The sequence below is a fragment of the Centrocercus urophasianus genome, unplaced genomic scaffold (genome assembly GCF_019232065.1).
Source record: "Centrocercus urophasianus isolate 14NV4802_14NV808 unplaced genomic scaffold, USGS_Curo_1.0 seq_364, whole genome shotgun sequence".
Lineage (NCBI taxonomy): Eukaryota > Metazoa > Chordata > Aves > Galliformes > Phasianidae > Centrocercus > Centrocercus urophasianus.
This window is the reverse complement of record NW_024884938.1, coordinates 5,680-75,664: the sequence shown is the minus strand read 5'-3', so window position 1 is coordinate 75,664 and position 69,985 is coordinate 5,680. Positions and strand designations below refer to the sequence as shown.

General features: G+C 48.2%; 3 protein-coding genes across 3 annotated transcripts in view; all 3 read left to right on the top strand.

Annotated features, from left to right (window-relative positions):
- The window catches only part of ITPRIPL2 (ITPRIP like 2), a gene marked incomplete at its 5' end in the record, with an annotated part of 4,914 nt that extends 2,139 nt beyond the window's left edge, over nt 1-2,775 (top strand). The window contains one exon of the mRNA XM_042831835.1: nt 1-2,775. This exon is cut by the window's left edge and continues 2,139 nt beyond it.
- Nucleotides 2,776-12,261: 9,486 nt separating this feature from the next.
- On the top strand, nt 12,262-42,008 carry SYT17 (synaptotagmin 17). The gene is made up of 8 exons (XM_042831836.1): nt 12,262-12,293; nt 14,694-14,711; nt 15,835-15,983; nt 20,513-20,661; nt 21,053-21,672; nt 29,985-30,105; nt 30,892-31,047; nt 40,936-42,008. The coding sequence occupies exons 1-8, from the start codon at nt 12,279-12,281 to the stop codon at nt 41,130-41,132; spliced, it is 1,425 nt and encodes a 474-aa protein (XP_042687770.1). The 5' UTR covers nt 12,262-12,278; the 3' UTR covers nt 41,133-42,008.
- A 1,108-nt stretch (nt 42,009-43,116) lies between these two features.
- CLEC19A (C-type lectin domain containing 19A) lies at nt 43,117-48,923 on the top strand. The gene is made up of 5 exons (XM_042831837.1): nt 43,117-43,207; nt 46,427-46,592; nt 46,995-47,088; nt 48,174-48,306; nt 48,744-48,923. Exons 1-5 carry the CDS (start codon nt 43,117-43,119, stop codon nt 48,821-48,823), a joined length of 564 nt encoding a protein of 187 aa, XP_042687771.1. The 3' UTR covers nt 48,824-48,923.
- Nucleotides 48,924-69,985: the final 21,062 nt, after the last annotated feature.

The window sequence follows — 69,985 nt, the reverse complement described above, 5'->3', positions numbered from 1 at the left end:
GGAAAACCTTCTTTTTACAGAAATACTCTGGGTTCTTGTTTTTGAGATATGTTGCATATGATTTTCTCAGAACATGCTCTGACACAAGGACAACAACAACACAAACTTCCTGTTAGGTTTGGAACCAGGCTTCAACCAGTCCGCATCTCACTGATGTGTTCTGCCTGCTGCGCCCCTGTGCTTTCCAGGAGCAGTTTGGTGGCTTTTGGGGCTGCCACCATCTGTCTGCTTGTGGCACTGTTTTGACCAAATGACCTGATGGGATTTTTCTAGTGTGAGCAAATTGTTATCTTACCGTGGGGAGGAGGAAGTAAAATATTTCAGGGTACTCAAAAATGGTTTAGCACTTATTCATGGTACGGCGAAGCAGCTGTGGCTTCTGATGTATTGCAAATGTAAGCATCAGCGAGGTAATTTCCACTCCTTATGGAAAGAGTGCGTGAGAATACTTCCCAGAGTTCTCACAGGGCTGAACAGGCAGCACTGAGCTGTTTGTTGTGCTTCTCCCTTGTCTTGGTTGTGAGGTTCAGCTTGAAGGAGTGCTCGGGCTGTCAGCCTCTGCCTGGTGTCTGTGTCTCTGGGATGGCGTGTAGAGCTGTACTGCAGCTGGTATGGGACCCTCATGTCTCCCAGGGTGTCAGCAAATGTAGAATTCCAAACCTTTAAGTTAAAATGTCGAGTTACTGAATTACTGATGCTCAGGAAGTTGAACGTGTGCTTCATTACCACCACCCTGCATCCTAGGTGAGCACTCTGAAATGGATTATAAATTATGAAAGGTAACCCCTGGGATGCTTCAGGATGACTTGAAATTACTGAGACACTCCTCCCTGATGTTCATACTGGTGTGCCTTATTCACAGCTCTATGCAACAAAGCACAAAACATTTGTAAGATCTACAAAACTTTATACAAATCTATTTTTCTAAATGGAAACACTCCCCAGGCAGATGTTTGCCTGCTTCTGTCTCTATTTTTTTAACTGCTCTTGCAGTCTTATTTTCAGGTAATTATAGACAAGGTCATACCCGCAAGTTGGGTTTTTTTATATTTGAAGCACCATGCTTCTTTCTACAAATAAAACCAGTGTATTTAAAGGTAGTATTGATCAAATGTTCTTTGCACATGGTATTTAAGGCTAAGTAAGCTACCTTGGTTGTCTTTTTGTAGCAGACCATATTTTTGCAGACTTATATTATTTGGTGTTTGAAATGACTGCAGGGCTGTGGTCAACACCATTGGATCTTCAAGGACTGGATGAGCAATCCAGGGCATTGTGGCTGCCTGCACACCCAACAGAAACACTCCAGCTCTTTATTCTGGCATCACAGCCACTCTAGCTGGCTGATGGTTTGTTCTCATCATTGTGCATCCCTCTCTCAGAAAAGTAATTCCTTCTGTGAGCGGGATGCATGCTTGGTGTGTGTCCTGTACTGGTGGAAGGCTGTAAGGGTGAGAACTTTGTTGTGGAAGTGTAGGTGAAGGAAAAGATGGTTGTGTTCAGGCAATTCTTGACAAGGGGAGATGGTAGAGAGTAGGAGTGGTTTAGGTGATGGAAGTTGGGCTGAGGGATGAGTGAGAATGGTGGCAAGCTGTCAATGAAGATGCACTGAGCTGAAGGATGTGAGGATGAGGCTTGCGGAGATCTGAAAGTGAGGTAGACCTGGAGCAAGGGAAAAGCAATTTAACTGAGTGTTGTTTTGGCTGTATTTCCAAATAGGTTGAATCCATCTCAGATGAATAGTTAGGCAAAAACTCACTTTAATAAGCCACATAGGCTGATACTCAGTGTAAGTTCTTGCTCAGCGAGGAATTTTGAGTTTATGATGACTGGTGGCAGAAGATATTTGCTTTAGCCTTGGTTTGGGCAAGCTTTCCCAAAGCACCACGTGCATGCTGGTGGACCAACTTGCAGCTCTGTTATGCACCTGAGACATTAAGTATATTTTCTTTATTTAATGTAGGGCCGACATTCATGAATACGATTGGCAGAAGGAGCTGATGACAGTTGGGTTCTGTTAGAACCACGACAGCAGTAGTAGTGGCTGCAGTGCCTTGGTGCTCTCTCAGAGCCCCATCTGCAAGGAGGAGTGCATGGAACTGAGCTGCGGGAATCCCTCCTCCCAGCAAGCAGTGCTGCAGTCACACAGCAGTGTTCTCAGCATGTATGTGCTGTGCAAGAAGGTCAGGACTGTGCTGTAAGTTCAGCGCGGCATCCTCTGTGTGTGTGTGTAAGCTGAAATGAAAATGCAGAAGAAAGAGCATGTGACCTAGCACTGATGTGGGCTCTTGGTTCTCTTTATCTGCAAGCTAATTTTACAGAGGTTTTGTGCAAACGAAATCATTTTTATTGAACACTGAAAAGTTGCATTTGTAAAAGAATAAGTTTATTTACCAGAATGCATATGTGTGACTTCTTTTTGTATTGACAAATCCTATGTATTTTGCAAGGGCATCATTTCTTATCTGACTAAATGTTTCAGAAACATTCCTCCTCTTTTAATTTGAATCTACAGAGTAATGTAAATTTTACATGTCTGTCTGCAATGGATGTTTTTGGTACAACTATTTTTTGCTGGTTAATAATTAGACCAAAGATTAAAGTGTTCAGCTGCTATTTTTTTTTTCCAAAAAGTGTTAATAGGCTCAAAATGTCCATTTTAAGGCATTCTTTTCCTATTTAATACCAAATTACAATTGCACTTTTGTTGTTTCCATGAAGTTGGTGTTCTTATTTTAATATTTCACTGTAGTAATAAACAGCTGTTGTAATGCATCTGTGCCTCGAGATTTAAATCCCTTCTTGTGGTTGTTCTTTTGTTGTTTAGTAAAAGCAGCCTGCAACCATAAAGGTTTCTGTGAAGGTTTATGTGCTCTTTAGGAGGAGACTACTGCAGCAGCAAAGCTGTGTTGAACCAGGAAATCCACGCCTTGGAGTGTGCAGAGATACGGGGAGAGAGCCAGGAGTGCTGAGTGTGGCTGGCACGGACAGTGGTGGTGTGGAGCTCTGACATGGACCACGTAGGGTTTGTGGTTATGTTGCTCTGAGGGTAGGGAGGCAGTGGTTCTTGTTTCCCTGGTTCCCTTTTCAGGTTGCTGCACAAAATCTGCTTTTCCTGGTGCTTAATGATGAGCTAGGACTTCACTTAACCGCATCCCTAGGAGCCTTTCAGTTCCAAAGCTTGCAAGTTGCACTTCATTAAATATGGAAAAACTTGCACTGAAGCCAGCAGGAACTGTGTGAATGGACCAGCAAGTTACCTGTCCTCTGCTGCTCTTAGGTAAGATGTCAAAATTACATATTTGTAGTTTGTGCCAATGCTCCCTATTAAAGAATGAAATAGCAGCAAGATCTCCACTTTTTTGATCATTAAATTAAAGCTATGCTGAAAGTACACGGGTCTCCAGATCGTTGTGTGCCTGCCTCCTGCCTTGCAGACAGTAGCTTCTCTAAGAGGGGCAGCAAGAATTGTAGAGTTTTCTGAGAATGTCCAGATAGTGGGCGTCTCACTTGTAAAGATTTAAAAACTGACAATTTTTACTGTAAACACTCAGTCACCCAACTCAGTGCTGGGGAAGTACATTTAGATCTTTACTCTTTAATAAAAATGATCTCATGTGAATGTTTTCCTTTGGAAGCAATAACAACTCGCTTCTCTGCAGTATTTCTCTGCTTGAACCCTGAGTTTCCATTAAGCAGAAAATCATCAAAGAAACACAGGAGTTTCTTTTCATGATAAATCTGTTATTAACCAAGAGCTGGCCTAAGGACTTGCATGTGTGGTGTTCAAAGGAAAAACTGTTTGCATCCAACTCACTGGATAAATTGTTTAAAATCTTTCCACTCCTGTGCAAATACCTTCCTTGTAACGCAGCCAAGGTCAGTCATGAACTGCTGATTAAGTACTCCTAATGCAAGTTAAAGCTGCCTGGAGGGGAAGGACTCTCGTGCGTGCATATGATTTCCACAGAGCTGCAAAGGAGTTCAGTTAGGATAAACATGCTTTACAAGGCTGCTTTATTTCCCGTGTCAACTCTTCAGATATCTGTCTGTTCCATTTTCCCTGAGGTAAGTGCAATTCTGACTGATGATAACTAATTGGGGGAGCTGGCAGGAAAGCAGCCAGTCCCGCTTGCACTGTGCTGATCACACTGAGGAGGTGGCCATTGACACAAGGTCAAGGAGCACGTGCCCTGTGGGTGTGTGGGCTCACTTTGGTGCTTACTGGTGCTCTCCTTGTGGGTCTGGGTAGCTTGGCACCCTGAAGTCAGCAGGCTGTGGGGCTGCCTTTAGGTAGAGCTGCCTTTACCATGTGTCACCATCTTGCACTTCTCAAAGGCACGGTGTGGCTGATAGGCTGCTTCTGCTCCTGTGTGTGTCTACAGGGCCCTGTTTTAAAGCTGTAGCCAAGAGCTGGCATATTTGCAACTGCTTTACAAGAGAATCAGTGTCATGCTATTAAATCAGCAATAGAGCTATAGATAACATATGCTCTGTATCTGCACAACAGTCTGTCAGTACTCAAATAATGATGTACGTGCCAAACTCCAAAAGGTTGTTACAAATGCATATGTATCAAATGTCATTGCATACAAGTTTTCTGCATTAAGGAAGCCTTATTTTTTCCATTTACAGGGTAGCAATACTGATTCAGAGCCTTGGAAAATTTCTGTGTACTCAAGTTACAGGTCTGCATTTCTTGAAACCCCTGGGTGCTTTTTCCCCCTAAAACCAGGACCAAAGCTGTATACAGAACAGTTGGTTCTGTGGCTTGGGCTGGGCGTGATAAGGGCTTGGAAGAGTTGCCGTGGTACTAACGGTCTTCTACAGGTTTCTCTCCCTCCTCCAAAGAGTTCACACCATAATAAAAGAGATGGGAGGTAAGGAGTTGAGAAGATGGTGACACTGTGGGATAACTGATTTTAAAAGACGAGCACCACTGGAAATGCAGGCCCTCCAGCCAGGCTCACGCTCGCTGAGCAGTGCTGCGGCGTTTCCTGGTTCCTGCTGGCACAGAGGCAGCGGCCGCGCTTTGTGTGAGCTGTGCGGGAGCAGAGCTGCAGAGGAAGTGACTCATCCCTGTGCTGTGTGCGGCTCTGTGCTGTGCAGCGCGCTCAGGGATACCACTGGGCTTCTTGGAAACTGCCTGCGGGCCTGCAGTGGGGCAGCGAGGCAGCAGAGGCGCCTTACAGAGCCTCGCTTGGGATCTGTGGGCTGTGCCGGCCCGGCTGCTGCGGGCAGCGAGTCCCAGGGCACTGTGCTGTGCTTGGGGCGAGCGGGCTGCTGCTGGTGGTGGCGGTAGGGAGTGTGTCAGTGTGCCTTTGGAACGGCCTGCTTTGTCTCGTATTGCTGGAGGCTCGTTTAAGTGTGATTGAAAAAGGAAAAATTCGCTCATCATAAGGATTCTGAATCATGGGCACTTCTCCAAAAAGTGTTTCTGTTCAGGGTTTAAGGTGCTTTCCCAGAAGCTGTCAGAGCTCACCAGCCCTCCAGGCCCTGCCAGAGCCAATGAAAAGGGCCAAATGTTAAAAAAAATAAAGTGGAGGGGAGTTGAGGGAAACGCAGCACTATCAGAAGGCTCCAGGAAGCCTATGAGCCCCTGCTTTTGTGTCAGTGTGGTCTTTTCCAGAGCGCTGTGAGCATGTGGGCAAACTCTGGTTAAGGCATTGGAGGCATGGCACTACGCAGTACAGCCTGGTGCTGACAGTGTTGGTCTCTGTGTCTTCTCAGTGCCGCCCTTGTAGGGGGTGACCAATTAAAGTGGGTTGGCCTTAGCTGTAACATCTGCTGTGAGAAGGCAGCAGTTCTTGGTGAGGATTTGGCAAATCGCATACAGTCAGTTTTCAAATCCTGCAGGAGCTTAACTCATTTAGGAACAAAGCGAGTCTCAGGCAGAGCTCTTGTATCTGCCAAAGGATGATGCTGAGTTTTTTGTTTTTATCTCTTTGCTTGTGCGAATAACAGTGCTCTAAGCTGTTCTCTTGAAAACCCGCAGCGTGTTTACAGGGGGCATGGGGCGCATAATGTGCTTTCAACGCTCAAATAATTCTTCAAGAAAGATCGTTAAAGTCTTCCAAAACGATCCCTTTGTTAAGAGGCAATTAAGGGCTTATTAAAATGAGATGCTGTGGGATGAAATTAGTATCCAACTTGGAGTGACAACAGAATCACCCATGTAGAAGGGCTGGGGGGCAGATGGGAAATAAAGAGCAGGGCAGGAGGAGGCAGGGGCAGCTCTGCAGACATGGCAGCTCAGGACTGCCAGCAGAAAGGTCTGCCTTGCTGGAAGATGTGGCAGCCTTGCTGAGAGCTGGCTGGGATTGGCACAAACCTCTTTGCACAGCGTGTCAGGGTTTGGTCTTCTGAGGAGGAAGGTCCCGATGTGAGCTCTGCGCTCTGCTTTGCAGTGTGTCCTGCTGCGGGTGCTGCTCCCAGCCTGGCGGTGTGGGGATGTGTTCCCCAACGTCTGGGGAAGGGCTGCACCAACACCAGGTTCTTTTTGGCCAGTGGCAGTTTTTAAAACAAGATTTTCACATCGAACAGCTCTGGGAGCCCCACAGTTTGAGTATTTGTTGGATCACGGCTGGAGTATCTACTTGTGCTCAGTACGTACAAGCAAAGAGCTATTTTATTTGAACAAAACCTCTTGCTCTCGGTGGTTAGCAAATGGAGTTGCCCTGGGCTTTCTCTGCTTCCTACCCCTGCGCCACAGTCTGCAAGCTGAGGGACTGCTCTGGTGTCAGCACACACACGGGCAGCAAGCAGTGCTATGCTGGGAGCGTGCAGATGGCAGAGAGTAACTGTGGGCGGATAGAACTGCTCTGACTGAAAGCAGGCTCTGTGCGTATGGCAGCATGTGTGTCCCGGCTGCTCTGGCACGTTTCCTCCTTGAGAGTGGCCAGAGCTTGTTCTCAGCAGATTTCCCACCCCCGTGATGGGTTGGGACCTGCAGGGGAGGCAGCAGAGAAACAGCTCCCTTCTTCCAGCATGGTATTTTCATAACCTTTAATGGCATCCTGGAGGAGCGGGGGCAGGATGGTGACCATGCACTGCCTGCAGCCGCTCTGCTTCTCCCACTGGGGAACTCCAGAGTGAGGTAATGCTGTTTTGCCTCCCTTCTTGGAATCCGCTGCAGTGATCTCCAGTACATCATGTAACTGCTGCTGTTTGCGCCATACAAACACTGGTCTATGGTCAGACCCCAACAGCAAGGATGAATTTCCCCACCTGGGTTTTAGCAGCTCTTGCAGACTTTCGCACATGAAGTTGGCTCATCTGATGATGAAGACAGATTTGCCTTCAAAGCATGCCCACCAGGTTTAGGTCTATTGTGTAATACCGTATTTGCACGTTTGCTTAATGAGATGGGGAAACCTCACAGAGTGGTCTCTGCTGGTGTGATGGCATGATGGTAAAAAGAGGCTTTTGCAGTAAAATCCATCCTGCCCTTTGAACCTGTTGAAATGTGGAATGGACACATGCACATTTGTGCAGATGATGATTTGGTGTTTGCAAGTCAGTGATCATCAACCATCTCTGTAACTATTCCTTCACGGCTCAGAAGCTGGTTTCATTGCTGTTGATTTTGTGAAGCCCTTAAGCAATCTCTCCCCTCCTGTTTTGGTCATTTGCTTCACATTTTAAAAGCTTTTCTCTTAGCAGCCCTGTTTAAGTGCTTTGGGATGACTTTTGCTACATTTTACAGCTGTGATGCCCCAGGGCTCTGATGGAAGCCTTGCTGATTGAGTTGAAGGAACCGTGTTGGATTACATCTGTTTCTGTGCTAACTTACATCCCTAGGCTGGAAAGGAGAAAGCAGCAGATGCCAATTTGCTCGTATGAATACGAAAGAAACATTTTAAGATGAGACTTATTACTGTGAATCAGTGAAGGTGTGAAGCAGTTATTTGACAAAGTTAGAGGGGATGAAACTGTTCCAAAATAATTCTTCCTCGAGTCCGTAGTGTACCAGCGTCTCAGGACTTGTCTTACAGTTTTAACTTTGAGTCCCAGAGAGATGGCCTTGTGTGCATGGCCTTGAGCTATGAGGCTGAGTTTGCCTCATTTCATAAAATTACATCCCCTGGCCCTTGTCTCACTTTGAAGGCTGGAGTTACCACGGGTATTTTTTGTTTGTGGAGCTGTGTCACTGCACAGGGCTGGGTCTGGCTCTGCTCAGCTCCACACAGGGCTGTGCCGTGTCCTGTCTGCACAGCCTGGAGATGCTGCGCTGCCTGAGAGGGCTGCTGGCGCTCAGTGCTCCACCATGAGGGTTAAACAAACATGATTTAGAATTCTTCTGTAAAAACAGAGCTCGCTTCCTTAGGAATTTGCTTCAGAAAGGACTGTGAGATATTCTCTCTCTAAGGACTTATATTACAAAAATAGCACGGTCCTGTGTCTGCAAACAGAAATGTGAGCCTGGAGAAGAACTCCAGCAGCCGAACGGCTTGGGTGAGCCCATTGTAAACAGAATGAATTGCAGCAGTGACTGCACAACCAAACTTCCTTTAAATACAACCTTCCCTCCTCAGAATTCTGAAAATACCCCAGGCTTTTTTCGTGCACCATTTCCAAACTGTTTTGGCCTAACCATGAGGAACAGCTTCCAGAGCAGAAGAGTCCTGGCAGCGCTCTGCTTTCCTAAGGGCTGGGCTGTGCGAGCAGCAGCGATCCCACGGGCAGCGCCGTGCCCATGGCTGAAAGACACAGCCCCAGCGTCCCAATGGCACTGCGACTTGGGCTGTCTGCCTTCCGTGCTGCCAGCTGATTGCACTTGATGTGAGCCCGATGACTACAGCAGTAGCAAACAAATACTGCAGAAGCTACAGGGGGTGTTTCTGCACGTGGTCAGCGTGTTGGGACCAAACAGGACTGAACGCGGCGGTGACAGCTTCTTGTAAGCGGGAGCTCGGATTTGAGGGCTGGATCTAACAGTACGTGCTGCTGCTCCCTCAGAGGCTGTGTGCCCTTTGGCTGTGTTTTTTTAATCTCTTTTTACTATAGAAATAGCTCGAGGAGATTATGCTGCGTCATTCGGTTCCTGCCAGGGTGTATTTTAGTTAAAGGCAAATGAGAAAATGTGTGGTGCAGGAGAGTGGCTGTAACTTCCATGGCATAAGCAAGGACATTACAAATTACGTGAGGCAGGGAGGATCTGAGCACTGCAGATCAAATTCAGCCACTTTGTCTGGAGACATAAGAAGAAATTTGCTTTTGCCATTATTGCCACTTAGGGAGCTGCCAGGTGGCTGGGTAACGACCCGGCTGTGCTGCAGAAATGCAGAATCAGCAGAGGCTGCTTGCAAAGGAAATCTATGGAGTGCTGTGAGTGCATGGGAGCACCCGGAGCTGCAGGTGGGGGGACAGGGGGTGGATTTCAGCTACCTTGGGAGGTATGATGCTGAGGGGAAACAGAGCTTGTCCTGCAGTCATGTGTTGGGGCTTCTGTGGGCTGCCAACAGTGGTGGGAAGCAGAAGCCACCACAGCTTGCCATTCATACACACATCTGGAGATAAGGGGCTTGTTTTAGGGAGGGTGGGAGCTGGCATGGCGCCTAGGGCTCCTCTAGGGGTGGTAAGAACTTGGCACAGGAACAGCAAAGACATTGCATCTTGTCTACCACCAACACTTTCTCCTCACTTTCCCCTTGCAGCAGAAAGCAATGTCAATTGCTTTGGAAGGATTCAAATGAAAATCCTTTGAAGCAGCCATCAGACTTCCTTCCTTTCCTTCCTCTGCTTTGTCAGCGATGCTCTTCTCTGCTAACTTAATGGCATGAAGCAGCCCGGTGTCTCTGCCCAGTTGGGTGGATAGGAGCACACAGGGCACTTGGAATGCCATCAGGCCTGATTTCAGTTTGTCACAGGAGCTGCAGAACTGATTTTCTGTACTGGAAGGAGATTTTGTTGCTTGCTGAGCTGGTTGAAGTGATTCAATTGCCTCCTCAGGATATATAGCTAATGCTAAACCCAATATGTATTAGCACATATTAGAAGAGAAATCTATAATAAAAGGCATATCCTGCAATCACGGTGTTAATTACATTGTTTTCTGTGTTGAAATGCTGCATTTGTATGCCTCGCCATCTGCATCGCAGCCACTGCATGTGGGAAGCATGGAATGTGTCTTATCAGACACAGGGCGCACAGCAGAGGACATCCAAAGGTTATGTTGTCATCATGTCAAATGGGGCTGTTTATTCCGACTGCTGGAGAAGCAGAGCTTAATCAGAGCATCAGCCATATGCAGATCTGAAATTAGATTTTACAATAACCACCTGTCTGCTGGTTTGAATCCATCATATCCTTTGGGTTGGAGCTGTATTTGCCCAGTGAGTGCGTTTGCTGAGAGAATGTAATCTGAAAGCCTTCATGCAGCAGAGTACCAGTGCCAGAGTGCATGTATATGTATGAGCGTGCCATGGGGCACAGCTGCCTGACGCTCTGTGCTATGGGCTGCTGCTAACGGGGCTGAGGTCAATCCCTGCAGCAGCCAACAGCGCTGCTTAAACCTCACATCAACTTCATTCTGCCACTCTCCTTTTTGGGTTTACGATGCTCACACGCTCAGCCAAAGGGCCTTCTGCCTTGGAAGGAAGAGGAGCACTGAGCGTGGTATGCCACAGTGACAGAGGATGGACACAGCACCAGCTTTTCCTCTCCTGAGCATTTCTAAGAGTATGAACAAACGCCCATGCTCATATATTCATATAGTGAAGCGTGTCACAGGTGTGACTCACGGCATTATAGCTTTAACCAGTCAAAAATCTGTGTTAAAGTTTGAGCCCCTCTCTGTTATGTTGCAATGTGAACAACAGCCATGTGTTGGCTTCCTGTGAGCTGCATTAGGGCGGTGGTGAGTCAGGATGAAAAGAGCAACGATATTCAGGGTAAGGGCTGACATTTGGAATGCTGGCACTCAGAAAGAGGCTGCGGAATTCAAAAGAATTCAAAAGCAAAAATTGACAAACAGCTTGTGCCATGGTTTAATCGTGCTCAAAACTGCCTGAAACAAAGCGTTACAGATTTTGCCTTGCTTATCTCCACTGCAGTGGTTGTTCTTCTGAAGTGGGAGCTGCTCTCCCTGGGGAAAACGAGAATGTTTTTTCTTAACTGGGGATAAGGCTCTTCCCACGGCAATCAGTGGGAGGTTTCCATTGAATCCAGTGAGAACTCATCTGGGCCATACATGTGCTCAGTGACCAGAGAGCCTCCCAGCTCCAGCGGGACGTGAGCTCACCTCTCCCCAAGACATCAAAGCTCCACCAGTTGGAGCTGCAGCTGTGCCTGGGGATCCAGTGTTGGGAGGCAGCCATGGAGCTTCCCACAGGCAGCAGGCAGAGCCTTCACTTAAAGCAGTGCAGAAAGGAGCTGCAGCCTGTGGTACCGAAATGGCACTCAATAGCCTCAAACCTGCACCTTTCCTGAGCTCTCCTTTTGCAGAAGTTTGGTCTCAGAACAGGCTGTCTTCCCTCTGGAGTGCCCTTGAAATACTGCCCAGGTCAAAGCACCGCTCAGCAGGGTCTGTCCAGGAGGGCCACCACTGGTCCCCATCATTGGGTCCCATTGCTGGGACTAATCCAATCACTCGTCTCATCCCAGGTTCCATTTCTGGTCCCATCACTCAGCACGCAGGGCATAGAACCCAGGTGCATGGTGCTCAGAGCGCCGCGCCACCAGCTCGTTCCTCATCACCCGGGAAGACACAAGGATGCGCTTTATCTCTGTACGTTGCACACGTCTTATCCCCGTGGTAAGCTCCTGAAACACGCACAACTCAGGTGTGTTCGTAGCCTCCTCTCTCAGGTACAAAAGCCGCTTTGCCCGGCGAGCCCGCCCCGGCCCGGCTCCGTACCGACGCGCTTCCACCACCCCCTCCTGGCGGCGCCGAGCCGTGCCTCTCCCCGGGTACCGGCGAGGGGTTCCACCGCTGAATTTCCGCGCCGGGCCCTCTGGAGGTCAGTGTTCGCCCGCGCTGCAGCGGACCTGTTGCACCGCGCCCGGACCGGGCAGCGCCCGCCGCTCGCAGCCTCCGCGGCCCCCAGCGGTCCGGGCTCCCGACGAGCCCCGGAGGGCGCCGCCGGTGCCGGCGGGTGCGGGGCGCGGCGGCTCCCCCCGCCCTGACGGCGCCCCCGGCCTCGCCGTGAGCCGCCCCCTCCCCTCCTCTCCCTCCCCTTTCTTCTTTCCCCGCCCGGGGCGGTGCCGTGCCGTGCCGTGCCGAGCCGCGGGGTGTAGCGCGGCGCAGCGGCCGCGGGCACGGCGGAGCCCCGCGGAAGATGGCGTACATCCAGGTGGGTGCGGAGCGGCGCTGCTGCGGGATGGCAGAGCGTCCCGCCGGGGTTCGGGGGCGATTCGGGGCGCTGCGCGGAGCCGGGCGGGCGGCGCTGCACTGCGTGGTTTGGGCGCGGAACTTCGGGGTAACTTCTGTGGCGGGGGGCGGGCGAACGCGGGCCGTGCCCGCACGGGGACTTCTTGCCGCGGGTGAAACGCGACTGCCGAGCCCCGGGCAGCCCGGGATGGCGGTGACCTCAGCGGCCCCTCCGGCCTGGGCGCATCCTCGGCTGCGGGCGGCCAGAGCCGTCGGCGTGATGGATGGGAACTCCCGGCAGTGCGGGGCCGAATTCATTTTGGGTTATTTTAAAATCCCCAGCGCTTTTCTCTCCGGCTCTGCGGTTTCCAGCTGCTTGTTTTTCTAGCTCTGTAGGCTGCAGCCCAATTTTCAAATAAAAACGAGCAGAACGCCTCTAGCTGGACGAGGCGTCCGGGAGCTCTACGGGAGCCCCCGCTCTCAGCGCCGTCCGTGCCCGCTCTCCCCCCCCCGTCCTCCGGGTTTCCCTCGGCCCGGGGCTGCGGCGGGGGCTCCGGGTGAGCGCGGCTCCCGACGGGGCGGGCTGAGGGCCGCCGTGCGCAGAGCCCCGCGTGCCGGGATGTGCGGCGGGGCCGCGGCTGCCCCGCGCGGATTCAGCCGGTGCCGGCGGGGGCACATCGCTGTCCCCGGGGACGTGGTTTCGGCGCTGAGGTGCTGCAGAGTGGGGCAGAATGAGATTGCTGGGCATTGGGTGCAAGGCACAGGGATACCGGGGACAATAGGGGTGCCTGGCTGGGAGTCCTCACTGCCCGTTGCACCGTTCTGCAAACCTCTGCTCCTCCCAGCGCCCACTTCCACCTCTGTGAGCCAGGTGGATGCGCACAGCTGCTCCTGTTTGCTTTCCTTTCATGGGTTCCTGCTTTTATATCCTCTGTGGCACTGGTGACTTGTTTGCCTGTTCTGTAACACTCAGCCCTTGTTATTGCTGACCCCCCTCGGCAGAGCGTTCTGGACGATAGCAGCATTGCTGTTGAGCTCTGGGCAGCCCTCGTGCTGCTCTGCTCGCTGGCACATGGCAGTGCTCTCCCATAGCCCATGGCTGTGCCATTCGTGGCTGTGTGCCCCAAGCTGTCCCCATATCCCTGCAGCCACTCAGAAGTGCCACTTCTTTTACCCAGCATGTGCTGCAGCATTTGAGTGCATGGCACAAATTCAGTGCATTATTTTTAGAGCAATTTAAATATCCTCACAGCAGCTTCGCTGAACCGTTGTCACTTTGACTGCAACTTTGCATTAATCAGGAATGATAAAGCCCCATGAAACCTCTCAGGATCTCCATAACCAGTTGGTCCGTGGGTATCCAATCACCATCTCGTCACATTGCACTGCAGCATTTTCAGCCTCTTAATTTCTGTTGTAAATGAGCCATGGTCTTCTCACCAAGTGCTGGTTCTGGAGAAGTTCAGATGGAGTAAAACACAGCTCATAGGAGTATTTTTGGAACAAAATTCCACTGCTAAATCATGGCTTCTTTGTAGAAAGTTGTCTTTGTCTGTGTTGTCCATGAACGTAAAGACAGAAACTGATTTGTGCAGGTGGAAGGCAGGGAAGAGGCTTTTTGTTGTTTCTGTCTTATGGACCCCCTTTCAGAAGGACAGCTGGGACAAGTGGGACACTCAATTAGTCATTAGCAGGGTAAGAAGAGCATTTCACCAGGCACCTGGAATGCTGCTAACCCTGTGGTTACAAATGAAGAAACGTGTGTAGAGTGTTGCAAGGTGGGCTGTGTGACTTGAAGAGCGTCTTGCTGTCATTTCTCCCTTTGCTATATACTTTCTGCACCTTCAGGAAGGGCTGCAGTGCAAACGTCTGAACTGGGTGCATGCTGCAGGCTTGGGACACTCAGCTCTGTGCTTTTAACCTCTGAGTCAGGAACAGGGAGAGGCTGAAAGAGATGTGGCTCTTGCTATGAATGCTGCTTTTGCCAGGTTGGTGTTGGAGCTCTGTTCATATGGGCAGATTCTGGACACACACCTTTCCCAACTCTAATGTTTGGATGTGATTTGCTGTCTGCTGCCATTGGAGACAGCCATAAGGAAAGCATAGTGGCCACAGATGGTACCCATAGCAAGGGGCAAGGAGCAGGACTGTTGTGCTGTGGGGCGGGTTGGGATTTCACTCCTCAGCAAGCTGGCTGGGAGCAGCAGCCAGCACCTGGCCAGGGCATCTCTGTGGGGAATTGGTTGTTTTGCAGAAATTTCAGCTCGTTCCAGGCCGGGGCATGTCGTGGCAGAAAATGTGAAGTTGTTTGAGCATGGCTAACCTGTTTTTGTCTCTTTCATTTTGTTCTCTTTTGCTTCATCCTGGATGTCTAAAAGGACAGTTGGAACCAATAAATGAGGTGAGTTAATCTGATGATTCACTCTCTGCTCTGTCTCCTCGCTCCATCCTGAGGGGATTGTCTCGTATTTTCTGACTCTTTACTGATGTCCTAGATATAAGTAACGCACCACATTCTAGGCTGATGATTTTTTTTTCTCCAATGTCCAGTGTTTGTTTGTGGAAAACCTGTTTTAGTGGAGCAAAACCAGATGTTCCCATGAGGCTTCCTCTGCAGACCTGTGTTCTAAGAGAAAATCCCTCAGTGTGGTGTGATAGCACCCTTGTACCAAGTGATTTGGTGGGATGTCTGTGGAGAAATGCTCATGTGCTCTATGTCTTCAGCTTCTTATGGTCCTTCCAAGCTTACATACAGCTGTAGAGTGGTTTGATTCCTGCTCAACTCTGGGGATGTGCTGTGCTCTCTCAGCTCTGTCTTGTGGCCATGGGACAATGATGTTCTCAGCAATGCTCCAGCAGGCTGCTTGCTGCAGGATGGGACGTGGCTCAGTTTGGGCTTTCTGGTGCAGGCATTTGTGCTCCCTGCAGTGTGCTGGGTGTGCACAAAGTTAATCATCCTAGCAGAGGGAGGCATGCAGACAGAACGCGTTCACTAATCCGTTTTAGCGGCAAATTTGTGCTGTAATGCCTTACGTGAATGGATCATGTGGGTATTACATGCTGACATATCTATGGGGATGAAAAGTGTTCATGTTGCTGTGTTAAGGTTTTCAAATTAAATAGACCTTGCAGAATTAAGTTGGAGCTTTCACTTACCTTCTGGTTTTCACTCCTTCTATTGTATATTTGCTCATCAGCTTGCTGATGTGCATGAAAGAATAAGCGTGTTTCCACTCCAGCATGTTGTTACGCAGTAGTGTTTTGTAAATCACCCTCTTGCCAACATACATAATGATACATTGCTACCAGAGGAGAAGTACCTGCAGTGAATGCTTATTTTCCTGCCTTGTTACGGCATCAGTGAAGTTGGGCTGGTAACTGTGCAGCACTTGTCTTTTTGGTATAGATGGAATAAACACAGTTCTTAATGTGCTGTTGCAGAAACACATGAGTACAGCTGAATGTTATTTCTCAATAGCTGTTGATGGGTTGTAATCTTGTACTTTGGTTTCCAATGGCTTCAGGGTCTGCTCGCTAGAATCTCGGATCTCTTGCTGTGCCGGTGGACTTGTAGAAATTGTTGTCAGAAGTGTTTCGACTGTAGCTGTTGTCAAACAAATGAAGATGAAGTTGAAATCCTGGGACCTTTTCCTGCTCAGACTCCAGCCTGGCTGTAAGTTTAGCTGCACAATTTCACAGCACTAATGGAAGAGTAGGGCTGTTCAGCTGCGATGGGAGTATTGATATGAAAAGGTGAGAGGGGCTCAGGGTTTGGAGGATGCCGTGCATGAAGGAAGGATCTCCCGGTGAGGGTGGGAAAGTAGATGGCTCAGTGGTAAGGAGAACCAGCAGCACTGTTAGCTCAGATAGTGCCGGGAGCCTTGGTAAAGCACCTTCTGGTAGATAGGTCAGAAATTACCTCGTAAGCTGGCATGGAAGCTAATTTGTTGGTTTAGCATTAAAGACGCTTCTCATTTTCTCTACAGACAGACCAGACCTTTGGAGCACTTTCCACTAAGCTGAAATGCTGATGAATTTGTTTTGGAAGAATTTCTTATCTTGGCATTAAGATTGTTATAATCCAGGAAGGTGAAAGGCATACTTTGTACGTGTTCTGATGAGAAATCCATCCAAAGTTTCATTTAGCAGGGCTTGAACTCCTGCATCATCTTAGTCCTTTTCAGGACTTCCTCTCGAATCAGCAAAGAACAAGAGTGACAGCAGCAGGTTTCACCCTTTGAAAATCTAGTACAAAGACAGGCAGTGATCTCTTCCCTTTTTTACTCTCTCTCTTTTGGGAACCAGAGAGGTGACTGCGGAGGCATTGCTGATGATGGCTGTGTTGGGCTGTCTTCTGTGCTCAAAGCCATGGCACAGGAGGTGCCCATTTGCCACATCCCATGATGCTGTGATGTTGGTGGCACTATGATGCTCAGCTAATGTTACCTACTGCTGCGAGTACCTGCTGCTGTTCTGTTAGGTCCAAAAGGTCCGTGTGCTGTTGCTGCATGAAATTTGTGTTAAACCCATGTTTAAATCATGGGTTAAATCATTATCTATGTACTTCTTTGAATCGTGGTAGAATACGATGGTAATTAATACCAAAGCAATAAAAGTAGAAATATTTGAGATGTGTTAGAGTGATTTTTGAATGCTGAACATCATGTTTAAGAGTCAGATATATGCCCAGAAGTTGGCTCACCTGCAATTAATGTGAAATGGAAACAAAATCAATGCTAAGTAGGAAAGCATTGCAGACAGGAGAACGCAGCGATGAGGTAGCAGTATTGGACGTAGAAAGATTGCTGCAGAAACAATTGTGCACCTGGGAGCAAGCAGGCAGCCTTGCTGTGAGAGGGAACCTCAGAACTGCCATGCTGTGATGTGCTGCTGGTTGGCCCTGCAGCCAGGTATGGGCTGCTGCATCCTGCCTGGCTCTAGGGCACTGTGATGTGATGATCTTGTGGATGAGCTGGGCTCTGCCACAGGCTGAGAACACAGAAACCTTTCCACTTGTGAAATGCTCTCTCTCCAGTCTGTATTGTTCTACCCCAATTCCACTCCATCTGAAAGCCTTGATGATTAATTTTGGTAATGTTGATAAACAGAAGATAACACATTCTCAGAGAAGAGCTGGGCATTTTTCCAACCACGTTGTGCTTCATGCTACTCTTCTCCCAACCACGTTGTGCTCAGTGATGCAGCCCAGTAGGGCCCCTAGGACCCCCAGCCTGGTTCACATTCAGGGCTGTGCCTTTGTTGCCACATCTTCACCATTCCTTCCAGCTTTGGGGCAGGTAGGGGCTGGTGGGAGAAGATGAGTTCCCACAGGTGGCACCTGGGAGGGCAGGCAGAGCCGTTAGGGGGGACTCTGTGGATGAGTAATTTGGCTTTGAGTGGCAGCATGAAGGTGTCTTGCCTTGGGATGACTGAAGCCACTCTCCATGCATTGTAGGGCTCTGCTGACTCCTGCTGCTTGGCAGGGATGGGCACAACGTGGCACCAGGAGAGTGACCTTGTTGGGAGCTGGTCAGGGAGCCCCAAAAGGAATGGAGTGAGGAGAACAAAGAGCAGAGGTGAGAAAGACATTGAGTGAGAGGATTCCTTTATGGAATTACCTATTGAAAGGTAGGAAACAATGTTGAGTTAGGGTTAGGTCTAGGGTTGGAAATAGGTCTTGGAGTAATGTGTTTAATGGGTATGTTTTTACATACTCAGCTCAGAGATCTCTGTATGCTAATTAATACCATCCTTATTTCTCTTTTTGAAGAGTAAGCTTTTAGATTCAGTGGAAACCCCTCAAATGGAAGATGAATGTGACAACGCCATATTCTGCATTTAGATACATGCATTAAGTTTGGGAACAAATCAATTTATTGTATTCCCTGCTCACAGCCTGAAAGCGTTTTAAAAATAAACCCAAATTTTCAGCTGAGGTCTTTCAATGCTGCCATTTCTTCGTGCACCCAGGAAGCAAATGCCATGCAGTTTGCTCCTTCCCTGTATCCCCACCGAGTCCCCAGAGAAAAATTGATGCTATGGTCTTCGTTTGCCCACTAGCAAACAACAGGATGATCTGTCTCAGTGATCTGTCCTTTGTGTTTTGCATGCAGGTTTTCACTTTGGTAGCTGTGAGACACCTGATGTCCTGGAAATTCAGTAGAGGTCTTTAAGGCTGCAAGTTTAAGTACTTCTTGAGAGGCTGTTGATTTTCCTCGCTTTCTGAATTTTCACAGTAGCCTCCAGTAGCAGCTTGGAAAAAAAAACCATACTGAACTGAACCTAATTGCATTGACCTGAATGTGTGGTAGCTGCTGCTGCTTATCTTACGATGAGTGATTGCATCCCAGTCTGTGCAGCGGTGGGCTGGGAATAAGGCTGTGTGCTGGCACTGCCTGTTGTGGAATATTCTTCATAAAAACCCAGAGATAAATGGTGCATGTTTTGTGAGATTAAATTGAAATCAGAACGAGATTCCTCTTCCCAAAGGCTCTGATTAAGCAGAAACAGAGCTGCTTCAGCCAGAGCCAAAGTTTATTTGAGGAAAAATTATTGTAGCTCAGTAGCAATTTCCTTACTAAAGGTCATCTGTATGTTATTAACTCACTATTATGTTTACCCATTGTAGAGCATCCTTAATGCCTCTCTTCCTGATTCCCTTTTCACTCTGCTTTCTTGTTTTGTGCATTTGCTTCTCAGACATGAACACATCCAAATGCTACGTATGATCGTGCAGATCTGCACTTAGGCATGAAAAAACTGTTTGTGCTTCTATTGTGTCACACTGCAGGCTTTGGACTGCCTCTAATGGGCTGCAGAGCTGTGCAAGTACTGTGTGCCCTCTTTAACACAGGTTTTGGTTTTGATTTATTTACTTTTGGATTTCCTTCTTTGTTTGTTTATTTTCAATGCGGATGAGTTGTGTGAGTTGTATGACTGGATTAGTGAGGCTTGCATGTACTGTAAATCCTGCTGTGAATTTTGTGGATTTAGATAAGAAATTCTAGTTTAAATCTCTTTTATATTCAGGGGGCCTTTTCTATTTTGTAAAATTGTATTTCCCCGAACATTTGTTTCTCTAGCTCAGTCACTGATTACTAGAGCAAATGATTCAGTGTATTCCATTGGTACCCAGCCTGGCCATGGCCATGGGATGGGTGACTCGGGAGCTGGGCTGGAGCAGCATTCCCTTTGCTTTGCTCATTCTGCGCTGGTGCTTTCCTTGTGACCTGCTGAGATTTCCTGAGCTCTCCGTCTCCTGGATTCACTTAGCGTGGTGCCCTAAGTGTCCCGTGCCATTGCTTCGTTCGTTTCCATCAGCAGACTTCTACCCGTGGCTCAGCTCTCAGGGTGCAGTTGAGGCTGTACCCTCTGTGTGGTTCTCACTCTCCTTCCAGCCAGAGCTGAGAGATCCCAGCAGTGGTGCGTGCCTCGCAGCTGTGAGAAGTTGAGACTTCTAACCTTAGAGAGGAAAACTAAGGTGAAGTGGGAACTGTGTGAGGATTTTGTTATGATCCAAGTCTCCTACTGAATCCTCTTGAGGTGCTTCAGCTCTCAGTGGCACTGTTACCGGGTTCTGCTGTCCTCTCCCTGCCCCCACCAAGACCCCATGGGCAGTACCATTTCTGTCTTTTGAAAGTCACCTCTGCTTTATAGGAGTGGATAAATAGCAGCCAGTTCTTTAAAAAGGCATATCAATAGATTTATTGAGTTTTGAAACCTCAGCATTGTGTCTGCAAAGTAATATTTTACTGAGAGAGGTGTTTGGTGGGACTAGGATGTCTGAGCATGATGGTCTCCCATGCTGGCTCCTTCCTACTGGCGGCCACTTCCAAAGAGCACCAATGGATTTACAGCAGTAAGCTCGTGTTGTGAGGTGTTTTTGTTTGTTTTCTTTTTTTTTTTATTTGCTGAAAAACGAACATACTACTGCTGATTGAGGTCCAAGTCACATGCCTTTGTGGCCTGTGTTATGCTCTGGTGCTGATACACTCCTTCTTGAAAGGCAGGCAGAAAGATAATCTCCTTTTTACATAGGCATGAAGTCAGTTGCTCAGCCTTCTGCTTGCCAAGTAGATGTGAAGGTGACACCCTGCAGCATCCTGGGATGTGCACGCAAGATTAGAATATCCAAATACATTTTTGTTCTGTATGTAGTCCTTCTACTGTGTTGAATCACCCAAAGGTCTCTCATTATAACAGGATAAGCAGCCAAAATGAGGACAAAAATGGAGACTCTGATAATACAATCAGTGACCTGCCTCCCACTCATCAGGATGTTTCCCCTGACAGAAGGCGGTCGTCTTCAGATACATCACGGTCCACTTACAGCCTCACCAGGCGGATTTCAAGTAAGGTCGTCCTTCCAACATTAATGTAATTCTTGTGGGGGAAAAAGTCAGAGTGTATTGCCTGCTCTTTCATCTCTTAGACAGGTAATCAAGTCCGAGCTGAAGGTACATTGATTAAAATCTTATCCCGTTCTGCAGGAACATGGTGGAAGAGACCAGCCTTGTTCTTCTTGCTAAAGCATGTGTCTGGTGAAAATGGATGGGGGGGGAAGCGTAGCTGAGATTGCTCTGCAGCATAACAAAGGGTGCTATTAATTTTTTTACAGTGTAGTGGTGGAAGGTCCCACGTTACACAGGTACAGAATAGCCAAACGTAAAGAACCACGAGATGCCTTGGGTCTCTAATAGGTTGAGTTTCTAACAATCATATTTTTGCACTTCTCTTTTTTAGGTTTAGAGACGAGGAGGCCAAGTTCTCCATTAATTGACATTAAACCTATTGAGTTTGGAATAATAGGAGCCAAGAAAGAAATAGTTCAGCCAACTATCCTGCGGAAAACCTATAGTCCAGATGACTATTTTAGAAAATTTGAACCAAGACTGTACTCTCTTGACTCGAATAGTGATGATATGGACTCCTTGACAGATGAGGAAATCTTATCCAAGTACCAGCTGGGCATGCTGCACTTCAGCACTCAGTACGACCTGCTGCACAATTACCTGATAGTGCGAGTCATTGAGGCTAAGGATCTGCCTCCCCCCATTTCGTACGACGGCTCAAGGCAAGATATGGCTCACTCCAACCCCTATGTGAAGATCTGCCTGCTTCCAGACCAGAAGAACTCCAAACAGACTGGAGTTAAGCGCAAAACTCAGAACCCAGTGTTTGAAGAGAGGTACACATTTGAAATCCCATTTTTAGAGGCCCAGAGAAGAACTCTGCTTTTAACTGTAGTGGATTTTGACAAATTCTCACGCCACTGTGTCATTGGCAAAGTGTCAATGCCCTTGAGTGATGTAGACCTTGTGAAAGGCGGACACTGGTGGAAATCCCTTGTTCCTAGTTCTCAGGTAACAGAATTGATCGCATTATTACCACAGTTTTTCCTGCTGTGTTTGTTTGTTGGTTTTGGTTATGGGTTTTTTTTCTATGTGTGTTTCCTCCTTTCTTTGTTAGCATTTAATACTATTTTTTATTAGTTGATGTTATCTTGTTAATACAGCATCTGCTGGGTTGAGATGAAGTTGAGCCTATAGCTGGCCTCGTAGCTGCTTTGCTGTGGGGTAGAGAAGCTGCCTTCTTTCATAGTCAAGGGAGGTGGAATAACAAAAGATTTATGTCAACTCCAGTGAGAGCAAATCAAAACTGCTTTGGAAATCTGCACTTTGTGGAAGATCTTTCTTGTCACTGCAGTGACCTGCCTCTGTTCCCAGACACTGCAGTGACACTGTCTCTTCTGGGTCACTCCTGTGGTTGTTCACATGACTGTGCTTTGGAGAACCACTGGCACCAGTTCAGTAATGATCTGATGCAAAGAAAGCATATAGAAGACAAAATCCATCCCAGAGCAACAAATAGCAAGGTAATTTTATTTCTGTCATGTCCCTGAAGGAAATTAAACTTGCCACAGATGATATCTGATGTGAATGGCATGTTGCATGCACGCAGCTTTGGGCCAGCAGTGTGGCCTGAATGGGATGGCAGAAGGATGCAGAGGGGGTCCTGTGCCAAGAGGGCTCCCAATAGCACTGCTTCCTCTGCACTGGGAAAGGAGCTCCTCAGGGGGAAGGGCTGAGCTTTGCCACCAGGGCCTGCAGCGTGCTGCCAGGTCTGCTTCTGGCATTGCCACCTGCAACAGCCTTGCACAAAGCGCAGCCAGAGCTGGGCATGGGTGGCATTGCAGCAGTCTGTGCTAAAGACTGGAGCGTCACCGGAGGCTGACATAATGTGATTGCCTCTACCTGATTGTCACCACCTGTGAGATTACAGTTTCTAAGTCTTGCTATCTTTGCTGAATCAAAAAGCCTGTGTGAACTCAGAAGGTTCGTGGTTCTTTTGATTTATGTCCACAAAAGATAAGCAACAGATTGCTGACCTCATCTGTGATGTTTGGGCCTGAGAGTGTGATGTGGAGTGGGATCTTGTCCTCAAGTGCTTGTGGAAAGGAAACCCAGCCAGGCAGCGTGCGGTGACTGTGCTGCTCTGGGCTCCAGCGACTGCAGGAGCTTTGTGCTTCATCTCACAGCAGAGGACCTTATGACTTATGGCTGCATTTGCTGGAGCACAAGCAGTAGTGTTACAGGACTAGCCAGAATGTTTCTCATGCAAAAAGGGAAGTTCTGAAAAGGTGAGCAGAAGTGAACTCTGCAGGCTCCTGCTGCCTGTGTGGGGGTCTGCTTTGCTTGGTAACAACCTGGTGGGGAAGGAGGGGGCAACTGGATTGCAGATGTTCATCTTCCCTATGAACAAGCACATAGATCCCTGGGGTCCCCTCTCTGCCATTTTTTTCCAAATGTGTATTCACAAATGCGCATTACTTTTTTTCTTTTTGGTTTTGGTGGCTCATAATGGGCTCGACATTGAAGTATCTGAGGACAGAGGTCTCTTTGCATCCCACTTATTCTCCTGTGATTCATACCACGCAGCCTTGCTTTTTTAATTTTTTTTCCCCTCTCTGCTTTTGCACAATAAACATTTTCCTGTATTCGGTGTCTATCAGGAGTGTGGTTGCAGTGCTCTGAACACAGCCATGCTTGGACAAGGCCATCTCAGCCTCTGTGTCAGGGGCCAGCCATCCTCCAGCTATAAGGATAAACGCATCTATCAGAGGGTTAAAATAAATACTGGAAGCAGTAAAACAATACAGCTTGTTACTTCGAAGAATTGCATCTTAATATTTTCCAACAGCAGTAGTATTTGTCCTAGAAGTTTGTATTGTTAAATTGCCAGTTGAGAGATTCTGCCTTTTGGCATGACAGATTTGACATGCTGACAGATATTTTTTAATACTTCTCACTTCTTTGCTTGGTTAGCTGTGCAGCAGCCTTCATCTGTTTTTTGTTGGGTTGAAGATGAGTCTGCCAAGTGCATTTTGTGTAGTGAAATCACTGTAGACTGGGACAGAAGCACCCAGTGACACCAGTAGTGGTGTTGGTCAGACACATGTCCTGGGATCTGGAGAAGCTGAAACAGATGCTCATAAAGCCAGCAGCAGTGGGAGATAAAGATAAGATAGGTGTACACTGGGATATGTAAAGATGGGAGACAGAAAATGTGAGGGTGTGGGTTTTTCTTTTTTTTACTGGCATTCATAGGGGAAAACGTGATGAGCATGAGAGATGGAGGGAAGTGAATCCAGGTGGCTGTGGAGAACGTTTTCTTCCTACCAGTGGGGTGGAATGTCTGTTTTGCTGCCTGGAAACCATTGCCAGGGTATGTGCTGAGGAGGGCAGGTGCTTCTGGGCAGGGATGGCGTGTGGTCCTCAGCAGCAGAACGTCGCTGTCACCTCCTCGTGGAGCTGCTTGTTAACTGAGAGCCTGGAAACTTGCCTCAGGTACAACTGCTCAAATGAACCAGACTGTGTGGCATTGTGTGCTTGTTACGTGGGCTGAAATGGAGTTGTTGCATCTGGATGTGTATAGTTGGTGTCATCAGATAAACTGCATGTGTGTGAGCAGTGTGTGCTGTCCTCTCAAGAAAACAGGCACTGAGATCATTAATGCTAAGCATTGGGTATAAGACCATGCCTGCGCATAAGCATATTTTCGTTTTGGATCGTGTGCTAAGCATTTGGTGGGACTGAATCCAAAGGGGAGGCACAAGGGAGCTGCCATCCCATATGTGATCAGGGCCAGCAAATAAGCAGCCCTGACTCCTTGTAGGAAATGCCAGTGCAGGTGCTGCCAAATTCTCTATCCTCGGTAGATCTGGATGGCTTTTTCTTCTAGGTTAGCTGCTCACAGAGAAGCTTTTGAGTCCAGTCTGATGGGAACGCTGCGCTCCTTAAATATCCTCTTAAATGTGTGTGGCTTCACTTAATTACCATGAATGAAGTTGGCAGCCCTTGCTGTGGCTGTGCTCAGATTCACACATTTTCCTGTTAAGATTAATTCTGAAACACATGTTAAGGACCCCAGCTTTTATTGACATATGATTCATTTCTCTTTTGGCAGATTTGAGTAGGCAGGAATAAATGTTTTAGACCAGCAGTAATGAGAGCTTGGAGACCGTTCTGCAAAAGAAAAAAACTTGCGTGGTTGTAGTTGGCGGAAAATAACATAAAAAATCCTCCTCCTCCTCCCCAGTGTGGCCATTTCTGTAATAGAAGCGATAAGTGTTGGACTTGCCTTTTTAACTTCATACTATGAGAGCACTAGAGTGATGGTCTTTTGCAGAGCTGTCATCTTTGTCCGTGCTTCACAAATAGCTCTCCTGTGGCAGGGCTCTACAGTGTTTGACTCCCACCTCAGAGACAAGCCTACAGCAAGCATCACACTGTTGTTCTTACCATGCCTTGGTTGGGAAGGAGAAGTGAGGAAGGGATCTGAAATACAAGAAATGAGTCACTTCTGAGCATTTCCTTCACCTTGCCTTGAATCCTGGGTGGCCCTGGCATTCTGCTGGAGGCCTCCAGGTGAACATGCTCTAAGTTTGCTCTTGGCACTGCCATTCCTGGGTTAGCTGTTGCACTTCTGAGAAGGTACCGTCTTTGGGGTACCTGTTATGTTTGACACTGGGCAGTGCAGGGTATTACCCAGCAACGTGCTGGCACGCATCTCTCTCGCAGGCATGGGACGGATGAAAAAGTGTATGGCAACTTTGCTCAGAGAGCCTTGACACAGCAGCTGGTTCAACCTTGTGTATATCAGTGTGGAACTGAGCTCATGTTGGTGGTACGGCGTTGCAGGAATTAAAATGGAAGTGAGTTATTGTCAAGGTTTATTCCCTGTTTTTCAGGCATAGCTGTCTAATTAAAGGAGGTGGTGCAGAATCAGTGCTGATGAATGAAATATATGTATTTCAGTTCCTGAAATATGTGTATATATAAATATATTATTATATATAATATATATTTCTGATCCTTAGTAGCTCAGCCTTCCATGAATGATTGTTGTGTGTCACAGGATGCTGTAGAGAGCCTGTTAGAGCAAACTGTTCTAAGCCATCCGTTTCCTAATGTGCCTGGAGGTATCATCACAGATAACCTGGAGGAGGAAAATCAATCTAAAACTTCATTAGCAGTGTTGCATAGATGTCTGTGCTGATGTAATGTGCTCTGGTTCCCATCGGGAACTGGGGAGAGTTTTTAGCTGCAGTTTTGCTGGTGTCGTAGCAATACAATATGAGCAGCCAGGGTGGGCTGTCAGTAAGGAATCGCCCTAATCAAAGAAGATGTGCAAATGACATTATTTATAAACCTCTTCTTCTCTTGGGATAGCCTCGTTGTGTTTCAGAGCAGACAGAAAAAACAAAGCTGTCCTTTGTGTGTTTGGTTCAACTCAAGTGATAAGGGCAGAAGGTTCTGGATGAGAGGCCAGCCCAGGGCTGGCAGTGTGATAGCAGCCGAGAGGAGCAGTCAGGAGTGAAATGCAAATTCAGCTTCAGGAGAGTCTCAGACATCCCAGGCTCGATGTCACTTAGGCACCTAATCAAACAGGAAATTGCTTTCCCAGGTCATATGGGATCTTGCACAAATCAGCGCATCGTCAGCATGCTAATGGGAGCTCAACCGAGGCCTTGGAGAGGTGCTGCCTGAGGGGCAGCTCTGAACATTGTGTTCTGTGAAGAGCACATCCAAGGCAAAACCAAAACAGACAGCATTTCATGTTTCTGATGGACAGGCAGGAAAGGGAAGATTCAGATGCGCTTCCTCTCCCTGCTGTGTACCTTGTGCTGGTGACAGCTCTTATGCTGTTAAGCTCCTGTTCCTCTTTGCTCAGCCAGTGTGAGAGTGTGAGATTTGGGAAGGCTTCAGTAAGCAACAGAACAAAAGCTGTGCTTCTGTGCCTTGAGTCCTCCCAGGAAAACATGCTTTGACATTGCTCTTACTGATAGAGATGTCTATAAACAGCATGATGGCCAGCAGAACGAAAGTCCAAAGAGGTATACTGTGTGCCCAGGGTTTTTTGGAGCACCCAGGTAGTTCCTTTCCTATTGGTTAATGATGGCTGCAAATGACGAGCCAAGAGCAAGAAAAAACTACTAAGCGTGGTGTGATGGTGTCCGGCCAGCCTGCTGGGGAAGAACCTGTGGCTGCTCCCAGCTGTGGATGCTGGCTGACCACCTGGTGCCCCTTGGCCACAGTGCAGGGATCGAGACACATTTCCTAGATTCTCACAGTTGAACTAGAAATAATACATTTATAGGACCAGAGGCAGTTCACTGCTCATGTTAAGTGCTTTTAAAGGTCTGAGTCATTCATACCGTAGGCTATTTGGGGAGCTGGGTTTCCTTGTGAAAGCACCTTTTGTTACTGCTGGAAGCACTCCTGTTGTTTTGCCTTGCTGTGGGGCCACTTTGTTTGTTGGGCACAGCCACTCTGCGTGGTCCTTTGCAGGCTGCATTGTACCTCACCTCCCTTAACGTAATTAGTAAAAAGTCTGGACACACTTGGAAGGCAGTGAGAGCTAGAAAGGCTCCGCCGGGATTTGGGAAAGTAAGCCTGATCTGAGACTCCCTAACACTGGTTGTAGTCTTCTCGGAGTCCAGTGGATCACACAAAGTACAACATTTTGTGTCTCTCCCATGTAGTCAGAAGGGTTCTCTGAGAGCTGCCAGTATCTCTGTTATGTTGGTTGCTGCTGAAAATCAGGGAAGTAGTTTTCCCTTTCCCTGTTAAGGCTCAGCACTGTCTGGCAGCAGCATGCTTGTATTACATGGGCTCCTGGCACAGCTCAGTGAGATCAGCTGTGCCTCCAGTGTGCAGATCCAGATGGAGTTACCTCAAATTTTGGATGTCCAGCACTCTTAGCTTGAGGTGATCTATAGAGAGTCTTACCTTCCTGTCCGGTGTCCTGTCCTGTCTGCACCAGGAATCTGATATTTACAGCCTAAACTGTTGGGCTGTGTCATTCCAGCTGGTAATAGCATCGTTAATTAGCTTCTTAATTTGTGCTGTCTGAATGTACCTGAATTTCTAGGAATTAAAGTCTGCATGGAACCCAGCACAGCGGTGAATGCAAGTGGAAAACAAGGCTGGATGCATTAAAAATGTTCGTGTGTTATTTAAAAAAAAAAAAAAAAAAAAAGCTGAGGGATAGTGCAGGTGGATCATGTTTGCCTAGCGTGGGTTGTATAATGCTTCCTTACTGTGCTGGTGATAGATTTTACAGGCCAGGTGTGAACACTGAGATTAGCTTCTGTGATTTGCCAGGCAGGAGGGACACTGGGTGATGGCGGTGGGGTGGCTGTCTGCTGTCTGAGGGCTCCTGGCAAGATCTGAACCATGCTTGGGGTGGCCGTTCCCAGTGATACATTTGTCTGAGTGATTTTGGGGAAATATAAAAAATGATGTAAGTAGGCATTTGAATCACATTGAGCATGATGTTGCACAAAGGATCTAGGACAGCAGTTGGCTATGAAAATTTATGTGGGTATGGCTTGGTCTTGCAAGAGTTCTGAGCATGATGTACGTATTAAGGGAATGGCTTGCTGATGGAAATAATTGAAAATATCATATATTGAAGAGTGCTGTCATGTGGGGCTGCACAAAGGCTGATGGAGGGGACGTGCCATCCAGGAAAAGCAAAAATATTGCAGCAACGGCAGGAAATACATGTTGTTAATATGAGCCTCTGATCTCATCGTGACCTGCATAACGTGACCTGAGAGATGCTGTGAAGAAGGGAGTAAGGGATAAGAAGTCAGGTGCTTTTTCTGGTGTGGGAGGGAGGAAAGGTGCCAGCAGGATGGGCCAGCTTGGGGCTGACACTGCTGATGTGGCCTTGGGGTAGCCAGGGGTGCAGGGAATTGATGTGGTGGGATCAGGTAGACTCTTGTTGTATTTTCCATATAAAGAAAAAAAAAAATGGCATCAGAGGCACAGGCCTCCCTCAGCCTGCCACCTGCTCCTGCATGCCGAGCACATCCTGCTGCCTTCGCCAGGAGCAGCCAGCAGGAGCAGAGGAGACAGAACGCCTGCGGGAGAACTTTTAACATGATTACGTGACGTCAGGCGCAGCACTGGGCTCGGCGGGTGAGGAGCTGGAGGGGCAGCCCCATGCACACCGGGTCTGGGCAGAGCTGTGGTGTGCTCACTTTGGTCACTCAGCCTGGGATGGGCAGCTCCCATGCTGACCTGTCTGCTGGTGAAACTGGGCCAGCTCTGGCTGTGTATTGCAGTTTTTTCTCTGTATTGTCTACCCAGTCGCTTAGTCTCCAATTTCTTTAATCTTTGGGGTATCATTAAAGATATTTAAGCCTTTTGTTATGATAGCAATGCCACAGCAGCTCCCTTTTCTTCTGGGAATGGGCAGTGTTGGTCAAATCTCGGCTTGGTTTGGACCTTCCCTGCACCATGAAATGCAGAGCTGGCTTTGGGCTTCTGCAGGGAAGTGAGAGGGGCTGGTGGCCAGCCCTGGTGTGGGCTCTGCAGCTCCAGCCTTGCTTCACTGAACATTGTTTGCATCTGAGAGTAATGGTGGCTCTGAGCCAGGTCAGGCTAAGGGGAAGAGGTTATTCTGTGCTGTCATGTCTGAGGAGCAGTGATGTCAGTTCTCCAGCTCTTTTTATTAGTAGTATTAATTACAGTTTCTAGGCATCATTAAGTAAAGTGAAAGGAAGGTAAATAATGGCTGAACAGTGACGTTCCTGTCATACATCCTGACAAAAAGCAAGGGGTGGGCTAAGCCCTTTTGGGATGGGCAGAGCTGGGTACCAGAAGACAGCTCTGGATCCTCCCACAAGACCCAGGGACATGCTGACCATCTGCTCCTGAGTTGTGCCTGAAGTTCCCAGGGGGCTGCTGGTGGTCGCTGGGGCCGGAGAGGGGAGAGGACATCTCAGATGGAGTCCATGTTGTGTGTGTTAATCAGGAGGTGAGGCTGATGAGATGAGAACAGCATGGAATCGCTCAGAATGAAGAGAGGGGGAGAAACTACTGACCCTGTATTCCTTCCTCCTTATAGGTCCTCTTTGCAACGACTACTGAAAAGCTGCTGAACGATCAGAGGTTAAAGAACAGATCTTCATCTGGGGATAGTATTCTTTCTTGTTTCTGCTCAGCACGAGGTACCACCAGATGGTTCTTGGTTGCAGCTTAGAGTGTGACTAAAATTTGTTTTTCAGGCACTTAGGCAAATGGGATTTATTTAATTTCTCTTCCTGCTCTTTCCTTCCCCTCCAAGCTATGTTCTGAATTTCCACATTCCCTTTTCCCCATAGAATGAAGTTGAGCTGGGAGAGCTGCTGTTGTCATTAAACTACCTGCCCAGCGCAGGAAGACTGAATGTGGACATCATTAGAGCAAAACAGCTTCTTCAGACAGACATGAGCCAAGGTTCAGGTAAAGGGCAGGGTATTTCTCACATTACTCATGCACAGCTTTTATATCCTTCTAAAGCAGACCGCCAGCAAGGCTGCAATTTGTGCAGGATCTAGGGGGATTTGGATGCTCAGTTCCTTTTAATACAAGGCACTGGATACTCATTTTATATATGTAGTCAACAGTAACCAAAGTAGCCAGAACACTTACTCTGAGCTAAAATTGAGGGTATGAATGCCTTTGTGACACTGAAGTTCAAAATCTCTGAACCAGAGTGAGGTGAGAAGCCAGAAGTCCCAGTTACCTCCACATTCCATTTTGTAAGACAGCCTGTTTAAGGTTGTTAAGATACTGAACACTGTGTGAATGATAATACTACAGTGGTTTTATTTAGGGTAACTAGCTGCTCTGTGGACAACATTAGGTTTTCACAGTGTCCATGCCTTGCTCCCTGCTGTTTCTGAGCATGCAGACTGGTAGCCACATGCTGCACCAGGCCATGCTCCCTGCCCCAGCATTGCTGATGTCAGAATGCTGGCATTTTTTAGAAAGAGCAGAGCATCTGGCCTGAGTCAAGGCTGTCATTAATTGTCTTGGTGTGGTTTCAGTGGGAGCATTACTAAGGCAGCTGCCCGGCTCCTGCCTCCCCGCTGTGCGGTGCTGCAGGCCTCAGTCCTTCCCCAGCGCTGTTCTCCAGCATGACCCAGCCCCGTGTCGCTGTGCCCAGCTGTGCTGAACCTTCCTGAACCAGGACATTGTCTCACTACTCCAGTAACATACAGCCTGAGTTTATTATGTTTTTGTCAGATCCCTTTGTGAAAATTCAACTTGTTCATGGATTGAAGTTAACAAAAACCAAGAAAACCTCCTGCATGCGGGGGACGATAGATCCCTTCTACAATGAGTCCTTCAGCTTCAAGGTTCCCCAGGAAGAACTGGAAAATGCCAGCTTGGTGTTCACAGGTAAATGTGCTGCTGTTATTGGTGTGGCGTGGCCTTACTCTCCTCTGAGGTGAGCAAAACAGCGTTTGCAGGCATGCAGCGAGCCCATGCAGGGCAGTGCTGGTCCTGGTAGCTGCCCTGGAAGGGGTGGCTATTGCTGGAGTTCTGGGGTAGCTCAGTAAGCATGCTGTGCTCTTCAGAGCCCTCCACAGCTTGAGTCTGGAGCTGCTGGGGATGCACCTTGCCTGTTCTGTGCTTAATTTGTGCCACTGGAAATGGTTTTGTGCATTAATTACACTCTTGGTGATAAAGCCAAAAATCAGAAGAATAAGAGATGAGCATTGAATGATCCTAAACCCAGCCATTGGCAAAGATAACTTTTGTTACCTGACGTAGTTTGCCTGTCAGATGATGCAGTCACAGGCGTGTAGCACTGACATCACCTCTTCCCTGCAGCACAGCTCCACTGGAGGAGTGCTGGGGCTGAGTGGTGGCTTTGGGGACATACGCTGCACCCACAGCCACTCTTGAGTTCCTGTGCCTCTAATTTTATTTTTTGGCAGATTTCTGCCCATTACTCATCACCTTTCCAAAAAACAGAGATGGATCTGTATCTGGAAGAAAATATGTTGACTTACTTTATTCCTTACATGGCAGAAGCAGGTGTCACAGCCTGTACCGGGAGCCTAATTCCCACCCATTACTTTGTTTCCAAAAGTGATGCTGATCAGTAATTTAAATCCTGCCCTTCATGTTCAAATATTTCCTCAGCCAAAAGCCTGTAATTAATCACATCTTTGCATGCACGTTGTCCTGAATGCACCTTTCATGTGCAATGATGAGTGTGTGCTTGGAAGCTTCTGTCAGGTGTTCACGTGACAGATATGAAATACTCTTCCTTGTTTTCATCTTATAGGAGAATAAGTGGTTGCAGGATCAGCACTGTGTGATAGGGAGGGTGAGGGGGTGTTCTGCTCCTCTCTGAAGCTGAGGAAGTTGGCATTGACAAAGTGGCTATTGGATTATTTTTATTTTTATTTTTTTCTCTGTGTGTGTTCAAATGGATGTATTTTAAAGTAAGTGAGTTGGAAGTTAGTTGTGTGATTCATAATCATACGTAATGCAGTCAGGTTTCAGTGGTGTGTCTTTTACTTGGTACTTGGCTGGTAATGCTTGCCTTGGAAGTTGCAATAAGTAATCCTGAAGTGTCCATTTTTGCTCTAGGCTTTTGTTTGCTTTGCTTTTGCTGTTCTGGTGGTTCTTTTTGTTATTTGTTTTCTGGAGCTGATTTTTAATTTTATCTTTTTCTTTCCATGGCTCTAGTTCTTTAGGTCAGTTAATTAAATTTGCTGTTGAGTCGAAGTCCAATTGAAAAGGAAAATAATCGTGCTTGAAGGGTGGTTGATGCTGCTCTAAGTGGGTAGAGAGCTGCCAGTCACTGAAGCCAGAAAATGAGTATATCTTCAATAATTTAAAGGAGCCCTTTTTGTGGCTTCATATTTTGGACCCAGTGTACAGCTGTCTTTACATTGGTTTGGCTTCATTTGAAGGTGGTGGAGCCGTGCCAGTCCCTATCAGCTCCTGCCTCCCTCTGTGTAGCTACACTGCAGAGTGATGTGCTATCAGACAAAGTACAGTTATTATTTTTTCCATGGTGTTTTTTTTGTCTTGAACAGACTATCTGGCTTCCAGAGCACTTAATACAGATTTGTGCCTGTTTCTCCTGTGACTTTCCCAATGACAGCCCTGCAACCTGGCAGCTCTGTAGGCTCTCCTCTGCACTGTGCTCTTCGTGAAGCTGCAGAGAACCACCCTTGGACTGACCCCACATTAGGGCATAGCTGTGCTGGGGATGGGAAGCCTGTGTGTGCAGGTGGGGAGTGTGGGGCCAGCTCAGCATGAGCAAAAATTTGGGGTATTTGGGACCATTCCTTAGACTTTTCTTCTTCCTTAGAATCAGAATGATTAAGGTTGGAAAAGACTGCTAAGATCATCTAACCATCAACCATCCCCAGCATGCCCACTAAACCTTGTGACTCCTTGGGCATGCTGGGACTGAATTCTGGAGGTTATTGGTGTTCACAACCCAAAGTGCTTCTCTTTCCTTCCATATTGGTGCAGGGCACGTGTGCCTTCTTCTCAGGTGCCTTCTGGGGATGTCGCTGCCTCAGGGTCCCCACTTGGTGCCCAAAAGGAGGTGAGATGAGCTGGGGGGAGGCTGTCTCTACCAGAGCACCATCTGTACACAGCTCCTCATCAGAAGAGGCTAAAACCAGGAAAATGATCAAACGATGTAACAAGCTCAATTAGTGATGCAACAGCTTGTAGAGATGTTTAATTGTAATTTACTTCATCCAGCACCTTGTCTTGGTAATGAAACCTGTGCAAATCTCCTTGGGTGTGGGCAGCTTGAGAGCTGGCCCTAGCAGGGCAAATTTGGAAGGACAGCAGGTTCTCCTGAGCACACATACCTCTGAGCAAAGGCATTCATTATTCTTTGTCCTGTGGATAGTGGTATTCAGCTGCTGCCTCCAAGCAATAGCCTGAGGTCACCCCTGGGCACACTGCTGAGAACGTTTGTGCAACAGCAGCTCTGTGCTCAGGCTGGCTGAGTGCTGGCCTGCAAGTGTGTGCTCTTCCCTGGGAGGTTTGGGACTCAACCCCAAGTCCCAGCCTAACCTTCAGAAAGCAAGAGGCACGATGACACCTGACATCCAAGCACCGTGGTGTTTTGTTAATGATTATAGCGTTGTTAATAACAATCGGGTAATGCTGTTTGCGGTGCAGTAAAGCCCAGATGGTCCAATAAAAGCCACTGGAGCTCTGGAGCGAATCGCATCTTGGTGACTCTCTGTCTTCTGATCACTTACAGCTTGCAGGCACTTTCTCTTCTGCACCATCTGTAGGATTTTCTTCACGTTTCGATGTGGTCATGTAGGACCATGTTGGTTTTGTTTTAGTTTATTTTTTAAGCTCCTAGGGAAGCATAGTCAAATGGTGGGATGTTGAACACCTTCAGCTGTGCTTTCAAGGGCTGCCATGCTCCACGGGGCTGAGACAACACCGTGAGTGTTCCCTGCAGCAAGCACTGCTACGGTTCATGTCTTCAGCCCCAACATTGTGCTGACGCTTTATCCTGCAGCTCTAATTAACTTCCAGTTAATAGGAAGTGCTTGATTAAAATAACAGATTGCTGTTCGATAGCAGTATACCTCATTCCTCGTTACCTTGTTTTCTCTTTCCCTCAGCCCTTGGGGAAATGGAAGAACCGTTTAACAAAGTTTGGATTTTTTGAGGAAATCCTTGTTGGGATGTGTTGATAATGGTGTTGTTTTGGTGCTCAGTTTGCTTTGATTGAAATGCTTTCTTTTTTGAAGAAATACTGCTTGCAGGAGTTGTTTTGGGTTGGATATTAGAAAAAATTCCTTCTCAGAGGGATGAGGTATTGCAGTACGGCTGCCTGGGGGGTGGTGGAGTCAACATCCCTGGAGGTGTTCAGGGAACATGGAGATGTGGCATTGAGGGATGTGGTCAGTGGCATGGTGGGGGTGGGTTGATGGTTGGACTAGATGATCTTTGTGGTCTTTTTTCAGCCTTCATGTCTGTATTAACTTCTTACTGATCTCAAACCTGCATTTACCCAAAGCATCTTGATATAAAGTTATCTGGGATTCACTCTGGATCAGTGGTGGTCAGACTGGTGGTGCAGACATTGGACATGAGGGGATGCTTTTGCTAAAAGCGAAAGTTTTTTAAGAGTCCCAAGAATGGCATGCAGACACATCAAGGATTTTCAATTTTTTTTTTTAATTAGTAGGCTGGTTTCCAAATGTTCAGATAATTGGAACAGGTTGAACTTAGATAATAGATTTGTCCTCAGGCTACTCCAGAAATACGTGTGAATTTTGATTTGCCTGGCTGTATACTGGCATCTGAAGGTCATGCTTTCATCATCTTCAGGTGCCCATTTGCAAGGGGTGAAAAACACAATCTGTTTGGGGTCATTACATGTCTGATTTCTGACTTGCTGCTTCAGATGTTCATGTCTTGTTTCTCCTATTGCTTTGATTTCTCACAAAAATTCAGGAATTTTGTCTTTTGCACACATCTATGGGAAAAAAAAAGTTCTCTCCTCTAACATGAGGCAAGTGAAACTTCTTTTTTTTGCCTCCCCCATGCTGACATACAGGAAAAAGAGGTGGTTTCTGTTTTCTTTAATGCTATGCTGGGCCATGTAATATCTCTTAGGTAAATAGATAGGCAATTTGCTGCTAGAAGATTGTTTCTGTTAGACCTGTGCTTCTGAAGCAATGTGATATCTATGTTTCATATATCAGGAATATAGAGATATTGCAGGTCAGAAGAGGAATCCAATCTGTGCTTAAACCTGTGTAATCCTATCTTAGTTGAAGGAAGAAAAGCAAAAAACATTGATGTCAGCAGAGGATTTTCTCAGGATTTAGACCTGTTTAATTTAGATCAGAAATTGGCCTTTGTTTCTGGTGTTGCAAAATACTTTATGTATTTATGCAGTGTACACCATATGGTCCATGCCTGGCTTTAAGGATAACAGAGCAGTGCTGCTGCTCTGCTCCCCATGGTGTGACCCAGCAGGTCATCAGGAACGCCTCTGCTCCTGGGGCAGAGGGACCCCAAACCAGCCCTGGAAATGGAAGATCGGCTATAAAAATAGTCACCTGGGGCCTTCCCAGGGGCAGAGGTCCTGCGCTGGGCTGTGAACTGCTTTCAGGCTTTGGCACGAGGCTGTGGGCAAGCTGCTGCACGAGAAGGTGCTGGTTCCCTCTGCTGAGACACCGGGGGATCCAAACCCCCTCCAGCCTGCCTGCACTGCGGGATTCAGGCTGCTTGGAGGAGATGCTCAGGGCTACTTTTGCCTTTTTGCACCAGGCTGGCCACTTTAATGAGAAAGACAGGATTAATAACAATGAGAGCACCAGGATGTTTGTGCTTCTGAACCAATCTGTTGCTTGCAAGTGAGGCAAAATGAAGACTCTTCATTCTGCCTGACTTTGTTAATAAGAAGTCGGTGGCTTCAGTCTCTGCATCACTGCAGGCATGGCAGAAAATTATTGTTTCTGGAGTTCTCTGGAATTTTTTAGCAATTGTCTTCTAAAGAAAAGAGCAGTCGCTCTTGGAGCTGACCTGCAGCACTTGCTGATGTTGCAGCCCATTAATTTAAACAGTGTCACGCCTCTCTCGACCTCACTCTTTTTATCTTGTTTTGCTCATGCAATGGTGAAAGAAATTACTGCAGCAGCTCACTGGGCTGTAATCTTCCTGTATATCAAATGAGGAACAATCTGTGTGGCGCTGGCTGCTGTGGGTTTGAAACTACCTGGGGATGAGATGCCCATGCTGGGGGCATGGGATGTGGAGCTGCCTCCCTGCTGCTGGGTTTGGCCACTCTTGGGGTTCAGATTCCCTCTGCAGCTGGGTGCTGTGGGCAGCCTGATGGAGGAGGTGCAGGGGAGTGAGTTTTCCATGCAAATCAGAGCCTGCGGAGATTAAATTGATAAGTGCAAATCTGCTGTGTTTCTTCCCTTGCTTTTCTGTTTCTGCTAAATATTACTGGCCACACTTAAGGAGCAAAGGGCAAAATTTAGTCCACCCCATGGCCTTCACAGTGAGCATGGTTAGTCTGCCTGCTAACAACACCCACTCTGCACTAAGTAGCTCTTCAGTATTGATGTCAAGCAGTTCAGAAGTAGTTTCATACCCATTTAACTGGCAGAATAGACCTTTTAGATGGTGGAGACAGCATGGAAAAGGCTGGACACTGATTTTCTATCTGTACTGGGCTGGGGAAAGAAATGCAGCTTGCTTGCTGCACTGCATTGTGTGCCCAATGTGCTACACTGAAATACAGGAGTGCCTGGGAGCTCACTGAGTTCTGGGACTGGAGGGGGTGGACCCACAGGAGTTAAAGGCTTGGTGCTAATAGAGTTAGGGTTTCTTCTCAGGAGATAAAGATCTTGCCAGACTTATTTTCTCAGTAAGGTGCTGCCACCCAGTTGCCCACCTGCAGTTTTGGTTAAGTCTTTGCTATTTTTCCTTTTCCTTGCAGTCTGGTTGCAGCCTGAGGATACCACTGTGCAGTGTGCCTGCAGGAGCAGCATGCTGGCTGCCTAAGGCTTGCAGGGTTTGCAGATTGCAGCATAACAGTGACTGACAGCACATGTGCTTCCATGGATGCAATCATGGTTGGGACGTAGGGTTAGAAGTGCTTGGTGTTCCAAAGCTCTTGCAGTAAGAACATATACGTGTATTTTTTCAGAGTCTAGCCCAGTGTGCTGATGTGACACATCAAGCTTTTACAGGCTGTGGCAATAGCAATTAAAAAAACATAATGGGTAATATATTTGTAATGACTTTCTAGCCTGAGAGTTGCTACAGGTACCCAATGTTCCAGATCAATGGCTGAAGCACCTCCAGCAGTAGGGGCTGGCTGTAGCTGGTTGTCAGGGGTGCAGGTGATCCACCAAAGCAATGCTCAATTATTTAAGGCCTTTTAAAATACACAGTATGTGAAAAAATTGAATTAAACCCTAAAACTCTGGGGGCAGTTAGGTTATGGCTGATGCTGCACTGTAAACAAGCTGATGGCATACTGATATAAACTGAGTGAAGGTGTTCTGCTTGATACCTACCCAAAGGAGATGGTATTTCTCTTTTTTTGGAGCAGAGGCTGTGGGGCTGCAGGGCCTGGTGCCTGCAGGAGGCAGCAGAGCTTTGGGAAATCTCGGGCACATCTGGCATGGGGCATTCAGGAGCTGAAGGTGTGCGTGGTCCTGACTGAGCAAAGCACTTTCTTAAGGAAGCTTAAGGAATTGGCTAAAGAAAATGGTGTAAATTAGCTTTTGGGCTGAATCTGTGCTGGGTTGACGCCATACAGGCAGGCTCCTGGGTCAGTTAGGATCAATGTGATGATAAGAGGATAGCACAGAAATGCTTTATTTGCATTGCATCGCTTTGTCCTCAAGTATTCAACCCTTTCAATAGACACGAGTGAACTCAATTTTCTTTTATATTTCAGCATTTCTACTAAAAAGAGGTGGTTTTTTTTTTGTTTTGTTTTTTGTTTTTTTTTTTTAAGCCTTTCAGCTTATAAATGCATCTCTCAGTAAAGACCATCCGCAAAAGGAATTGGTTTGACCTCTGCTTCCCTAATTGCTTTTTGCTCCAAGTTGGCCTGGAAATAAATGTTGCTATTGTGTAAATTGCTGCATGGTGGAAAGAGAGCCGATGAGATCAGGTGCATAAGTTCTGTCAGGAAAATCACTTTCTTAACAGGAAAGCAGCGCCTGCTGCCTGTAACCAGAGCAGGTCAGATCAACGGACCCACCTGATAATTACCTATTTTCTGCTTCTGAGCTGCCCACAGTGCAGGTTGGAGGGTGTTTAATCTGAGATCTCTTCCGAGCTCCCTCTAGGCCCTGGAGGGGTGCTGAGGGCCAGGTAATTCAGGCTGGGGTAGGAGTGGAGAGCCAGGGCCCTCCTGCAGAGGCTGAAAGCGTGAGTGTGCGTGAAGCTGCTCTTTGCGTCGTGTGCTTTCCGTTCTTTGGATCAGCCCTGAGCACCCTGTGAGCCCCTGCCTGCAGCGTCAGGCCTGCAGCTGGGCCACAGGCTGCGTGGGGCGCTGGTGGCTGGGGAGGCTGCAGGCTCACGCACCTGGGCTGGATGTGGTGCTGCAACTTACAGTCTGCAGGCGTGCTGTGAGCAAGGGCTCAGCCTTGGGAAACCTCCACCCTGTTCTTCAATGTAAGTCTACCTCTGTGCTATCGAAATTATTGAAGTGAGAGAAGCAACAATGCTTGTGCAATTAGTACATTAATATGCTGAAGGAATCAGCATACTAATTACTTGACAGGATGAGAATAGAGGTCGGGTTCTCCAGAAGGGATGAGGGATGAGTCCTGTGGATTCAGCTCCATTAGGATGACAAAGCCTTCTCTATTTACCAGTAACACCTCCAGCAAGGTGCTTCACATTATAAGAAATCAAAATGCTTGGGTGAATGCTAAAACAAATGGCCTCTGCATTTAATGCACCCTCTGGTTTTATAATCCTGCTGAGGATTGTATCCTAAGAATCAAAGAATAGGTATGCCTGGGATACTTTGCCTCTTCTAATTGAAGCTGTGAGCAATTGGTGGTCTTTAGCACTTCCTGGTTTGAGTTGGTTTTGTCTCTCAGGATTAAGCTTTGTCCTCTTCTGTGCTTGAAATAAAGAAAAGGAAATCAAAAAAGTGAGGAAGAAACAGCTATATTTAAAAAAGCAGGAAGCATTTGATTTGGGGGTCCTTTTATGCGATTTTTATCATGTTTGCTTTTGCTAGGGTAATAAATTCTAGCAGGCCATTTAGCATAGTCATCTGAGCCACATTTGTGAGACACATCACATCTCTTCTGTTATGTGAGAGCCCATGAATAACACTGGCAGGCTGTGTACTGGAAGGGATGGGTGGCTTACTGCTCCTTACTGCAGCCTCAGAGGCAGTTCTCCAGGCAGCACAGAGCTGCCCTGAGGACACCAGCACCTGCTGGAGATATGCCTTCAGGTGCTGGTGGCTTCACCTCCAGGATCTGATGGTGACCACCTGAGAGGCCATGGATATCCTAAGGTGGGGAGGTACCTCCTTCAAATGGTCGGCGACTTCATGTCATGTTTTTATTGTATGAACTTGGAGAATTGTTGGGGACATGACGGGTTTGCTCATGTGGCCAAGGGTGCTGTGGTGTGGAGAGGACTGTCAGTCGGTGGGCTGGTGTGGTGCTGGGCATGCTGCAGTAGCACGGAGCTGCCTGCGTGGCTCCCGTGGCCATGAGAACAGAGCTTTGCTGTTCCCAAAAATAGCCCTAGGTCATTCAGTAAGAAAAAACATCTCAGGCCCAAGCTGAGACGTTGTGCTGTGGGGTGCTGCCACTTGCAGAGGGAGCACACTGTTCTGTGCTAGCGCTCACCTCTGAACCTACCTGCTTGGGTCCTGGAGCCCCTGCAGGCATTTGTTCTTAGAAGTCCTCCTCTTTCATGGGAAAGATTTTAATCTTTAGCCAGTGGTTATCCTGGCTTCAGCTTTTGGAGACTTTTGGTTCAACTTCCTAATGAGCTATGGCTATTTCTCAAAACACAAGGGGCTTTTATGCCTGCCCAACAGGAGCATGCAGCCTTGGCCAGCATCAGGCCCATAATTACTGACTGCAGCTGTCTGCAGCTTTTTTCCACGAGGCTGGGCTAGCACAAAGGATGGGCGTTAGGCTTGCCTCTCTCCCTTGGTTACTTCCCTGGCCTTTTAACAAGTTATAATTACAGAAAATTGGTTCTGTATAAGCATCCCACTGACAGTCTGTGTGTGTGAGATTCGTATCTGTAATTTGGCAATGATACTGATTATCATTACAAGGGGGGTCGTTAACATTGTGTTTGAAGAATGGCAAGGATGTCATCCTCCAAAGGATCTGGAAGATGATTCTTGTTCATTTACCCAAGTCGAGGCTGTTGTTCTTGCTTCAGCATCCTGATTTGCCTGGACAAAGGCCTTTGTTTAGATGATATAATTGTTTACCATATTCTTGCTAAATAGCAATGTGGATTCGTGGGTCCTCTTTATTTCAGTTATATTTAAATCTGAGTGCAACTTGTCTTTTTTTTTTTCCAAGCTGCTCAGCCTGTCTTTTGTGTTGATGAGTTACACACAAAAAATTCCAGTGTCCTGGCCAAACCTTCTTAACAGCTCTTCAAAAAACATCTTCAAATTGCCACTGACATCCCAGGTTCTGGGTGGCACAGCCACAGGACATGGCTGCCCCCTGGGGGGCTGATATTCGGCAGTGCCCAGGGTGGCTGAGCGGTATGCTTTCCTTGATCTGTCCCCGTTTCTGCTTCCCACAGTGTATGGGCACAACGTGAAGAGCAGCAACGACTTCATCGGGCGGATCGTCATCGGTCAGTACTCCACAGGTGCTCCTGAGTCCAACCACTGGCGCCGGATGCTCAATGCGCACCGGACGGCTGTGGAGCAGTGGCACAGCCTGCGCTCACGGGAGGAGTGCGACCGCGTCTCCCCGGCATCCCTGGAGGTGACATGAGGCGTGGCACCTGTGGTGGCCAAACCAAACAGGCGGGCAAGGCGGGAAAAAACTCCAACCTCCAAATCACCCAACCTCACTCCCACCCCACAGCAGCTCCATCGGACCGAAGCAGCTGCCGGTACCCACCTGGCTGCGTGGCCTTTGTGCAAACCCCCGCAGCGCCAACCGTGTCAGCAGCTCCTCAGTGGCACTGGCCGCCTGACTGGCCGGACCCATTGCTCCCTGCGCCCGGCACCGCTCTGCTGTCTCAGTGACAGAGCAGCAGGTGGCAGGTGGAGGTGCCACAGGACATGCCAAGATGGGGAAGAGTTCTGAGTTGCTTCCACTCTCCTTATGATCCAAATCCATGACTTGTCCTCTCGGAGATATACGTACCTGTGTGCTCTTGTTGGTGAACATCATAATTAGGCTAGGATGTTTTTTTAAATGGTAGAAGCTGTGGTGAAGTCGATTCTGGCTCCAGTTTTGTCCTTGTATTTGTTACAACAGAATTAAGCTCCTGTTAATACGTGGCCAGCACACACAGCCCTTGCTGTGCGGGGCCGACGTGCTGCCAGCAGCGGGGCCTGCCACTCTCCATAGCAGTCTGTGTGCGTCCAATAGATACTGCGATGATATAGCGAGTAAATGTCTCCAGTAGCATTTATACTTCTCACTCTTTCCTGATGTTGAGTAAAAGAAACCTGCTGTGGGTACTTCTGCAGTTAAGAATGCCCCCAATGCACAGTTTTACTTCTCTGATAGACTGCAGTGACTCCTTCTGTGTTGTGTGTGTTTACTGAGGTAGTTTTCCAGGTCAGCACATGAATGTAGGTGTGGTCAAGCTGTCCTGTTGGTTTCTTCTGTACATTATTTTTTTTTCCACGGCATATTGTCTGGTATAATGCAGATTGTATATTTATTGAAAATAAAAGTCTATTTAATTGTGCCACGCACCCTGAGGTGGTAACTGTTAGCAGAACTCATTCTTCCATTGAGCTCAGTTATGTTTATGATGCTAGTAAAGACAAGCCAGAAGGTTGGAGCAGGCTCTTTTTTTACTGTGGGTGAGCCCAGGGTTATTTGGGGGAGCAGACCTGGAGCTGGCACAGTCCTGCCTGCCTGGTGGCCAAGAGCCCTGTTCCTACTGCGTGCATTCCCAGCCAGAGCACCCTGGAGAGGCAGAATGTGATGTGTGTGCCTGCGTGGGACTGCGGGTCGCTGTGCTCTGCAGGAGCTGCCCCCAAATTATTACATATGGTAAAAGTTGTTTTCTTTTGGTTTTCTATTTTTTTTTAACCAGCGTTGTGGCTGTAGGAAAATCTGTATCTTGCTTTCAGTGCATTCACAACTCATACTAGAAGGATGGCATCCACAAGAGAGCAGGGTTTGGTGCACTCCCAGAAAAAGCTGTAAATGTGGATTGGATGCTAAGAATTAGAAGGAAACAGCACTGAATGTGTTCCCAAGAAGTGTTCCCAGTGCTGGCTGGAGGCATAATGGGGTCACAGAGTTTTATAGCATGTGTGTGTTCTGTTTCCTTTACCTGTATGCTGATACTAGAAAATGACTTGATACAATGTTGTTATTCTTTTTTAAATCTGAAGTTTATTTCCAAACACAGTTCTGACCACAGAAAGGAGACATTCTGGAGCATCCATCGCATCTCTGCTCGATGCTGGAGGTTTCCTCGTGTTGCAGGATGGCACGAGCACGGCGTGGAGCTGGCAGGCGGGCGGCAGAGTGAGCGAAGCAGCCTTGCTCTGGGCAGCACGGCCAGTGCCTTCCTCTCTGAGCTCCCGGCGCTGATAACAGCCAGCCCACAGCGCACAGCGGGGCAGTACTGGAGCGCAGCCCCGCCGGGAGCCGCATCCCCGCCCGGCTCGGGGAGGAGGGCAGCGGCGGGGAGGTGCGGGGCCGCCTCCTGCCGCGGGTGGGGCCGGAGCTGCCCCCAGTGCCGCCGCCCGCCCTGGCCGGAGCCGAGCACCGCGGAGCTGCGGCGATGGGCTGCGGCCGTGCTGTGTGCGTGCTGCTGGCTGCTGCGCTTCTGCCTGCCCGCGCCTTCCCCCAGACCAACATCAAGATCAGCCAAGGTGAGTGAGAACGCGGTTACCCCATTTTGGACAGCGAGGTCAGGCCTTCTCGGAGGGGCAGCAGTGGACTTATCAGTTTTTTCTGCTCCAGAGTTCTCAGGCATGTCAACTTCTTCTTTTGGGAGGATAAGCCCAGAGCAACCTGAAAAATGACATAAATACGTGGTTCCTCCCATTCCTCTGCTTTTTTTTCCGTATGTAAGTCTGAAGCATGGAGTGACAGCAGCTGCTCTGTGCCACTTACATGTGTTGCAAACTTGTTAACGGGGCTGCATGGAGGTGTGCCTGTGCACAGTGCAGCACAGTTTGTTTGTAGGGCTCTGAGCAGAGAGGGAGAGTAGCACTGAGTGCTACTCGTGAGGAAAGGGATCAATACTTGGCTGCCAGATGCCTCATCAATGGCAGCTTTCCCCCCACTAATTAAGGAGTACAAAAATGCAAGATAACTGCTATCTGTTACCTCTGGCTGTAGCAGAGCCGCAGGGGGCTGCTGCTGTTGGCTGCGGCAGCCTCACATCTCCGAGAGTGTGTGACATGAGATTCCAATCTGGAAGGACAGCTTGGTTTTATTATAGGGTCTTAAAAAGCAGAGCTCTCTGTCTGAGAGGATGTTGCTTTTCTGATGCTCTTCAAATGTTCTTTAAAGTTTTACTTGGAAATCTGTGACTGGTACCTAAAACAAAACAAAAAAACAGCAACACAAAAACAAATGACTGCAGGGTGTGCAAAACATTGCCCAGTTACTGTCTGATCTCCATGTCCATCAGTGGCTGCCAACCCTCAGACACAAGGGAACTTCCACCCTGCTGAGGCAGGGACTCATGCAGTCAGTGTTGTGTCTCCTTCAGTAGCATCCTGATTAAAAAAAGCCTCAGGAAAGTGCCTGGGGATTTCTCAGTTTGTTGTTGGGAAGTGAAGCTTTCTGCCAGAGCTGTGCCAGCTTCTGCATGGCTGTGACACAGGGTTTGTCCCGTTACGGGGATCCTGATGGCTCTGAGGTGGGTCTCAGCAGTAAGTAAATAGAACTCTAAACAAATGGAAGGAGCGCGAAGCTCTTTTTCTGACCCTACATTTTTCCTTTCCAGCTTTTCTGGATGTTACCTACCTAGTGTGGATCTTACCTTCAGTCAAGTTCAGACCAGAAATTTGGGGACAAAGGGCTGACGTGCCATGGGGCTGGCAGGAGGCTGGTGTTGCAGATGGTAGCTTTGCTTCAGGTGCTGCTCTGGCCCCTGGGAGCTGATGCTACTGAGGGGGACGTTTTTCTGGGGGTTTTAAATCTGAGGCCCTGGTCAGAATATGCCCCACTCCTATTTACATTAAGTATCGTTTTCAGCTGCTGGCTTAGGTTATGAGGTTTTCCTATAGAGCTGTGAGTGTGCTTATATACTCACGCATGAAATTTCTTGTGGCTTTTCTGCTAAAAATAGCTCCTGAAGTTCCCAGATCACAGCAGCACCCCCAGTTGTCGCTGCCTGTAAATGTAAGAGCAGAAATCCTCCTCCAAAGAGAGCACCAGAGCCTCTGATCCTGACCCAAGAGAGAGGATGCTAATTAAATGTTGACCTCCCTTCTTTTTCTTTTTGGTATATTTAACCTTAAATTCCTTCTGGCACCTCTGCTTCGCTGAAGCTCATCAAATTAATGCTACCTAATGGGAAGCAGCACAGAATAACAAAGGAAGGCCGTCTGCATCTCCACTCAGTTTTGGCTGCTTTAGACAAGAGAGGGGCAGTGATCCTTCAGGGCAGGGGGTGCTGAGGGCCCCAGTGTGATCCGGGAAGGGAGAGAGTTGCTGGTCTCTGCCCTGTGAATTTTGCCACCATGCTGCTGGAGGTGAAGAGTTTGCCAGTGTTTTTTGCACCTCAGTAAAACAGCTGGGGGCTGCAGCCTTTTCCCTTGGATCCAGTCCTTTGCCCCCACTCTTTGTGTGACGCCTCAGGAAATCACATCAGCTTGTGGCATTCCTGGTCCTTCTGCTCTATGGCTGCGACAACAATGGCTCACTTTTCTTAGGGCTGTGCTTTTCCCATCGCAAGACAAGCTGGATGCCATCCTGAGCCACACATCACTGCTGAGCTGCCTGGGTCCTGGCTGCACTGCTCTGAAGCTGCTCCTCGTCTTATTTTGCCATACCAACATTGCCTTCACTGCCCCCTCATCACATGTGGCTGTTGGTGGGGATCTGCTCTGCTCACCACTGACTGACCCATGGTGGCAGTCAGTTCCCTCCAGGCTCTTCAACGCCGGAGGCCCTTCAGCAGTGCCTTGACCTCTCTGGCCTTGAGCCTGTTACCTGCTTGGGTAGCTCAGTGGCATCTGCCTCTCCCAGGGCTGGGCTGTGCCCTAAGCCCTGCTTCTGACCCCTCAGTCATTCCAACAGGGCCCTGGGGGGAGGCAGGAGCTGATGCTGAGGGAGCTGGGGCACATCAAGGCTCAAAACGCAAGGGCTATGGGGGTTCAGCCTGTTTGCTATGTGATTTTGGGACATGCACATGTATTAGTGTTAGTTGGTGTATGCTCTTTCTCCTTTGTTCCACGTAAAGGAGGCTGCAGAGGGATGTGTTCATGCTGCTGTGAATTTTACATTATGTAAGGGCTCCAAAAATGCCTCTTGTGCCCCCAAAATAGCCTCACTTGAGGAACTTCTCTTGCCCTGCTGAAGAGCTCTGCAGGGCCCCTCTTATCTCCCAGGGAGGCAGATAGAGCAGCACTGCACCCCTTGGCCTCTCCAGGGCTATTTCTGGCCCACAACACAAGGCGTGCTGGTGTGCATGGCTGCCACTGGGCTAGGACAGGAGCTGAGAGGGAGCTGTGGCCTTCCAGGAGGTACAAGCAAGAGAGCAGTGCATGGCCACAGCCCTGCTGCTGTGGTGCCAGCCCCATCCCAGCACAGTGGCCCTACTGGTGTTTGATGGAGCCAAGAGGAGCTCTTATCTCGACTTCAGTAGCACCAGTGAGTATTTTCATTTGGAGTACCCCATGCATGATACCACGTCAAACAGGCTTGCAGTGCAAGTCTCAACATTCTTCTAGGTGGCCACTAGAGTAGGGAAACTCATGGCTTTTTGCAAAATTTGTTCGGGCTTGTGCAAAATTTTGAATGGCTTCGGCCAAAGCTGCTTTTTTTTCCACTTGTATGGCTTTGGTTTGTTGTCAAGGAGCAGGGGTGGCAGTTGCTTCTCCTACATCTCCTGTGTGTCCTTGCTCTGCCCCCAGCCCTGCCGGAGCCTGTGCATGCCTACTCCTGCCCTCTTTTCTGGACGGAGTATGAAGGGCACTGCTACCGCTACTTCCCCATCAACAAAACCTGGGCCGAGGCCGACCTCTACTGTGCAGAGTTCTCCATTGGCATCAGGTCAGCGAAGCTGGCCTCCATTCACAGGTGAGAGCCGCCAATTGTCCTCTTCCTTCTGGGAAAGCGGGGACATGGGGACCGCATCCAATTCCATGCAGCAACCAAGGCCAGCCTGCTGTCTTGAGCATGCCAAGCTGGGGAAGAAAATGCTTTTTGCTATGCTGGCAGAAATAATGCTGTAGTGCTTCCTGAATCTCCCGCAGGGTGTTTCTTGTACCTGAACTGGGGTAGAAATCTGATGTGATTACATGGGCTCTGCTCCTCCACTCCTTGTCCTCTACCACACAGCTTTTGCAAAGGCCTGGCACCAGATCACCACAATTAATAGACAGGGAGCCATTTGTCCAGCTCTGGGAAGGATGGTGATGTCATGTCCCTGACCCTTGCCAGTGGTCACTTCTCACTGCTGCACACCTGCTCTTTTGCCAGCTGGGAAGAGAATGTCTTCGTGTATGATCTGGTGAACAGCCGCGTGCCCGGCATCCCCACTGACATCTGGACAGGGCTCAATGACCTACGGCAGGTGAGCAGCCCCAGTCTCTGCTTCTTTTCCTGTTTTCCTGGTTGTTGCAGTAAGTAGGTGTGTTGGCAGCCTCCTTCCTGCTTAGGTTTTCTTTCCTTGGAAACTGGAGAATTATTCTGTGGTTTAGAGAATAGCCAAGTCTATTGCTGTCCTTTTCGTAGACTGAAAATTTCTCCAATGTCAAAAATCACCAAGTTTCTTATGATGCTCTGCAGCTTTTAAAAAACTGGCCTGTTGGAGATATTTCCTCACCATATTACTAGATTATATAAAAACTGAGATCATCAGAACCATCACACATCAGCAATTCCTCAAAAAGAAGAAGAAAAGGAGGAGAGGGAACACAGAATTTTGCACTCTTCAGTTGCAAGACTGATTTCAAGAGAACCCCTGTGCAGTACTGCAGTCTTGTGGAGCTGCCTTCCACTGATGTTTTATGGGCACTTAAGAAAAGCAAAATGAGCCTTATCATTTATTACTGTAGCTTGAATTATAGTATGGAGGGATATTAAATCAACGTACAACAGGAGGGATATTGAATTGCTTGAGCATGAGCAGAGAAGAGCAATGAAGCTGAGGGAGGACAAGAAAACAAGTTATGAGGAGTTGCTGAGGGAGTGGGGGCTGCTCAGTCTGTGGTCTCAAGTTGTGCCAGGAGAGATTTAGATTGCAAATCAGGAATAATTTTGTCGTGGAGAGGGTGGTGAATCATTGGAATGGGCTGCCCGGAGTGGTGGTGGAGTCCCTGAAAGTATTTAAGAAAGGAGTGGATGTGGCACTGAGGGGCATGGATTGGTGATAGGACATAGTAAGTCAGGCTGATGGTTGGACTTGGTGATGTTGAAGACTTTTCCAACCTCAGTGCCTGTATGGTTCTATGCTATAAGTTTGTGGTGCAGATTGCTAGTGCTCCCTGAGGTAGGTCTTCAGCTGTATAACCTCAATGAGTTGCTTGCTTGGTTCTCCATGTGTCCCTGTAGTGTCTTGCACCCATCCCCATTTGGGTATGTGGCAATGGGTTGCCTTGGGACAGGGTCTGAGGGGCACTGCTCCGCAGTGGCTGCACCTCTGCCTGTGCCCCACAGGAGGGTCACTTTGAGTGGACAGACGGCACCTCCTATGACTACAACTACTGGGATGGCAGCCAGCCCGATGACGGCATCCACTCCATCCCAGAGGAGGAGGACTGCGTACAGATGTGGTACCGGGCCAGCAGCGGTAAGCACTGCAGTTCAAGGGCACACCGAGTCCTATTTGCATGCAAATAAAATCTGTCTGCTGCTGCTCGTGCTTTTCTGAAGAGGCTGCTTGGTAGGGTGACGATTTGCATTTAAAATCTTTATTTTCTGCTTTTCTTCACAGAGCAGGGTGTTTTCTCTATAACCACACTCACACACAGGCTTTCCCTCTGCTTACATCCATCTTCAGCAGCTAGGGGGGAGCATCACTGGAGAATCACTAAATTTAGTCAAAGTTAATGTGTTGTGATCTCCCCCCCGCGTGCACAGCTTGCTGCTAAGCACATCCCTTGGCCAGCTTCCTCTTCCATTGTCACCATGGGCTCTCACTAAAGCACAGCAAGACCCTGCTTGTGTGAGGAGCCCAAAGGCATCCAAGGGCTGGGTGCTTTGCCTCACGCCTTGTTTTTGGGGCAGCGCTGCGCTCCTGGAACGACAACGCCTGCGGCCGGACCTTCCCCTTTGTCTGCAAAATCCCCTCGCTGGCCCTGGACTGAGCCTGACTGTGTGCCCAGCTTCGTGCTGCCTCTGCGGGGCAGCGCGGGACGGAGCAGGCCTCGTGCTCTTCACCTCTGGCCCTGGAGCTCTGTCCGCTGACAAGTGAGTTGCAGAGCAATGGAGGCCACCCGGATTTAAGCCTGGGGTCGGGTTTAAAATAAACTCTCACAGGAAATCTGTAGGAAATCTGTTATTTTATCAATGCAGAAGAGTTGTGGCTGCAGGTAAAGAATTGGGAGAAAGGGGATGGGCTGTTGCTGGGCACTGTGGGGTCATGATGATGGCTTGGGGTGGGGGGGGGGGAACAGCTTGGAGCAGCTGTGCTGTGCTGTAAGGGGACAGCAAGTGTGAGTTACACATATAGCATGCACACACGTGCCAAACGCTGTGGCTCTGCCATCAGCTGCAGTTGGATTGGTCTTCCTGACTTTAAAGAGCAAATGCAATATTAATTCTTCCTAATTGCTTCCTAAATGCAATATAAGCTTGTCAGTAATATGTAAAACATAATTATCATCACAGGCTTTTGGATAGGTTTTAGGTAGGATCAATTATCCCTTAAGAAACAGCTTTAAGACACAGGACCTTCTCTGCAGGCTGTTCCAGGCAGGACAGGGTCCTTTTCCTCATCTTGACACAAAACCAAGACAAATCCTTTGCAAAGATGAGTAAAAAACCCCACATAAAATTGCTTTGTTGTCCCTGATGTCACCAGCTGAGACACATCTCAAAGCTCATACTTTCCAGAGTGATTGTATTAGTGCAATGAGGTCAGCAGGGCTGAGACAGCTTTACCCTGAACCCTCCTCTGCTTTTGGCTAAAATACATTTTCTCTCTGGGACCTTGGAGTGGAGCTGCAAAACTTGGTGGGGGTACATTTGTAGTTATAAGTGGAGCTGTGTGTTGGAGCCAGTCTTAAAAATGAGGAAATACTGTCACCCCAGGTACGCATTTAAAATATATTTAATTATATATGTATACTTTTCAGCAGTTTTCTGCCAAAATGCTGTGTGGTAGAGGATGTTCACCCCGTCCATTTTGTTATGGAGGTGAATGCCCAGGGTCCCTCAGCACAGCCAGGCTGGAGGACCCAAAGAGCAGATCCACCTCCAGAGTACCTGGGCTGTGCTGCTGGTTTGGCTGTCTCAATGGCGCAGAGATGCTGAGCGTCCCAGCGCTCTACCTGGGAGATGCTCTCCTCTCCATCCCCATTGCCCAGCTCTTGGAGGGGTGAGTCCATGCTGCTGATGCGTTCATTTCTTTGGTTGTGGGTGCATGCAGAACCTTACACTCAGCAGAAGCCCCTGGTCAAGACATGAGATGGATGGATGGGCACCCAGTGTTTAGTCAGACTGCAAGATTCAAGAAGACAAAACCCATTTATTTCCCTCAAGAACTACAAACCTTTTCTATTATATGGTGATTTGCTTATTGCTACTGCAACTCACCCATGGGCACATGTGGTTTGGTTGTTTTTTTGGGGGGGTTGTTGTGTTTTTGTTGTTGTTATTTGTTCTGTTTTTTTGTTTTTCTTTTAGTGGATATTCCTGACCCATGGAATTGGTGGTTTTGGAACAAATGGTGCTGCTGGGAAGCCAAGTGGCTGCAGTGAGGTGGCGAGGAGTTGTCCTGTGAGGGGCTTGCATCCTCTGGATGCTGGGAACACTTGCAGCAAAAGAGCAATGGTCACTGATGCCCTGAGTTGCAGCAGTGAAATAAGACTGATTTCTGTGCACAGCATGCATGCATTACCTTCTCTCCTCACTTTCCTTTCTGAGAGTCTTCCTTTTATGCATGAAAATAATTATTTTAGGGTAGCTTTTGCATGTTGGACAGGAGGTAATGCATGTGTTTTTTCCAGGCTTTTTTGCCTGCTGTCATACAGCAGTGCATTGCACACTGATAGCAATGGTACGTAAAGAAACCAGCTGTAAAAGCAAGATGTTCCTGGTCCCAGTGAATTCAGCAAATGCTGAACTGAAGCAGCACCTGGTGCTGGGGCTGCCTCCCTGCACTGCTTCTTCCTGCTCGCTCTGTTTGCAGGAGCTGGGAGCTCAGCACCATGGGGCCTGGCATGCCTACAGCCAATGCACCCACCTTTCCCCGCAAGTGGCTTGAGACATTTCCAAAAACAGGTTTGAAAAGTTCCCTTGGGAAAGCATTTGAAGAGTTGGGCCCTACCACGGCTAAAAATACTGCTAATGGGGTGAGCCTGTGGAAGCTGTCGGCTCCAATTAATGTCTTCATTTCCAGGTAAAGAGAAGTGAACTTGCATGACCAGAACGTCGAACTGGAGTTAATAGGGGTGATGTTTTGCAAACCTCTGCTGCTTTCACCTCAGGCTCCAGGATACTTACTTTCAAAAAAAAAAAACAGCCAACCACCCAGTGCTTCTTCCTTTGCTGCTGCCTTCTGTGTCACAGCAATCACACAGGGCTCATGGGACGAAAGGAGTGTTCTGCTCCTGAATGAACTCTTGGATCATCAGGGTTGATGCTTGGCAGATGATGAGATGTGCCTATGCCCTTGGTGTTTGCCCAGCTGGGAGGAGCTGCAGCTCTTTGGGTTGAACATTATTTTAGTTTTCCCGTGCCCAGTGTCCATGCCCCCAGCTCCTCACCTTGGCTGTCCCTGTGTGTGGAGGCCAGCAGCCTGGGAACCCCCAAAGCAATAGATGCAGGAGAGTCCTCTTAGCTCTCCAAGTGTTTCAGGAGCTCAATATCTTCCTTTGCAATGTGTGAACTCAGGGTAAGTTTATGACATAGTCTGGGAGTGAACAAAAATGATCATCTATTGGTGACAAATGCCTTTATTCTCCTGTGCCCCATTTCTTGGTCTGTATAGGTGCTATTGTCCCCACTCAGCCCCAGCAGGCAGGAGGCATGGGACCACCTGCACACTTTGTCATTTAATCCTGGTTTTATTTTATTTTATTTTTATTTCCTGAGATTCTCTGCTGTGCGTGGAAGGAAGCTTCAAGGACAAGCTGCAATCTCTGGGTCACGCAAACATTTTGGTGCTGTGCCATGGGGAGGGCAATGGGAACCAAGGGGCTGGCTCAGTGTGTTTGGTTCATACTGCCCACATCACTCACTGCCAATACCATCACATTCTGACTCCCTGAGATTGTGGAAGACACCTGCCCAGAGTCAGCTCTGTGTTTGGTCCAGACATTGCATGGGCATTCAGTACTCCATGATGTCTGTGGGTTTGCAGCTCTTCTGGTGCGGCACAACTATGTGAGAAAGGTGATTGGGTCTTTTATTAAATGCTTTTGCACGGCAGGGGCTTGTCAGCTTGGCTTGAAACTTTCCTCTCTGGTTGCAAGTCATCAGAAGTGCAGATCTAATGAGAAAGTAATGAGTTCCTGCTGGTAAACCCAGTCAGCATTGGAGGTCACTGTGTCAGCTGTAGGTGATGCGGTGGAGAAAGGGACCTCAGCTTGGCAAGGCTACTGCCACCTGTTTGTCCCCCAGCCTGGGCAAGGCTGTGCTGGGCAGGGTGCAGGAATAGGGCTGCTGCTCAGCAGCGTCTGAGAGGTGCCTTCCAACACGGTCATACTGCAGTGCTCCTGCTGCTTCAGCTCAACAGAGCTGTGCTTTGTCATCTGTTAACAGACAGCCCGGCTCTTGGGTTACCACGGCAACTGGATATTTGCTCATTTGTATTTCTTGAAAATTATTCCTTCTTGTTGATTGCAGTGTTTGTGGAACTGCTTGTCAGGGTGCTGAGGTACCAGCACCTGTCAGCACCGTGTGCAAGTGGACCAGTGCTGCTTCAGAGTGGGCAGAAACTCTGCTGGCTGTGATGTGCTGTAACTGCATCCCTCCTGCACAGATGGGTACCATAGCCCATGGGCAGGGTGTTTGCTCTGCTCATCCTACCTGACCTCTGCTTGTTGCATTGTGAAGCCAGTTGGGTAATGTACAACACAAATTGCTGGAGACCTTCCTTAGGAGGGGAAAGGAAAGCATTTGCAGGATGAGGGTTTTTCATGCGTGGAAACGCCTGCAATAAAACACCCCCCTTTGGGTACTCTCAGGCTGAGGGATGACTGTCCCTTGTATGATGGAGAGAGGAGATGGGGGCTGGAGGGGCTCCGGGGAAACAACTGCTGCTTCCATCCATCCAAGCAGGGGGTGGTCAGCATTGTCCCCCCCATCCCCTCCCTCTGACTACACCCATCAAACACTGAAGGGGAAGGCACCAGTAGAAGTGAGAACCCACTGAAATGTGGGTTCATTCATCATGGTGAGGGCAAATAGCCTCAGAAAAGGGTCATGGTCTGCATTAATCTCCGTACCATAGAAGGCACTGTAGAAAGTCACAGGCCCAAGTAAATGCTTGAATGGAAATAATGGAGGTGTTCGTCTAATATGGAGAATTGCCCTGGATTTGGCGGGGTTGTGAAAGCGGTTACAATTTCTAGTAGCAGCAAGATTAATGGTTATGATGAAATCTTAAACACCAGCTTTGTACTCTGCCCTTTCAATACCCATTAACTCCTTACAAAGGCTCTGCTGTAGCTATCCAGGGGAGCTGGCTGTCCTTATGCATGTAACCCACCCAACCTCACATTCAGCTTTGCTGATAGGGTTTGCTGTGTTACTTTTTGCCCTGGTCCCTACTTGTGCACTCTAGAGCTGCCAGGGTGGGACTTAAGAGGATATTTAGGCCAGATGTTAGGTAGAATTTATTTACTCAGAGGATGGTGATGCTCTGGCTCTGCTGCCCGGAGCTGTGGGTGCCCCATCCCTGGAGGTACCCAGTGCCAACCTGGATGGGGCCCTGGGCAGCCTGAGTTGGTGAGGGACAGCCAACCCTCAGCAGGGGGTAGGAACTGGATGGACTTTAAGATCCCATCCAATCCAAGCCATTCTGTGATTCTATGACTTTTGGGAAGGATGTAGTTTTAGGTGGAGCAGGCAAGCTGATACTGAATGACGCTTGCAGTTTCCTCCATTTCTAATTGGAGCATCCAGCCATGCAGGGCACCAAATGCCTCTCAGAGCAAGGATTTTAACTCTAAAATGCCAGCACAGCCTCCTATCATCTGCCAGCTGCCTGTCCTCTCCTGCATCTCATTCTCCATTTTCTGGTTGAAACTGAATGACCCCTCCACCCCCCAACCCCCAAAAAGCTGCGGTGTTGTTCAGATGGCTCAGTGCGGTGAATGACCCATTTTTTTCTCCTCCAATGAGTCATGGATCCTCCTATGAAAGATCTCATTATTAATATGCCATTTGGGGAATATGTCTGATTTTTCCAGCAGCAGCCCTGTCTCTACTCTGTAAGGAAACCTACACAATTAATGGCTATGTCAGACAGCTGTGCCCTAGAACAACTAATTTGATATCTGTGTCTGCTTGTTTTTGAAGGATAAGTTGCTTTCTTTTTTAGATGAGTGCGATGCAACCTGCTTACCACTTGCTCCTTATTAGAAATTTGTTGGAATTCTCACAAGCAGGGCATGGGGATTCCTCCCCAAGCAGTCTGTCTTGCAAAAGATAAGTGGAAGAAGACAGGGAATTCTGGGGTGTGAAGGATGCTCAGGGAAAGCCTTTACTGTCACCCTGCATCTGGGAGGCCCCCAGATATTTGATATCTGGCAAACCTGGCGAAGCACATAACTGAATGAGTGTGTCTCTCTGTATATATTTGTATTCATTATCTATGATCTTTAAAGGACATTTCTCCTACCAGGAGTCCAATTACATCATTTTGAAGTTCAAGAGATGTGTTTTCTAAGATTTACAGAGAAACCTAATTGCAGGCTGCTTATGTATCATGCTGTCACGTCACCTCGTTAGCCTGATGAGCTGGCTGAATTGAAGGACAATTGCTTTGTGTTCTGCCAAGTATGCCTTCTAGAAAACAGGTGCAGTACTCAGTACAATTGAAGAGCACTGAGCAGACTGGCTGGGTTGGGGTAATTCTGTGTGTGTGTATCTCTGGGTGAGGTGGAAGGTTGGTGTGTGAGATGGAGAGCAGCAGCAGGGCTCCGATGGGTCTGTGTTCCTCTGGGCAGGAACTCGGCTGCAGCCATGGATGTTGCTGTGCCCCTCGCTGGGCACACACTGCCTCTTCTCATCTCCATCCTATGGATGCTATTAAGCCACAGCTACTGCTGGCCCCTGCTTGTTATCGAAGGCTGTAAGTTGCCACAGTGGATAGCACTTCATCCTGCTCTCGATAATAAAAGAACCTCCTCTCCCTCCTATAAATTGGAGCGAGACACTGCCTCCCTGGGCGGCCAGGTCCCGGGAAAGCCGTGTTTATCCCAGAGATCCACCTTGGTCTTTTCAGGACCTTTCTTTCTATTATGCTCATTTTGAGCACATAATTTCAAAACCACTCTGTTTGCTTTCTTTGTGAACACAGACAAGGTATCCTCGACACCACCAGGAGCTATATGAAGCGCCTGCTAGCACAAGCAGGGCTGTGAGACAGTGTGGTTGTCTTTTGAAAGAGACACATTGCAGATCGTGTTTCCCATGCAGGTTGCTGTAATGTTTGTTGCTGCTTGTCCCCTAGCAATGCTGCTAGCTCACGCCGGGGACAGCAGCCAGCTCTGCACTGAACTGCTGCTCTGTGGGCAGACAGCAACTCCTGTGTACATTGGAGCTGGTGGTGCCAGCAACAGGAACTGCTTGGGCAGCATGCACAGTAATGCTGTCACAACTTGATTTGTCCCTGGTGCTTCTCCACCCAGATTCCCCATTGGTGGCAGTGCAGTGTCTGCTGAGGACACCTGAACTGCAGGTTTTCCTGAGGCCTATCCCTGGTAGTCCTGTTGCTGGGACAGGCATGGCTGTTCTCAGAAGCTCTTTGTAAAAATTTGTCATCGTCAGAATTTGTTTTCCGCTAAGTTAAAATATGAGTGATGTTTTCACCTGACCCCTGTGAGCTGGAGTGGTGCTGTGGCTGGGATTGAGGCTTGGGGCTGGGAGGAAACACTGTTAGTGTTTACTGTTTTTCTTTTCATTAAAAAAAAAAGAAAGAAAGGAAGAAAGGAAGAAGAAAGAAAGGAAGGATAACCAGGTAACACTCAGAAGCCCACAAGTGAGCCCTTTCCCGCAGCGGGGTTGGCCTGAGCTGCACGTGTGTGCAGTTTTGGGGCGGAGGGAATGTTTGCAGCCGTGCAGTCACAGAGTCATAGAAGCACATCCATGAGAGCGTGCTGCCATCTCTTGGCTATGCAAATTGGAGGGCAGCGGAGGAGCACAATAGGCTTCAGTTCTTTACAGAGAGAGTGGTGAGGTGCTGGAACAGCAGCCCGGAGAGGTTGTGGATGCTCCGTCCCTAGAGGTGATCAAGGACAGATTGGATGGGGCCCTGGGCAACCTGGTCTAGTGTGAAATGTGGAGGTTGATGGCCCTGCATGTGGTGGGGGGGTTGGAGATTCATGATCCTTGGAGTCCCTTCCAACCCTGGCATTCTGTGATTCTGTGATTCAGAAACAAATTCTAGAGACTAGAACATAGAATCACAAAATGGCTTGGGCTGGAAGTTCCAACCCATGCTGATGGGAAGGACTGCCAGCCATATCTGTGTCTTCCCTGCTGATCACCGCACCCACTGGCTTCACTTCTCTCCAAGGCTCCAGGATTACAGCTCCCCAGTGCTGCTGCCAGAGCCTCGCAGGGACACAGCCAGCACTCCTCAGGCACTGCTGTGACCATTGTCACAGAGGGGTCAAAGTCCTATTCCCATTGATTTTTTTTTTTTTCTTAGACTTGGGTTGTTGGTCTGAACCTCTGAGCACTTAATGCTGGCAGACTTGCATGGATCCCTTCCCATGGGGGAACTGCTTGTGTTCATGCTGAGGCTGAGTGCTGTAAATATGACCTGACGGCTGGGGATGAGCTGCTGCTTGCACTGCAGTGTGTTGTTGTGTCTGAGGTCGCTCTGTGCTGTCTGACCCCGTTGCTGGACACTGGTGCTTGGTCACCTCTGCAGCTGCCAGGGGCCCTGCCCTGCTGCCTGAGGACACCAGCCCTAAGAAACAGCCCTGAATGGCTCCATCAGTTACCCCATGGTGACAAAGCCAATGCTTGAGAAGTCTTGGGGAAAACGAAAAATGAGAAGAGAGGACCTGGGGATATGAGGTGGTCATAAAGTGCCAGGCATTTTGTGGATGCGGATGGGATACATTTGTATGTGACATCTTTGGCAGTGACACAAACTGATCTCCCAAATCTGTGGCTGTCAGTGTAGCACTTCTCCAACATAGAAAAATAAATTTCAGTGATGCTGAACACAGAGGGGGGGGGGGGGTCGTGGCCCTGCTCTAAGCTGATATCCCATTGCTGGGGATGGGAGCACTGAGCAGGCACGTTGCAGCTGCTTCTTGTCTCTGCCCAAATCACCAGCGGTGAGTCATCATGCGCAGATGCTATCAGCTGCCATGGTTCTCGCAAAACCCGCTGCTTTCCATCGCTGCTGACAGGAGCAGGACTCTGATCGTGGCCAGAATAGCTGTCACTCAATGGAAACATGGTATAGGAGCCAAATTCTTAGTTAGGACTTGAGTTCTAGAAACAAAGCGAGCAGCGCCTGCCCCTCTGCTGGGATGAGAGGTGGTGAAGTTGGGGCAGAGCGGGGAGCAGGGGATCTCAGTGCAGGGTGTGGGTATGGCTGAGCAGCTCCTGCTGAGCTGCCTGATGGGATGTAGATGGAAAGGCAGAAGGGCTCAGTGCTTGCTATCACTCTGCAGAACTGATAGCATGGCTGAGCAGAGATCAGGGGAGGCTGGGGTGGCCAGCAGCCTATATGGGTACAGCTTGGAGCCCAGAGCATAGACAGCAATGGCAAATCATGATGAGACATGGCAGCAGGGCACAGCTCAGCCCGCTGTGCTGGGATGTATTTTAGCAGCTTTTAAGAGATGCCTGTTTGCCTGGGAAGCTTTTGTCACTTCAGCTCCTTTCCATCTCTGCTCAGGAATATGAATGGACTTGGTCTGAAAGGAGTGGAGCTGTGAGATGCTGCTCTGCGTGGCACAGGGTTGGCCTGCAGGAGCACTGGGGCTGTCCATGCCTGTGTGAAGCAACATTCCTCCGTGCTGCATCCAGAGCTGGTGCTGATGTCCACTGATGTTAACTGCTCAGCGGTTAAATGAGGAGGTGTTTTCTGCCCATGCACAAGTGTTGCTTGGGGGAGATAAGAGTGTACAATAAGTGCAGGGAGTTTGGTATGCTTTTGGTCTGGTGGTTGCTGCAGCCTCAGGAATTTGCTAATTAGCTGTGTGGGACAACTAATTATCTTGTCAGCCAGCCAGTCAGTAATTCAGTTTAATCACACTTTCTTTTTTTGCTCACTGACAACACGTTGGGCACTTCAGAGCTCTGTGTGCTGCAGGGGCTGCAGTCCCAGTGCTGAGCGAGGTGCCCCAGCACCCACCCACGGTCCTTGCCTGACACCCATGGCAGAGCTTTGGTCCCAGAGGAACTTGACTTAAAGATGGAGCTAGAGACAAATCCTGAACTGACAAGAGCATTCAGCCCATGTACCACCATGGAAGAACATAAGGGCCAGGGCTGTCTGGGAAATAACAACTGGAACATTTTTGATAAGAGACAGGGGTGTGAGCCAGCAGCACAGAAATGCTGTGTTCAGCAGCTGCTCTGCTTACTCCATCCTGGTTTCCACAGTCTTCTCTGCTTCCCACAGGCAAAACTGAAGCTGTGTGCACTGGGCAGAAAGGTATTGCTGGAAAATACATTTTTTCCACCTGGCTGGTAACCATTTAAGTCTGTGGGCTTGACCCTGCTCTGAGTGATTCTAGAGTAAAGCAGAAGACCACTCAGTATATTAGGGCTGTCCAGTGAGATGCAGTGTGCAGCCCTGTGTGTGATGGGGAGAAGGGAATCCTGGTCTGGCTTGCTTTCCCCCTTCACAGCAAGAATTATCCCCCTCCTCCATTGAATCAAGGGATAGGGGGATGAGTTACATTATTCATGAACTGAACCCTAATGAGGCTAATCACCAGGCTAATTGAAGTCCTCTCATGACACACCCTGTATTGCTGTGCCCTGCTGGTCGGCGGTGTAGCAGTTCTCAGCTGAAGGAGCTGAAACAATTTCTCTGAAACACATTCCAAAATTAATTTAACACACAGAGTCTACTGGGACTGGGTGAGTCAGAGCACCGTGATGGGACTGTGAATGCACTGTGATTTATTTGTGCTGAAGTTTAAATAAGATTGATGGGGCCATAAAAATGTTATCAAAGAGACTTCATGGTGGAGCCTAACGGGGAAATAAAGCTCCAGGTTTTGGGGCACACTTGCTCCATGCTGGAGGGCTGCAGTGGTGGGAAGTCCTCTCTGGTGATTTGAGCTGAGCTCCTTAGGCTCAGCCTGTCCAGCTGCAGCTTTGCTCTCAGATGCTCTTAGTGCTTCTTACCAGCACACACACACACAGTCCGGGGAATGGTCCATTCCTTCCACCCACTGACAACTGAACTTGCCGTGATGGTCAGACTGTGACAATCTCTTGGACCAAAAAATGCAGGGCAAAGCTGGCAAACACACTGTTCTCTTGAGTCATTTTCCAATACATCCTGAGGACAGAGAGAGCTCAAACCTCCTGCATGCCCTGAAGCAATGATAAGCAAGCAGACCTGAAGGCCTTTGACTGAAGGCTGTAGCAAGCAAAGGTGGTTTGGAGTTGCACGACATCCAGCCCTGCTGATGGTTCTGTTGGGAGCTGTGGGTGCTGGAACAGTTTGGAGATGCCATGAGAACTCTGCAGTATCTCTTGGAAAAGAGTATTTGTACTCCTATGAGGGAAACCAGGCTTCCAGGTGAGGATCCTGGGAGGCCCTTTGCTGCAGCAGGTGGAAAGGGAACATATGGGATATCCCCTATTCATCTCATGAGCTGCTGTCCCAAGGACCAGCATGGGCTGGGTGTGACTTTCTGCTCCAAAGTCAACCCAGTGTGGGAGAGATTGGACACAGACCTCTTTTAGGTTCTGTGCATCAGACTAGACTGTGCCTGTGTTTAAGGCTGTTTTGGCTCTGAGGCTGTCCCTCCATGTCCCTTTTCCTCCCATTTCCCAGTGTGATGAACTTGTAGACCCAGCTGGGCTGTGTCCATCTCCCACACACTGGTCTGGAAGGATAGCAAAAACAACCAGATGGATGGAATCACAGAAGTACAAAGGATTATTGGCTTTGGTTTGCTTTTCAAAGATTAAGCTCTTTCAAATGTGCTGAGCTTCATTTATCACTTAGATATACACCAGCACAGGCAAGTACATTTATGGTGCAAGATCCTCCAAAGGATTTCTTTGTACTTCTCAGCCAGAAGGTGTCAAACTCTCAATGTTTCGATGAGCACTCAGTGACCCAGGGAGAAGAGCAGTGAGCAGATGTGTGGCTGCAGCTGTAGGCTGCCATGGGCTGGGCAGCTCTGTGTTCCAGGTACCAGCCCATGTGTGCCACTTGTCCACTGTCGTGTTGCTGGTGTGCTTTGATGGGTGGTGAGAAGCCTTTTGTAAAATGCTTATGGGCATGCGAATATGGCTCAGCCCTCCTGATGGGTTTGTAGAAAGATTCCATGAGCTGCTGTGTTGCAGCAGATAAGTACAGTGCTTCTCACTTGGCAATCTCCTTCCAAAGCACTGAGATCACAGTCAAGAAAGACACAGGGCACAACAGACTTTCCAGCCTGGGTGTCTGTACTGTTGTTAAAAGGCACTGAACGGGATCCTCCTGACAATCTCTTTGAAACCGTGTGAGTCACCAGCATGTTGACACGCAGTCATTTTGTCCAAGTCTGGTATTTGTTCCAACGGCGGTGTCTGTGCCCAAAAGGTGCTGGAATGGAGTGCAGCCTGCTGCAGATCAGTCAGCTCCTACTGCTCACACTGGAACTGGGGGATAAGCGCACATCCACACCCCGGTGTGTGGTGACTGGGAAATGTATGGCACAGCTGCTCGGAGGCCATTTCCTCTATGAGGAGCGAGCATTTTCCCAGGGCGTCCTCTCCTTTCCCCACCCAGGTGAGCATGCAACATGGTCATCCCCATGTCCTGCAGCACCCCAAAGGCTGCCCGAGGGCTGCACCCTGCCTTAGGCACGGGCAGAAGCAGCGTGTTGGAGGCTGTCAGCTGTGTCAGAGGCTGCTGATGTGTCGGTGCTGCTCCCTGGGGATGCCTGGAGCAGCACACCCAGGCTGCAGGCAATGCAGGACCTGACGTCACCGCTGTGATGCTCACGTCGTCTCATCCACTGGAACCTATTTTTAGAATTATCTCAAAAGTGCCTCCTCGCCTGGGTTTAGTTGCTTAGCAGCCGCCTCACAGCTGGTGTGATCAGCACGGGAGCAGGGTTATGAACACACGTGTGGAGATCGCCTTGCTGTGTGCAGTACCTGGTTGCGGCCCCAAGACCTGGCATCTCTTCTGTGTGCAGGGCTGGAGAACTTGTTCCTCTGCTTTAGGGGATGCTCTCCATCCCCCATCCTTGTGGCTGCATGCCTACATCCAATGCTTGCCCCTTTAGCACAGCATCCTTGTGGCTGCATGCCTACATCCAATGCTTGCCCCTTTAGCACAGCAGAGACTTCCCTCCTGGTTTTCTCTGTTTTGGGCCAGGCATGAAAATAGGACTCAGGTTCTGGAAGTCCCCATCCTGCAGCCAAGAAAATGCAGTGCGCAGAGTTGTGCCAGGACGCGCTGTTTATTCTTTAGTGAGTGATTTTATTTTCAGCTCATCTGTTTTCTCTGACATACACAGAAATGCGTGTTTCTAAAACTGCTTACCAGGATTGCTGGTGTCTCGGGGTGGAATTATGTTTGCCATAGAGTCAGTGATGCTCTTGGTCATAACAGGGCTCTCAGAAGACGAAGGGAATTATTTTCTCAAATTGGTAAGTTTAATACCTAAATCATGTCTGCTTGAATTGGTTTAATCAGTTCACCCAGCCACAGACAATTTTATATTTACTGAAGAAAAAATTATTTTAGGTCTTCCTGCCCTAAGAGAGTCCTTCTAAAGCTGGAAATCCCAACATGTGTTACTCAAGGTGCAGCATCTCCATGTCCCTCCTTGACTGTGGGCAGGGATAAGAAGTGAGGGTGCGAACCCAGTGTGGTGCCCCATAGGCATCATTATTTAGCAGGAAAGGCAGAAGTCAGGGTTAGGGTTAGTGTCTGCCCACATGGCCTCTGGCCAATGAGGAGCCCGAGCTCCAAGCTCCCAGCTCCCCTTGAGCCAGCCCCGCTGCCTGCACAGCCTGCCCCGAGGTGATGCTGCAAAGGTTGTTCCTTGGCTTTTTGCTCCCATTAGTCACCGTGGTGCTGTGCCTACTCTGATTATTCTCAGACATGACGCAATGCTGAAGCCCCTCTGCCCTGCTGAGCGCCGTGGTGCGAGCGGCACTGGCTTTTCTGCAAAGCAGAGGAAGCAATTGAGCTGCATGCTTGCAAAACCAAGCCGTGGCAAGGCCTGATCCACGTTATAATGAAACACTTTCTGCATCCTAATAGCTCTGGGCTCTGTGAGCAGCACCTTCGCTCTGCCACCTGCTGCCAGCTGGGGTGTGGGCACAGGCTCTGGCCCTCTGCACCTCCAAATGCATCTGAAATAAGAAATAACACTCAGGTGACTGAGGGCAGAGCTTTATTACACTCTGCCGAGAGCTCCTTCCTTTTGCAAGACCATTGACAGCGTGGAAGGAAATGAATGTTAACGTTTGGCACACATTTTGTAATATTGCTTATAGGAAGGCAAATGTCACAAGTACGTGTGTCATTTTATAAAGAAACGCTTCTGGCAGGAAAGCGATTTTGTACCCAGTTACATGGCCCGACTGAGATCAATGTTAGGAATGTGTGGTAATATTTGGCCATCTGCTGATCAGAGCAAGAACTGCACGGTGTCCTTCTCAGAAGGGAGGCGTTAAGGTCTGCCGTACAGCATCGCGACAGATGGAAATTCATCCCTTGAAATTCAAAGAAAAGAACAGAATAGCGCCTGTGCACGTGCTGTGTGACAGAGGGGTTGAGAGGAAGGTGGGGGACGTTTTGCCCCTACAGCTGGAGAAAACGGGCTGAGCTCTGACCTGACCCACGAGCTGGAGCCGCTCCTCCGTGCGGATGGAGCCGGGAGAGCTTCGGTCAAATCTGATTATTTCATCCTCCTTCCATTAGAGGGAGCCTGCTGACGTTGTCATCCCTGCCACCCCAAGAAAGACTGCGGAGGTGTTCGGGGGGGGGGGGGGGGAACGGGGACTTGGATTTAAACCCATAGAAACACGGTGAGTCAGGAAAGGTTTCAGCAAGAGGCAAACCAAATAATAGCACAGCCATTTGCTTTAGAACTTTCCTAAACGCTTTCCTCAATTTTCTCTCAGCTGAGTTATTCCTGAATTTTCTCAGCACAATGTTTTGCCCTAAAACCACCTGTGGCTGAGACAGGGGCACCTGGCACTGATCATAGCTCCAGTCCCACCTGCACCCAGCGCACCAGGAGCCTCACTCTGCCCCTGGGGATGGGCTGCTTCTTTTGCAAAAAATTCAGTGTAATTCCTTCACCTGGCTAAGTGGAAAGCTGTGCTCTCCCTCCTAGCACAAGCTGTAATCACAACGGGCAGACTTTTTACTCTGGGCTGAGAGCATGCATAGCAATGATATTCTGAGTTCCTCTCTTGTTTGCGGTTTGATGCAGCTCCAGCAGCAGGCAGCACTGCTGCTACACATTGTATAGGAATATGTGGCTGCAAATACAGGGCTGAAGGTCAGGATATTCACTTTCTTTTAATCTGAGTTCATTGTCAATTTGTTCAATGCTTTTCTGTATCTTATTTTTCTATGCAACGTCACTGGAGTGTGGTTGAATTGCAGCTGCTGTCTGCCCCATGCTATATGCACGTACTGGTTTTGTTCCTCCAGCTTCAAGGAGAATTTGGGAGTTTCATAGGGCAGGAGCAGCCCCTGCAGCCTATGTAGGAAGGAAAGTGTCCTGCCTGCTTGTCCTACTGCTCATGCTGTAGGTACACAACAGCAAACAAAATGATGCTCTGGTGAGCCGTGAAGTTGACCTGAAATGTTCATTGAGTGACTTCTGTCCCGGAGACAAACGTTATTCCTTGGACAACACAAGCAAAATCTCACGTAGGACTTATCAAGGCTGACAGCTTTGCATGTGTGGATAAAAGGCATTAAGAAAATGTCCCTTATTTTTCAGATGGGCTGCCTTTCCTGGGACTCGCTTGCTTGCTAAGCTGTGCCTCTCATGAGCTCTGTACATCTCCAGTGGTGTGCATTTATTTGGCCCTGGAGGCAGCACCCTGTGCGATGCAGTCTGTCTCATTGGCAGCCCGTGGCACATTTTGCTGTTCTGTTTCATTTGGCAGATCTAGGTTTGCACGCAGTGCCTGGCACAGCCAGGGCCAACTCACCATGACACCTTGGGCTCAAGAAGAAAATTTCCTTCAGAGCAGGGGCAGCACTTGCAGCCTTGTGCTAATTACAAAACAAGTGATTTTTTTTGTTGAGAAACTGAAAAGAACTTCAGACAGATAAAAAGGATTACTAAGCAGAAGAGGATGTGTCAGATGAGCTCAAAGTCAACGTGATTGCACTTCGTGCTGTACCAGCAAGTCTGCCTCTAGGTTGAGACCCAACTTCTGCTGGCTTCATCCCATCCCTTGGTGTCTCTTTCCTTCTGACGGGAGCAAACTGCTGGGACCTTCCAGAGCCCAGCAGCAATGGCCTGAAGGGGACTGCAGCCTCTTGTCTTGGGAACCTGGTGCCTCTAGACAAGAGCTTAGTGCGCTCCACATTCCAATTTCATGTCCCTTCCCTCCTTCCCCTCTCCACCCCCCCAAATTATTTTATGTTTTGTTTCAGTTAGCTGCTAGTTACAAAGGCTAAGAACCCTCTCTGCTGACATTGCTGCAGACAGATTCACAGACTCCTGGCTTCCAGGGAATACTGAGATCTGTGATGTAGAGCACAGTGGGATGATAAGGATGGATCTGCTCCTTCAGCTAGCAACTGAAATAGTATATAACAGTGGAATTAATTCTAAATTGCTTAACTACTCAAAGGGCTATTACTTCTTTTAATTACAAAATTACAAGAAAGCCAGAGGAAATCAATATGATTTAATTTTGACTAAAAACTCAAACAGCTCAACTATGTGTTTCATTTATTACAGAAGTGACAGAACATTACTGGGCTTTGTGATGCTTTACCTGCCTGAAAACTCTGTGCTTTGTTTATTCTGGCCATTATAGTGATAGTCCCTGGCTTGGACTTTACTTATTGCTCAGCAGCTGCCTGAAGGACCTTGTTTTTACATTATAGCCCCCACGGCAGGACCAGCTCCCTGCTCACCAAGTTAAACGATGCTTTGTTTTGGCATTGGCTATTAATTACACTTGTCAGACCATCCAAGTATCAGAGCCCTTTGTGGAGCATTGCTGCCCACAGGGCACAGCAAGGAGATGGGATGAGCACCGTGCTGCAAAACCTTACTGAAATGTGGGAAGATGGAGAGGGAAATGGGAACAAAAGGAACAGCTGGATGGGTTGGTTTCTGAGTGCTAAGAGCAAGCAGTGAATGGTGCAGCTGTAGAATGCCTTTGTCTTGCTGCTCCTGGCTTTTTTGCCTTTGTAGACAGAGTTTATTTTTTAGCTAGTATTTTTAGCATTGTTCCAGTTTGGTAGCATTTAACCTTGCTGCTCTAATAACTGCTGCAGAAATTGTCAGGAGGGAATTTATTCTGTCTTTGTGAATCTGTAGAGTATAAAATAAAGAAAGCCTGAGGCAAGCTATTGAACAACAAGGAAAAGACAAAATATTGACTCACCAATCGGGTAGCATCATCTGCCTGTGTTCTCAGCAAGGCAGGGATCCTACAGTACAGTCTCATTTGATCATGTAATTAAGGGGTGTCTCATAAGGCAAATAAACAGGACAGCACATGATTATGTATATATGTAATATAGCAAACCTGGTAACTTTTGAATATCTGACTTTGCAGTGTGTGTACCTGTAATGCTCGTAGGTAAGCAAAGGAGCTGACTTGCACACACACATCTTTCCATGTGTGTGGAAGTGGTTTCCTTGCTGTCTGTGGTTCCACTTCTCCTTGTCTCAGTGCTGCTCAGTGGAGCCCCTGTGCAGTGCCTGGTGTCATGCAATGGGATGGAGCACCCCGCACCAGTTCTGGCAGCACTGCTCCCATGCCTTGGCTGTTGTCAAGGATACCTATCTCTGGCACACATCTTCACATAGCTTCTGTTCTTAGCATGCTTTCCATTGCTATGGAGACTATCGGGAACTCATTTAGCAACTCCCAGTGCTCCACTAGGGATGTCTATTTCATAACACACTGCTTGGAATGAAGAGAGACGTTGAATTTTTGGCCTCTCAGCTGCTCTGCCCATCCTGGCTGTGGGAGGAACCATCAGATCTGAGACCTCCTGCACTGACATAGTGCTGCTACGGAAAGGCAGACTGAGTGGGGCTGGTTCTATGCAGGGTAAACCTCACATGTGGAGGAATCCAGAGGTGTGCCGTGGCCATCTGATGTGGCTGTCCCCATGCAGAACCCTCCACGGGGCTTCATAGTTCTGTTGAGCTCCCATGACACTGCTATGTCTGGTAAAGAGCCATTTCATATGAAGGAATTCGAATTTGCATGAAGTAAAACTGCATGAAGTAAAACTGGCATCAAATAATCCTATTGCTGAAACCACTTTGGGCTATATGGAAGTGCAGGCCGTTACTGACAAAACCAGGACATGAGAGAAGCTGTCATTTGGGGTTTGCAGTGGCTGGCAGGCAGGAAAGTGGTGAGTGCTGGCCAGTGAGCAGTGAATTTGGTGAATCGTTGTGACACAGTGCAACAGAGACACAATGGCACGGGAAGACCCCTTTCAATGCAGATGCAAGTGAGCAGGCGACAATTAGACATAAATAGGGCAGCCTATGAAATTATAAAATCATATGTTGAAGGCAGCAGTTCCAGCTCCTCCCCTGAGCCCTGCAGCTCCAGCAGAGATGGCAGCAGAGGCTGCACTTCCCAGCTCCCTGCCCTACTTCCCCACTCCAGTGGGGGACACATTGTGTCAGCACAGCCTGACACATTAGCATAATCCTCAACTCCAATTTGCATTAATATGCTGGTCTGTGCCCTGCAGTAACTCACCACCAATATACAGGAGGGCTCCGGTTGGGGATGGTAACTCCATTACCCTCCCTGGATAAATCACATCCAGTCCATAGCTGGAAATCCACAAGGAGCCAGATATTCTCCACATCCTCACCTTAGTGCAATACAAGTCCATTAATATTCAGAAGATATTAGGCTCAGCTGAATCCAGCAAAAAGAATCTAAATATAAAAATAATATAATGTAATTCAAGTGTTTTATGAAAGAAGAGTAGGTAAAATTTACATATTTCATTATGGCAAATGATTTATGACGTAGGATTTGGAGAACCAAGAGGAATTCCATGCATTCCACTGCTGATGCAAATTCCTCTCTTGCCACTGATTTGAAAACCTCAGTGAGCCACATGTAAAACTGTTTTAAGATGCTGCTATGCATCTCCCTGTGGGGCGGTGGGCTGTGGCCATTTCAGCAAAGTCCAGCACAGGGCTGGTCTGGTTTGATGTGAGAGGCAAGCCCTGAGAGCCTTGGGGAACCAGCTTGATGTAGCTGGCACTGACAGGCAGATGGGAATGAAAAGAGGAAGGAAATACGTTATGAACCTACCTCTGAATGCCTGATTCATTCAATCTTAAAAGCAATGGGTTGCTTTGTGCTTTGCTGCAATGTCATTTTTAATTATACGAAGTTCAAAATGTAGAGGATGTATTTCACTCAAACAGATTTTTTTTTTCCCAACTTGGATTCCAGACTTAAAGCATGTAGGTTATGTTGCTCCAGATAGTTTGTGTGAAAATGCAGGCATATGTATGTATTCTGTGCACACTCAAACACAGCTCAGAGTGGTACCTATGCCAAAACAGCGATTACCTGTGCAGCTCTGGTTTGTGCTGCTGCATTTCTCATTGTCACTCTTTGCTCTGACTGTGGTTTTCTTCTTGGTCTTTAAACATTCTTTAGCTTGTTCATTAGCTTTGTGTTGGTGGAAGTGTACGGCCAAGATTTATGGATTTGTGGGCATGTCATTATGGGCTTGGTGGAATGGCTTTGCACATGCGAAGCTGAAATCCATTTATCTGGAGAGTAGGTGTTTAACTAATGGGCACATCAGACACAGCATAAATGCAGCACAGCTTCCAGTCAGTGTTTTACAAAAACATCTGAATGAATGAGCTGAGAGAGGAAAACATTGTCTGTTTTTATATCCAGCAAGCAGAAATAACAAGAAAAAGCACCATGATGAAGCACTGTCTTTGTGCACTACTGATTATTTCAAGGCTAATTTTATTCTTTCTGAATGATCTCCATATCTGCAAGAATGAAGAACAATGAGGTCAAGGAGCTGAGAGAATTAATTACAAACTGTAGACTGAAAACAATCTAATTAAAGAATTTGAAGGAACTTAGCTGAAAGATGATCATAAATTTATGCCACTTTTGATTACTTTTCAGCCAAATGAGAGGCTGGTTCAGTTTGCTAAAGATCCTTTGGGTTAAAGAGCTGCAACGCTGCTGTGTGCATCAGCTCCAGGAGCTGTGGCATGAGGAGGATGGCTGTGCTGCACAGAACTGGACAAAATGTAGTGTAGCTGACAGTCCAGAACAACACAGGAAGGGAGAGAGAGCGAGGATGCTTCAGGGCTCACTCTGCTCCAAATGGGGAGGCTCCCACTGACTGCAGACTCTTGGTCTCTTCTATGGGGGAATTATTAGATTTAATGCTGTTTTGTGCTCAGAGATCCCAACTAGGTCAGTGTCCTGCTGTGCTAAACATAAGCAAAGATGTCACTTCTACCTAGAAAGCATTAAAATAAGCAAAGTTCATGGAATTGCATGTTTTTAGAAGAGAAATCGTAATTAGTAGGGATTGAGGAATATCAGTCATGTAAATTGCCAAAAGGAATTAGAAGAACATGTAAGGATAGCATGATGAGATCTGCTGTTTTCCTTCTGTTTCTTTATGTTTAAGCCCTTGGAGTTTTTAACATGCAAAAGCTCAATTAAGGGTTGAGGGTTGAAAAATAAAAATTTACTAATGGAGGAGAAAGCCAGAATTCTGATTGGAAAGCAACAATGTTATTTTTCATCCTGGCCTGGGGCTGAGTCAAAGCTGGGTTTTGAAGGAAGCTGTGTTTTGTATGGATGCTGAAAGGCTGAAAATTGCAAAGGCTAAAAATTGTAGTGATTTGGATAGGGCACTCCAGGAATATGATTTGGTGGTTATAATGCATGTATGTTATGTAGGAAATGAGATTCTCTTTGACATGCTGTGAGGCAACCACCTCAAACCAAACCTTTCATGGGCTCAAATAGGTATCAAGTTGGCACTGAACATAGCTGGCAGTGGGAGACAAACCATTCTCATCTGATTAAATTTGAAGCACATTGTGTTCATATTCAGATACAGACATAGCCTTCCTTATAGCAATAGCACTCAATCACAGTTACGCAGGTGTGTTTTCAATCAGGTTGTGTATGGGCCATAAATCCTCTCCTCTGGCTGCTGAGGTGCTCTAGGTGGAGTTAGGTGACCATGACCATGGGGACATCTGCCCACCACAGCCACACTGTAGTCCTGTGGCACAGTGGCCTGGAAGGCTGATCTTTCTTAGGGAAGCAGAGTTTGCATGGTCCCCTGGCCAGCTTTCAGGGTGGGTTCTCTGTTAGCAACGTCTGGTCCCATTGCCAGCCATGTAGTCAGAGATCTCAACTTGGGTATTTCCACCAAAACGCACTTCAGGAGAACTGTGAGAAAATCTGAGTGGGGCTTGAGAAAGGTGTGCAGAATTGGCAGATATTCTTCTTGTATTTCACATATAAACTCAGCTGCATGGAAAATTGCCCAGGTCAGAGCTGTGAACTCTGGTGAACAGGGATCTGCTGCTTAGATCTCTCTGAGTCTCGCCCTGTGTCTCCTCACTTTTGTGCTCTAATACCTATTTTTTCCTATAAAACCTCATTATTGAGCTGTCACTTGAAATATGACCTCATGTGACATCCCTGGTGGTATCATCAATACCTACCAG

Excerpts from the sequence above, each read along its gene's own strand:
- SYT17 (XM_042831836.1), top strand. Across the intron at positions 20,662-21,052 it reads CCTCACCAGGCGGATTTCAA|GTTTAGAGACGAGGAGGCCA; the intron begins GTAAGGTCGTCC and ends TCTCTTTTTTAG. Across the intron at positions 30,106-30,891 it reads AGACATGAGCCAAGGTTCAG|ATCCCTTTGTGAAAATTCAA; the intron begins GTAAAGGGCAGG and ends TGTTTTTGTCAG.
- CLEC19A (XM_042831837.1), top strand. The coding sequence starts at position 43,117 with ATGGGCTGCGGCCGTGCTGTGTGCGTGCTGCTGGCTGCTGCGCTTCTG. Across the intron at positions 46,593-46,994 it reads AAGCTGGCCTCCATTCACAG|CTGGGAAGAGAATGTCTTCG; the intron begins GTGAGAGCCGCC and ends CTCTTTTGCCAG. Across the intron at positions 47,089-48,173 it reads GGCTCAATGACCTACGGCAG|GAGGGTCACTTTGAGTGGAC; the intron begins GTGAGCAGCCCC and ends TGTGCCCCACAG.